This window comes from Juglans regia, chromosome 1 (assembly GCF_001411555.2).
Source record: "Juglans regia cultivar Chandler chromosome 1, Walnut 2.0, whole genome shotgun sequence".
NCBI lineage: Eukaryota > Viridiplantae > Streptophyta > Magnoliopsida > Fagales > Juglandaceae > Juglans > Juglans regia.
This window is the reverse complement of record NC_049901.1, coordinates 28704821-28776909: the sequence shown is the minus strand read 5'-3', so window position 1 is coordinate 28776909 and position 72089 is coordinate 28704821. Positions and strand designations below refer to the sequence as shown.

The 72089-nt window shown below is 39.3% G+C and overlaps 1 protein-coding gene across 1 annotated transcript; it reads right to left on the bottom strand.

The window, feature by feature from the left end:
• Nucleotides 1-38595: 38595 nt before the first annotated feature.
• LOC108982438 (glycerol-3-phosphate acyltransferase 1) lies at nt 38596-40929 on the bottom strand. Its single transcript, XM_018953807.2, has 2 exons — nt 40110-40929; nt 38596-39713 (listed from the first exon to the last, which is right to left on the bottom strand). Exons 1-2 carry the CDS (start codon nt 40836-40838, stop codon nt 38826-38828), a joined length of 1617 nt encoding a protein of 538 aa, XP_018809352.2. The 5' UTR covers nt 40839-40929; the 3' UTR covers nt 38596-38825.
• Nucleotides 40930-72089: the final 31160 nt, after the last annotated feature.

The following is a 72089-nucleotide window of genomic DNA, read 5'->3' as shown; positions in this document are numbered from 1 at the left end:
AGCGTGAACTGAACATGAACTGAAACTTAACTATACATGAACTTGAACTGACTTCTTTACTTAACATGAACTTGAATTGACTTCTTTACTTGACATGAACTTGGACTTGAATTATGAAACTTGACTTTACATGAACTTGAACTAACTTCTTTACTTAACATGAACTTGGACTTGAATTCTGACAATCAAAATGATTCCGCCAGACGTTTCGTTAGGAAGAGTGAACAATCAGAATGATTCCGCCCAACATATTCCATCAGAGATACTTAGAAAATCAGAATGATTCCATCATGATTATTTTAAATGAGATACCCTAACAATCAGAATGATTATGCTAGGAGTATCTGCATAACTAAACTTGAACTGAATTCTGACAATCAAAATGATTTCGCCAGAAGTACCTCGCGTGAATTACTAATGGAGATGCTCAGACAATCATAGTGATTACATCATGAGTATCCTAGACATAACTGACTTAAACGTAACTCAACAGATATGACTTACTTGATATAGAAACATTTCGTAACACGGCATAACATGTAACAGGCAACATACTTAAAATGACATACTTGCAACAGTGAATACTGCATGACATGACATACATGTAACAAATGGCATACTTAACTTAACATGACATACTTGCAATGTATAACAGTGTATATCAATACATGATAGAATAAATTATGTAACAAATGAATAATTCATGACAGAATAAATTATATGTAATAGATAAATATTTAATGACTTGGCATCGCACATATGATAACATACATACATACATGCACTGTAGTTCCTCTACTTATCACTCATACATATTAAACATCTAGTAAGTTAAAAGCTAACTTACCTCAGTCTTCGAGCTTCTAGACAAAACTCAAGTGCGGTCACGAGAAACTGAAAGTAGTGATTTATAAAAGTTAGAACTTAATCACTAACAATTAGGAATATGGAAAAATATCAACTTAGAGTAAAATTACCATTTTACTCTCTGCATGTGGGAAAATGACCATTTTACCCCCAACTTAAGGATTTTTCATCCTAACTCCAAAAATCACCAAAATTTACATACCTCATGTAAATTTTGTCCCAAGCTCAAATATCAATTCAAAAAAATTTAAAACTAAACACAACCATTAGAACTTCATAGGGCCGAAACTTACATAGGCTATTTCCCTTGCTTTTTGTTGCAATTCTTTCAAATTTCAAGACTCATGTTTAAACCAAAAATTTTCTTCTAATATACTCATAACATATTCCTAAGAATAATTATGTTTTGAGTCATAAAAAAAAGCCATCAAAATCACTAAAACCATACTTAAACTCTTTGGTTTTTCTTCTAAGTTCAAAATAGATTTTTGTTTCTAACTTGTTTTGATCAATCTCTTGATCCATGACTTATAAAGATGTGATCTTCAAATAGATCAATGATCTCCAAATGGAACAACTAAGGTATCTACGTAAACTAGACTAAAAAAGGAACAACTTTCATGAAGTGAACTTTGTGAGAAAATACTTACAAAAGCTTCGAATCAGGCGTGCAAAAGAGATAAGAAAAACTGTCCGAGAGTGTTTTCTGCGTTCTATCAAGAAAAAGTGAAAAGGAGGGTGGCTTTTCATGGGAAGTGGACTGGAGAGCCTCTTACACAAGTTATGGAAAGTGATAGGACTGAAAGAAAGCTTGAGTGTTGGCCTTTTCTTCCTATTACAATAAACAAAAATCAGCCGAAGATCTTTTCTAAGGGTGGAGTGTAAAACTGAAAGAGTGAGGTGGCCCTTTAGCTTTGTACTTCAAGAACCTTCTAGGCCCTTCTTTTGGAAAGATCTGGTCAGCCAAGTGGGGGTGCAAAACTTATCCAAATAGCAATCCTTTGGTGACCAAATTCGTGGGCCTTAAAGGGCCTAAACCGAATGGGCATAAATTTTGGGGTTTTAAGAGGGTTTGGGTTGCTATCAAGCCCAAATACAATATCTCTTGGCCCAATCAATTTTCCAAGGTTAACAAGGTTGTATATTGATGTTCTAATACAAATTTGAAAGATTAATAGCATGTGGAAGTATTTTAATCAAGCGATTAAACACAATGCTAGAAACTGATTCATATAGGTTTTGGAAGTCAACTTTATGGTTTGGATAAAACCGTTTTGGATTTCGATTTCAACCATGCTTTTGGATTCTCAGTTGGACTTCAACCATATAGGATTTCACTAGGGTGGAAATTCTCTTTGGTTTGGTACAAATTGATTGGTCGGATGGAATAGGGTTTTTGCTTAGGTGGCATGATCTCACACCTTGATTCCTTCAAATCCATCAAACATTCCTCTTGGTACCAAGTGTCTAATACTATTTATTATATGTGACTAAGATCTTGCCAAGTGTCCAAATAAAACTTCTCTGATCTAGTTTGGACATTCCACACTGTGATTTTGAAAATACTGCGCTAGGTGTGCTTACTAAGGTTTCTATTCACTCTGAAAAGTGAATAATAAAATTAGCACTAAAAAATCCTACATATTCATATTAACCTACGGTGAAAATATTTTACCAAAATTCAATCTCGAAGTGCCCCTAAAAAAGAATTCATAGTTTCGATCAGCCGTTTCGTCCAAAAATATGAAAATTAACTTATTGTGCCATAAAATCCTAAATAATTAACTGAGTCTAATGGCGCAGACCATAACTCATTCCTACACTTATAACTACCTCAAATAATTAGAAAAGCACTTTTGGCACCATAGTGAGTGATAACACTAACTATGTTGATAGACTAAAACCTATACGATTGGTCAATTCGTGAAAACTTATAGGGTTTTCACGAAATTCCTAAAGCCAATAGAAATTCTACCTTTGAATTTCTAGCTGGCTGTTACACACTTAATCATGGAAATATTGAAAATAAAATAACTTGGAATATAAACTATGTGTTCAATGCTAGGCTACACCAAAGCTCTAGAAAATAGAATTAGTTCATAATGGAATTGAAAAGAAAAAGAATAAAACTAGTGTTCTTCGTCGAAGTCAGTTGATGAAGCATGTGGCTCTGGCCTTTGCCCTCCAGTTCCGTCTTCTAAAAAAAACACTTAAAGAATAAATCCTGGAACTCTAAAGTCAGACTTAGACACGAAAACATAAAATTTGTCAACTCTGATTCATAACTCTCTCTATTCATCGCACAAGCCGGGATTAAATAGATGTCGAAATACAAATCTGAAAGCAAGATAACTGTGGCTAAAATCTCGCCTAAAGATCTGAAAAATAGTTTCTAAAGATAAATGTTAACGTAAAAGGAATTATCTCAAGAATAATGGGATTATCTAAAATGGAAGATTTAGTGATATGCACCTTGAATTGTGGGGTTCAGGAGGATTTGGTCGCCAACAAATTAATTGCGAAACTCAGATTTGGTGGCCAGCACCAGATTGATCCTGGTCGAGAGGAATTATCCCATCGATTAGATGTCATGTGCACTGAATATAACTAGCATGGAGGTCACAAATGAACGAGCGTGAAGGTCACAATGACCACACAACGCTCTCCTCGCCTACCTAGTGGAAAGACTCTCGACGGAGATGAAAGACTCCTCTTGCCTTTTCTAGTTGTTGCCCACAATATTATTTAGGTTGGTCTTTTAAGTTGGTCGTTTAGACTAGTCGCCCTATCTAACTGCCTAGACCCTTGTCCCCAAATCTTCGTATCTTCTGGTCGCACCTTCTAGTCGCGAGTTTCCTCACCTACCGAGAGATAAGTCTTTAAAATAAAATCAATAGTATTGAAGGAAAAATGACACTTTTCATAAATAAAAGAGTGAATATAAATCACATAAAAATAACATTTAATCATGCAGCGCAGAAGGGAAAGCAAGAGGAAGAAAAAAAAAAGTTGGCTTTTAACCCTTAAAACACCAAAACGATGTCGTTCCCAGGGGGTAAAACTCACTACTCAGGCCACTAGGTGGCGTCATTTTGGAGGTGGGGTTGGGCTTCAAGCGTGCTCATCGACTGGGCCCGTTTTCCACCCCCTTTTTGGCCCAAAGTAGCCCACTACAAAAAAAAAAAAAAAAAACAAGCCCTTCTAACCCACTACACAAGATGGCCCAAAACCTTAGAGAAGAGAATAAAATAAATAAAACTAACAATAAAATAAAATAAAATAATCAATAATACTAATAGAAATAAATAATTAAGGCACACTAATTTTGGGGTCTCACATAAAGATCATATCCTATGTTTTAAAAATCATGCTAAGACCACAAAATATGCACTTCAAAAAAAATCACAAACTCCTTACGACAAGAAAATGTTAAAGCACCAAATCTCGAACAACGCTTTGATGCATTTGGATTATGTCCTTTCCACTAAACTCCAAGGACTCCGAAAGTCCATAAAAATACTCTTAACATGTTCATAAATCCATAACATGCTTGAACAATCAAGTCAAAGACTACAAAAAATCACAAACCATCACCCAACACAATTGGCTTGCATACTAATTTCAAAACTGAGTACCACATATTTTGATTTTAGATCAAACCACTAGATCCAAGTTCGTCATGGAATAAACTTTCAAGAAATAAAACTATATATCTCGTATTCAAGTTCTAAACATGATCTAAGCATTAAACGTAAGATCTCATGGCAAAAAGTGCATTAAAACACAAAGCAACCCGTGAGCCTCAAGTTTATGTCCTAACCAGACCTTAGCATTCATAAAAATTTATTTCATCAAGATCAAAACCATTAATCTCTAAAAATAACTTCCTAACATATAGATAAAAGTCTTAAGATTAACATATGTGAATATCAAGACCATAGGATCATGTTTCCATAACAAAGATCAACACTTGTGAAAGCAAAATTTGTTTTCACACCTCCAGTTTCCAACTTTCTAAAATCATGCAAAATTCTTAGTAAAAACTCTTAAAATGCAACCAATTTTGATCTGACTTGCATGTTAGCATGTTAACTGCAAACCATAAAAAGATCGGACCAAGATCTTGCCAACAACTTCATCACATAAACCAAAATTGCACACAATATCCAGACTATCACCCAGTAAGACCTTTGCATGCTTAAATAGACTTTTCACAAATACATCAATGGAAACTAGACTCAAAGAGGAACAACTTATATGAGTTAGCTTTGTGATAATCTACTTACAAATGCTTCAAAAAATAAATCAAGAATGACTAGAAACACTGTCTAAAGATTCCTCTAGAGTTCTCTCCAAGAAAGCAAAGTAAGAGTGACAAAAGCATGAAGAACAAGACATGGACGAATTATGTAGGGCTAGAGAGATAAGAGGGGATGTGAGGGTGACCATTTGATGATGGTTTTGTTAACCGAAACCATGGGCAAAACCATGGGCAACAACACATAGTTTTCAGCCAAGGAAGCTGCCATGTGATGGGTGGTGGTGAGGTGGCTGATTGACCTCCCATCAGCTACTATTTAGGCTGATATGGGCAGTGAAAGTACACACCTAGGTCAGTGGTGAAAACTTCCTCAACAAGCACTTAGGTGGAGATTTTCAGTGGGCCTTAATGGTCCTTAACTGATTGGACCTCATTTAGGGTTTCGATAGGGTTTGGTTTGAGGTTTTGGTTTCTAACATGCCCTAATCCACTTTCTTGGCAATGAAACCACCCAGGTATAGAAGAATAAATAAGAGTATAATGATATGAATTTGAATGGTTAATAACATGTGGAAGTGATTTAATCAAGTGATTAACCACTAAGCTAAAACCAGCCAACACTTAGGGTTTGGGACAACCATTTGTGGTTTGAGGAAACCTTTTAGGGTTTTGGCTTTTACCAAGTTTTTGGGATTTCAAATGGATCTCAAAGATTTTGGATTTCACTAGGGTTGAAACCCTCTTTGGTTTAGCACAAAAATGAATGGTTGGATGTATAGTGTTTGGCTTAGGTGACACAATCACAATGCTTGATTTTCCTTCATTTCCTTTACATTTCTATATCATGCTTCTAGGTGTCCTATACTATTCACTATGTGTGACTACGATCCTGCCATGTGTCTAAATAAACTTTTCTAAACTGATTTGGAAAATCCACATTATGATTTGAAAATGATTGGACTAGGTGCTAATGTAACAGCCCTGGTGGAATTTCTATTGACTTTAGGAATATCGTGAAAACCCCACAAGTTTTTACAAATCGACTAATCACTCAGGTTTTAGTCTGTCAGCATAGTCAGTGTTATCACTCACTATGGTGCTAGAATTATGAGTATAATTATTTGAGGTAGTTAGAAGTGTCAGAATGGGTTTTAGTTTACGCCATTAGACTCAGTTGATTATTTAGGATTTTATGGCGCAATAGCCCAGTTTCATAATTTCGGACGAAACGCCTGTTTGAAATTTTGAAATTTATTTTTAGGGGCACTTCAGGGTTCTATTTCGGTAAACGATTTTCACTATAGGTTAATTTGAATATTTAGAATTTTTCAGTACTAAGGTTATTATACATTTTTTTGGAGTGAATAGTAATCTCGATAAGCGCACCCAGTATAGTGTTTTTCAAAATCATAGTGTGGAATATCCAAATTAGGTTAGAGAAGTTTTATTTGGACAACTAGTGAATAGTATTAGACACTTGGCACCATGAGAAACCATTAGAATCCTAGAAAAACCCAAAATGGTTGGAATCCAATTAAAATCCCAAAAACTTGGTTGAAACCAAAACCCTAAACAGTTTCCCAAACCCTGAAGTTGGCCTCCAAACCCTTTCTAACCCGATTTCTAGCAATGTGTTTAATCATTTGATTAAATCACTTTCACATGCTATTAATTAATCAAATCCTTATTATGACATCATTATCTAACCTTTTAAACCTTGAAAATTTTTTTGGTCCAAGGAAAATTGGTTTTGGACTTGATAGCATCTCAAACCCTAACCAAACTCCCTTTAAACCCCAAATTGAAGCCTACTTGATTGGGGCCTACCAAGGCCCACGAATTTGACCACCTTGGCAAAGCTTCTTCAAGCAGTTTCCTTCGCCACATGGCAGATCATCCACTACCATTGGCTGCACCCAATAGTGCCTTGATGTGAAGGAGAAATCCACTCCATCAACCTCCATCTCTCACAGGTGCTATAGGCAGTCCTTGCCCCTCACTATTCTCCACTTTATGTCACATAGCCAACTCCAATACAGGGTCATTCAAGCCCATAACTTCCCCCTCCAGGAGTCTAAAGTCGTGCAAGGCACATTTCACTCCATTTTATCACTTCTTCGCTCCGTTCTTAGAGAGAAACTCAATAGAGCTCTCTCGGGCAGATTTTTGGGTCTTATTGCATGGAGATTTAAGACCCCTTGTAGGTATTTTCTCACGATGACTCGTTCATAAAATTTGTTCATATTTGAGTGTAGTTTTTGCGTATATCTGATTAATCTCATTCCATGCTCATTTGATCGGTCTAAAGTATTTTTAAACATGGAAAGGTTATTTTGGGTGTGAAATTAGATAGTATGTTATGTTTTGAAAATTTTGACCAAGCTAATAAACATATCTTGTTCCGAAATTTGTAGGGAATGTTGTTAGCATGTATTTATAAATCTTCATTGAGGCTTTGTTGCATGAATAAAGCTTTTGATGATAGATTTCCTTAAATCAAGAAACTTGAAAACTAGAAGTGGAAAAATAGTTTTTATTTTGTGAAAGTTTGAATATTTCGTGGTTTAATCTTATTCCAAAGGCTTTGATATTTTATATGATGCTCCTAAGCCTCTTATATACATGTTAGAATGTTATTTTGAAGATATTTAGTATTATTTTTAAAAATATGATTTTGTATGCAAGAGGATTTCGGTTAGGCCTAAGATTTGATATTTTTGGGTTAGATCCATGTTTTATTGAATTATAGCCATGTGATTTTAAGTTTGATGGTTGGATCTTCTTTAGGACACGTGTTTAAACCATGAGATGTTTTAGTTTTAAGATCACATGTCTTTAAGCCATGGATCAAGAGATTGATCAAAGTTAGTTGAGAGAAAAGTTTCTGTTTTGGATTAAGTTTAAAACCAAAAACTTTAAGCGTTGTTTTGTGATTTTTGGTGACTTTTGTTTGATGTTTTAAAAGCATGGTTGATCTTAGGATGATGTTATGAATATGATAGAAATAATATTTGATTTTTTTGGAATTCTTGGAGATATTTTTATTAAGGTCAAAACTTGTGTTTTAATGGTTTACCTTTTGTTAAAAAGTTTTGGTCTTCTTACAAAAAGTTTGGTTTTGATGATTAACTTTTTCGTAATGGATTTGTTAAGTGTGTTTTTAAACTTAGGATAAGAAGATCTTTTTTACAAAATTTTGGTTTAATCATGGGTTTTGAAGATGGAAGAAATTGCAACCAAAATCATGAGAAATGGCCTATGAATGTTTCGGCCATTGTGAGTTTTCCATAGTTGTGAATGGTTTTAGATTTTTTTGAGTTGATATTTGATTCTAGAAAAAAATTTACATGAGGAATGTAAATTTTGGTAATTTTTGGAGTTAGGATGAGAAATCCTTAAGTTATGAGTAAAACGGTCATTTTTCCACATGTAGAGGGTAAAATGGTAATTTTACTCTAATTTGTCCCTTTTCACTTTTCTAATTTTTAGTAATTAAATTTCTAAATTTTAGAATACCCTCTTACAGTTCCTCGTGTTTCGCACTTTATTCTCGTAAAATGCGAAGATCGAGGTAAGTTAGCTCTTAACTTACTATCAGTTTACTGTGTATGTGTGATGGGTAAGGGTACTATAGTTCATATTCGTATGTTGTTATATATGCCATGTCATGCCATGTCATCACATGTTTATCTATTACACGAATTACTCGGTCATGAAATACTTATTTGTTACACAATATATTCTGTCTCATGTTACTATCTGTTGCAAGCATGTCGCATTACGTATGCTATCTATTACATGTATGTCATGTCACATAATATTTACTGTCACATGTTATGTCATGTTATGAAATATTATCTGTTACATGTTATGCCGTGTTATGAAATATTGTCTGTTACATGTATGCCATATTATGAAATGTTTTCTGTTACATTTATGTCTCAAAATATGTCATGTCTGTCGTCTTATGTTCATGTCACGTCACGTTACAAAATGTCATGTATGCTAGTTAAGTTATTCATGTCAATCATGACCCTAAGCGCTGGGATAGGATAATATCCTAATGGAACTCATTTGCTCACGCTGGAGTGTCTAAATAGATGTGAAATTCCCTGAGTTGACGAAGTAAAGTGAACAGGTTACGAATGGGGCCTAACTAGTTGGTCACCGGAGTGCGCCAGGCACTAATGCCGATGGAGCCACACTTTATGTTACGTGTGTCTACAGTAAGTGTGGCACAAACAATTCATGGGGCCACAACAACTGTGGAGCATACACTACGTGAGCCACAGCGATTGTGACACGTAGAATACGTGGGGCCACAACAACTATGGAGTACGTATTAATGTACTCACAACTGGTATAGACACCTGTATTATGATGTAGTAATCGGCATGCACACACGGCTCAAGGGGACTCGTGTAGTACCCGTATGGTCACTTTAATAATTAAGTCTATTAAATAAGATTCCAAGTTCATATATTGCACGTTCAAATTATGTTTCATGTTATGATATGTTCAAATTTACGTTCATGTCAAGTTTCAAATTCATGTCAATCATGGTAACCCCATGAGATAAGAATACGCAATCATGGTAATCCCATGAGATAAGATTACTCAATCATGGTGACCCCATGAGATAAGAATATGTTTCAAGTTCATGTTTATGTCATGTTATGTTCATGTTCATGTTATTTTCATGTTCACATTCATGTTATGTCATGTTCACATTCATGTTATGTTTCAAGTTCACGTTCATGTTATATTGTGTACAAGTTCATGTTATGTTCAAGTTCATGTTCAAATTATGTATGTCCATGTTCATGCTATGTTTCAAGTCCATGTTATGTTTCAAGTTCACGTTCATGCTATGTTGCTATTCCATGTTATATTTTAAGTTCACGTACATGTCATGTCACGTCAAGCTAAGTTTCAGTTTTAGTTCAAGTTATGTCATTTATGTCATGCTATATGTCAAGTTATGCTATGCTCACGACTTTGATTATGCATTCTTGCTTTTACTGCCATGCATGCATCATTAACCTGTGTGGAGGTTTTTTGTTAACTTGTTAAGATTTGTAATCAAATCTCATCGTGGTAGTCCCAACTACCATTCCCCATGAATGGTAGGCGATATGTTAGGATCAGAGCAGGAAGCAGACACTGGTAGACTGAAGGAGGTTGACTAGACGCCGTAGACGCATCACGGAGCTTGCAGCCTCCATAGTTAGGTCTTTGGGTAGTAATCTGGCATCGTTAGTCGAGTTACGCGAGTTACTTAACAAACTAGCCCAATAGTGTATTTTGGCAATGTAATTACGGAGCCAGGTCTCCTTTATTTTGAGATTACAGTCTTCTGAGACCCGTGCTTTAATCGTGGATGTTTATTTTGTTAAGTATGCATGAATTATGTTTTAACTATTTGGGATATTATAAGTTTAATGCATAGTATTGTTCAAAAAAAAAATTATCCGCTGTGAATATTGCATAATGCTAAATGCATGTTAGGAATATTGCATCTTACATGTTATGAACAAGGGCAGGTAACTTTGTGTTGCATGCCCCGATGCTTCAGATGTCCGTCCAATCCCAAGCGAAATCTGGGGACGTCACAGCTAACAAGAGTGTTACCATTCACTCCAAAAAAGGCAAAAAAAAAACAAAAAACTTTGCCCCATAAAATTCTAAATAATCATACAAACCTAATAGTGCAATTCGTTTAAAAATTTTTGACTCCTAAGTGCCTCAAATAAATCAAAACACGTTGTCAAATAGTTAAATATTCATCTGAGACTAATGACTCAAACAATTTCTTAAACTCAAACTCCTAAGTACCTCAAATAAATAAAATCACAGTTCTGTCACCAAAGTGGGTAAAAAACTAATTATGCTAATAGACTAAAACTTACACAATTGTTCAATTCATGAGACATTTTCGGAGTTTTCACGATGTTCCTAAAGCCTAAAGAAATCCATGCATTGAATTTTTGGTAGGTTGTTACATGCATATTAGATGCACTGCATCTTTAACTGTCATGAATGGGGGTATGTAAGTTTTATTGAAAAACCTGACACTTCAAGTTCCATTAAATCCTAAGCGGAGCAAGCAAGCATCACAATATATATGTTAGTGAGGATTATTATTTTATTTACCCACAATATTAAAATGCTCAAAGTTTTTCGTTATCTCCAAAGTCCAATATTTATCTCAATATTTTTTTTTTAATTTTATGAAAAAAGTTATAAGATCTTAATGTGTGTAACATTAGATATGATGATATGTATGCTTAGGGGTGAGCATCGAAATTGTTGAAGTGGGAATTTAAAGTTCCAACTCCGACTTAATTAGAGGTCGAATCTGGCCTCCGATACCCCAATTAGAATTCGCTTCACCTCCGACTCCAATTAATTTGTAAAAGAAAACGAATGTTGGAGTCAAAATCGGTGAGTAGGATTTTTTGCACACCCCATGTATACTATATCAAAATCTCTTAATCCTAGAAACTAGGTATGGTAGTCTTCCATGCATGATTGTTAACTGCTGGCAATTTTTATTCCGAACCGTTAAGTCAAATTTGGTATTAATTTCTTGATTGCAAAGGGAAGGTGAACTACGGCCGAGAGCTTCGGGTTGGACTTACAATATTCAAGCTATTCTATTTACCATGCCTATTTATTTTTCCTTTTAATTTATTTCCTATTGTCAGATAACATAGAACTAATTAGTGGTATATGTATATATATATATATATATATACAGTACTTCAGAGTGATATTCGAGCTGGTATATTATATATATGTTGCTCATAATTAGCAGCAATTAATACTAAAAAATATTGGTGGTACGTCTGTCTGTTGTGGTCCAAAGGAAAGCGTGAAGATGAATTTGCAAGTGCAAATTAATGTAATTAAGTGGCACCCATTCTCCTTCTCTTGGGGGTTATGAAGTGGCTATCAAGCCACTACATGAGCCTTGATGACTGGTCCTTAATGGACAGCCGGGGGTTACACTTAGAGGAGCCATGAAAATAATCCCTTGACCCTTTGGATGAGATACATGTGTAACACAAATAGAAAATATCTCTCTTAAGCATGGTTTTCTCTAGTCCCGACTTTTAGGTTGTGGAATATGTGGGTGTTGCTCTGGTCTTACCACGTAGCACACTACACCATCGACGTGAAGATTTTTTATGAACAACAACGATAGAAAATCCGTTGAACAACTGCACTAGATCCAAGATATTTTCGATAAAATAATATCGTTTCCGTTGTGTATTCTGATCTAGTATTTCTAACATTGGTATCAGAGCTAGATCGATTGTTCTTGATTTAGTTTTCATCTACTTTGTTTATGTACGCTGCTGTGCGGGAGGGGCCAATCCCTGAAGGGCCCAGTCCTGAAGAGGCCAAACCTAAGAACTCCAGGCCCAAGGGGGCCAAGCCCAAGAACTCCTGGCCAAGGACAAGATCCCTCTGTGAGCTAAGAGTCAGGGCTGGGGAATCACGTTTTGAGCCCGTGACTGCGAACCCATCTGAGAAGACCCTTTAGCGCAGGGTTCGGAGGAACCTGTGAGATCGTCTTGAGGCTCAGCAGCCTACCAGGACCTAACGTAGGACGTAGGGCAAGACGCCCAGCAGCACGCGGACGGCTGAAAGCACCCGGTCACAGACTCATTAGATTCAAAGGAAGCCGCACTTAAATTCATGAGGCAGGAAACCCGGCATGCAACGACGCATCCCACGCACTAAGGACTGCTCGCCCACAACCTGACACCTAGCTCCGGCAGAAAGCAGCAGAACAGGCCAAGCCCAGCTAACACTCCACGATCTCTTTTAGCTGCTGGCTAACACACTGTGGCTGTAGGAAATGAGTGGTAGTAGGTTTGACACTTGACGCACCACAACCTCCTAGTAGCAGGATAGGCCTAACACGACTGACACACCACGATCTCCTTCAGCAGCTAGAGCCAAGGGCTGACACTCCGTGGCAGCAAGAGATGAGTGGTGACAGGTCTAACACCTGATACGCCACGACCTCCCTCGCAGTGGGACCCGTATCAGGTATAAATAATGGGCTTCCCTTCGATAGGAGCCTTGGCTGAATTTTGAGTGTTCTTACTATTCTTCTGAGTTGTTCATAAAGAATCATTCACTGACTTTGGCATCGGAGTGACCCCGGACGTCACCAAAGCCCTTCCTCCTAGTTTGTAGGTGGCTTGAGCTTGGATACCATGGAAGTGCTTGGGATGCGAAACACGACATCAACAATGGCATTGTCTGTGGGATAATTTTCCATAAAAGTGTGTACTTCGCATGCTAGCAGCAATGCGCTCCCAAGCTACGCGAAGGGGAGATAAAGAAGAAGGGACAATGGAAGCAAGACTAGCAAGTATGGAGGAGATAGTAAGGAAGTTGACGGAAGAAGCTGGGATGCTACGACAAGAGAATGCGGCCCTCAAGCACACCAACGAAGAGCTAGTGGGAGGTGCAGAACCAAGTGGCAATGAGCAGGAGGATTCCCAACGGCAGAATAAGAGAGACGCAAGATGCACGTTCAAATCTGAGAGCTTGGGGATAAATGCGCAAAGATGGCTAAAAAGATAGACACACCATCCACTGTAGACCAGCTACTGATTAGCACCGACCTCCAGTACAGCGCGGGAGTCATGATAGTGACACTACCTCCCAAGTTCAAAGTACCCCAGATGGAAATGTACGACAGGTCCAAAGATCCACTGGAGAACCTAGAGACGTTCAAAGCCCACATGACCCTGCATGGTTTCCCAGGGGAAGTCGCCTGTCGAGCCTTCCCACTGACACTGAAAGGAGCCACCCGGATCTGGTTTGGGTCACTGGGTACAGAAACGGTAGATAGCTTTGAGGAGCTTGCCCGCCTTTTCATGATGCAATTCCTGGCAAGTCAGAAAAGGAGATGCCCGACAGCTTACCTCCTAACCGTCAAAAAGCATGATGGTGAGAACTAGAAGTCATATCTCGCGCAGTTCAATCGAGAGCGTATGACCACCGATGACCAAGACGAGAAGATCACGTTGGCGGCTCTCCTAGGAGGAATTTGGCCTTTGAATTCGTTCATGGTGTAGATAGCGTGAAAGACCCCTAAAACGCTAAGGGAATTCATGGATCGGGTAGATGGTTTCATCCACACTGAAGATACACTCGAGGCCTTGACTGGGTTCGAGATGGAGCGAATGGGTCGGAAGGCATCAGGCCCACGAGGAAGCCGCGACTAGGGAAAGAAGGGAGCGTTAGATACAAAGAGCAGGGGAGAAATGCCGGCTCGGCCCCAAGGGGAAGCCGCACGCACACAAACCTGGCTGTGGAAGGGAACTGACGCCCAAGCCCTTAAGGAGAGCAGCCCCGAGATGAGGAAAGCAGCTCGTACTGTAAGTTCCACATGAATAACCAGTACAACACTCAAGACTGCTACGCCCTAAAGAGGATGAGAAAGGAAGACCAGCGTAATTGGGTGCACCGGACGGATGACCATGTAGATCGAAGCGGAGGGAGGCGCATGGATCCCTGGCGAGGTGCAAGCCCAATAAGGCAGGGAATGAGGGATGAAGCACGGAGGAGTCCCTCGGCGGAGATCTGCACCATCATAGGGGGTTATGCGGAAGGCAGAACCACTTCATCGGCTTGGAAAGCACATGCCAGAAGGTGCGGTATGAGGAAGTGTTTGTCGTTGAACGAGTTGCAAACAGGCCCCTACAAAGCACCAGAGGTCCCACGATAACTTTCAACGCAAGAGACGAAGAAGACATCCTCCATCCGCATGATGACGGGCTGGTTGTAACGATGCAAGTGGCCGTTGCGAAGATGGGGAATCAGTAGTTCAGCAGACATCCTGTTTTGGGAGGCCGTTGCGAAGATGGGGAATCAACCCAGACCGACTGCTTCCTGCTCCAATGCCGCTCAAGGGCTTCACAGGAGACGTCATTCGACCAATGGGAGATATTACCCTTTCGATACTAACAGGGAAGGCTTCCAGGACTGCGGCCATCATGTCCGATTTCTTAGTCATCAAGGCTCCATCTTCATACAACGCCATACTGGGGCACCCCACCCTGGATAGTTTCAAGACAATGATGTCCACTTACCACCTCAAAATGAAGTTTCCCACTGACTTGAGAGTGATCGAAGTTCGCGGGGAGCAGGTCCTGGCTTGGGAATGCTACGACTGAGAGCTAAGGCACGAGGTCAAACTAGTCGCAGTCGTCGAAAAGATGGAAGAAGTACCAAAGCCAGGTTCACCCCCATCCCTGACTGAATTGGGATGAAGAGATCCGTGATGAACAGGCTCTTCGACAAGTAGAACTAAATGAGCCCTTGGAGCTAGTGGCAATTGATCAGTTGACACCAAAGTGGAAGGTCCAGATCGGGACTAAGCTAGACCCGGAGATGAGAACGGTGCTCATATCCCTTCTGATAGAGCGCCGGGACGTGTTCGCTTGGAGCCACGAGGATATGCCAGAGATTGACAACTCCATCATTGAGCATCGGCTTTGTGTTGATCCGGCGGCTCGGAGAGTCAAGCAGAAGCAGCGACGCTTTAGCGCCGAGAAGTATCGGGCAATAGCCGAGGAGGTGGAATGTCTCCTAACAGCAAGGTTCATCCAGGAGGTCCATTACCCAGAATGGCTATCTAATGTAGTTTTAGGGAAGAAGGCCAACGAGAAGTGGCGGATGTGTGTCGACTTCACTGACCCAAACAAAGCTTGCTTGAAAGATAGTTTCCCTTTACCACGCATCGACCTGATCATGGATTTGATGGTGGGGCATCCCTTCCTTAGTCTCATGGAGGCCTATTCCGGGTATAACCAGATCAGGATGAACCCAGACGACGAGGAGAAGATAGCATTCGTAATAGACCAAGGCCTCTACTGCTATAAGGCCATGTCATTCGGCCTTAAAATGCTAGGGCCACCTACCAAAGGCTAGTTAACTAGATGTTCAAACAACAGATCAGCCGAAATATGGAGGTGTACGTAGACGATCTGTTGGTGAAAAACAAGGAGCCTGGATAGCATTTGGTAGACTTATGAGAAGCACTTTTCGTCCTTTGGTAGTACCGGATGAAGCAAAACCCATTGAAGTGCGCATTCGGAGTGGAGACGGGTAAGTTTCTAGGGTTCATGGTCTTCGAGAGAGGGATTGAAGTGAACCCAGAGAAAGTGGAAGCTGTGATAGGAATGCCTTCCCCTAGCAACTTGCACGAAATCCAAAGGCTAGCTGGGCGAGTAGCACCACTGAACCGTTTCATCGCTCGATCAACCGACAGGTGCTTGCCCTTCTTCAAAGTCCTAAGGAAAGCCCAGGGGTGGGATGAGACCTATGAAAAAGCCTTTGCCAATTTGAAGTTGTATCTAAGTTGCCCCCCGCTACTCAGCCAAACACAACCCGGGGAAACCTTGTCCGGTACACTGAAGGAGGGCAGTGGCCCATCTACTACATAAGCCAAGCCTTCCACGGAGCAGAGGCAAGGTACCCTCGAACAGAGATGTTAGTACTCACCCTAGTCGCCATGGCCAAGAGATTATGGTCGTATTTCCAGGCCCACCCAATGAAAGTCCTCATTGATCTCCCCCTCAAGAAAGTACTGGAGAAGCCAGACACCTCGAGATGGCTTGCAAAATGGGCGATCGAGCTCAGCAAATTCAACATGGAATATCGGCATCGAGTCACAATCAAAGGACAAGTGTTAGCAGATTTCGTTGCCGAGTTCACCAATTTTCCCAAAGAAGTTCCGAACAAACCCCTAGGAAAGCCCTACTCATCCTACCAGGCTAGAGGGGGGAGTAGGGGTGCACATCATCACCAAGCAATGAGAGGAGCACAACTATGCAGTCAAGCTAGCCTTCAAAACTACCAACAATGAAGCTAAGTATGAAGCACTCTTGTTGGTCTAGGGCAACAAGTGGTAGTTAGCCAGGTACTAGGGTAATTCACCACGAAGGGGAAAGGCTAAAGAAGTATCTCCAATTGGTCTGCAACGAGCGCAACCGCTTCCGCTACTTTAGCATCCAACAAGTGCCAAGAGGAGAAAACCAGAAGGTGGATCGTTTGGCGAGTGCCACGTCGGGGCAGAAAGAACTCCCTCTTCCGGAACACACTGTAGTCAGGATGGTCGATGCCCCCTCCATCGGAGTGGAAGTGTCTGTCACGACCCCAGCACCTCCCGGGTGGGCCACGAATATCCAGAAGTTCCTGCAAGAATGGCAGCTGCCCAGTGACTCGAGAAAAGCACGAAAGGTCAGGAAAAGGGTGGCCTAGTTCACCATGTTGGAAGGAGTTTTGTTCAGGAGAGGATTTTCAGATCCACTCCTCATATGCCTCTCTCCGGATGAAGCTCAATACGTGCTAGTGGAGATTCATGAGGAGATTTGTGGAAGCCACTTAAGAGGGAGGGCTCTCATTGTGAGAGTAACCCAGGCTGGATATTATTGGCCTCGCTCCCTCAAGGATGAGGAAGACTTCGCCAAGAAATGTCCAAAGTGTCAAGAGCACAGGCTGATTCTGCACTGCCCAGTGGAAGAGCTGACATCAATTAGGGCCCCAATGCCCTTCGCCTAATAAGGCCTAGACCTGATTAGCCCTTTCCTTACTACTAGAGGAGGAGCCAAGTTTGTCATTGTCGCGGTTGATTATTTCACAAAATGGGTTGAAGCTAAGGCCCTCGCAAGCATCACCTCTAGAACCATCACGAAATTCCTATGGAAGTCAGTGGTCTACGGATTTGGTATACCTCAGAACTTCATATCAGACAACGGAAAACAGTTCGACTACACACATTACCGGGAGTGGTGAGCAAAGTTTGGAATTCAAGTGAAGTACTCCTTGCCAGGATATCCTCAAGCCAACGGACAGGCCGAGACAACCAACAAAACCCTCATTTCCACCCTTAAGAAGAAAATTGGGGCGCACAAAGAAGCATGGGCTAAAAAGCTCCCGAATGTGCTGTGGGCATATCGGACCACTATCTGGACCCCCACACGGGAGACACCCTTTAGCCTTACCTACGGCAGCGAAGCAGTAATCCCCGTGGAAGTCGAACTCCCCACTTTCCATGTTCAACATTTTGACCCGGGCACTAACAACGAAAGGTTAGCCAAGAACTTAAATATATTGGAAGAAAGGAGAGAAGAAGTAGCGAAATGAATAGCGAATAACAAGTGAAAGGTGAAATAATACTTCAATAGGCGGGCGACTTGGTGCTGTGGCAAACTGGGATAACTACCCAGAAAAGGGAAAGCTGAGACCAAGATGGGAAGGACCAAACGTAGTGACTGTGAGCAACCAACCCGATTCCTATTGCCTAAAAAACAACCAAGGACACAAGCTACCCCACCCGTGGAATGCTAAACACTTGAACAGGTATTATGTGTAGAAGTATATTGTGATGCTTTGTATGAACAACCATGAATGAATGAGATCGCCGGATGTTCATCTCAAGCCTCCTGTTGTTTCTTTTAAATATATATATATATGTACGTAAACAAAAATGAGTCACTGCAGGGTAAGGACCCAAGTCCCCGAACTGGGTCCCGACCCCCCATCCAACAAAGCCGAGTCCCTGTACTCGTAAGAAGACGAGCTCCTTGACTCGCTCCAAGGTAAGGACCCAAGTCTCCAAACTGGGTCCCGACTCCCCATCCAACAAAGTCGAGTCCCTGCACTCGCTAGAAGACGAGCCCCATGACTCACTGAGGAGTAAGGATCCAAGTCTCCGAACTCGGTCCCAACCCCCCGTCCAACAAAGCTAAGTCTCTGCACTCGCAAGAAGAAGAGCCCTTTGACTCACTAAGGAGTAAGGATCCAAGTCTCTGAACTAGGTCCCGACCCCCTGTCCAACAAAGCTAAGTCCCAGCACTCGCAAGAAGATGAGCCCCTTGACCCGCTACGGGGTAAGGACCTAAGTCTCTAAACTGGGTCCTGACCCCCCGTCCAACAAAGCCGAGTCCCTGCACTTGCAAGAAGATGAGCCCCTTGACTCGCGGCGAGGTAAGGACCCAAGTCTCCAAACTGGGTCCCGTCCCCCGTCCAACAAAGCTGAGTTTTTACACTTGCAAGAAGACAAGCCCTTGACTCGTTGCAAGATAAGGACCTAAGTCTCTAAACTGGGTCCTAATCCCCTGTCCAACAAAGCCGAGTCCCTGCGCTCGCAAGAAGACGAGCCCCTTAACTCACTGCTGGATAAGGACCTAAGTCTTTGAACTAGGTCTCGACCGCCCATCCAACAAAGTCGAGTCCCTGCACTCACAAGAAGACGAGCCCTTTGACTCCCTACGGGGTAAGGACCCAAGTCTCCAAATTGGGTTCTGCCCCCGACCAACAAAGCTGAGTCCCTAAACTCGCAAAAAGACGAGCCCCTTGACTCTCTGCAGGATAAGGACCCAAGTCTCTGAACTGGGCCTCGACTCCCAATCCAACAAAGCCGAGTCTGTGCACTAGCAAGAAGACGAGCCCCTTGACTCGTTGTGGGGTAAGGACCCAAGTCTCTGAACTCAGTCCCAACCCCCCGTCCAACAAAGCCGAGTCCATGCACTCACAAGAAGACGAGCCCCTTGACTCGCTGTGGGGTAAAGACCCAAGTCTCTGAACTGGGTCCTGAACCCTCGTCCAACAAATTCAAGTCCAAAGTAAGGTCCCGAGTCTGGGAACCAACTCCCGATTCCCCGATTTTCGATAAAGCCAAAACCTTGGTCACACCCGCAACAAAAGAAAATGAGAGGGGAAGAGGAAAGGGAAATAAAAGAACACGACAGCTGCAAGAAACAAGTTCTCATTTCATTCATCGACAAGCATACATAATTACAAGAGAATTTGGGGAGGGCCATGCAAGGTCGCAAAATACTAAAAGGAAAGGGTGTAGAAACTAAAGGGCAAAGGGCCTAGGGCATCACTGGGGCGGAGGAGGCGGGGGGGGTGCTTGGGGGAAATGGTGGATACCCTGGCGTCCTGAAGTTCTTAACATAAGCTTGTGCCTTGGGATTGGGAGAAAGGGAGGCTAGTGGCAAAGTGTGCAGGTCTGGCTTGGGATTCTATAACAAGTGCTTCTGCATCCGATTGAGGCCCCCCAAATAGCCATGAGACCACGCTGCATCCTGGATGGCGTTTGCATTTGCGATCCAAGATCGAATCTCCCCAGAATGTTTGGCGACATCCTCCAGATGAGACTTCAGGCCGGCGATCTCATTGTTGCGAGATAGGAGATCAATGCTCTTCTAAATGCCCGACTGTGAGAGCTTGCCAATTCATGCCTTTTTCTCTCGCTGCTGCTTTCTTAAGTGCTGAGCCTCCTAGGAGTGCCTCAAATGTCTGAACAGTAGCCGTGAACACTGTCCAGTGGCTAGAGCCCGATTCTGTTGGGACCCCTCCAACACCTTTCGAGCGGCCTCAGTCTTCTCCCTGGACTCTCGTAGCTCTTTTCGAGTGAACCATTCCTCTCGAATGGTAGATTTTGTTACAGGATCTGAAGGAGAATCGGGAATCGACCAACTGGAAACGGTCAACTAAGCGACGATGCGATGTAGGTGTTAGTACAGTAGTTACCTCAGATTACTACTTGTATTTGTGGAGTTCAATCTCCATCACTCTTTTGATCACAACCATTTTGGACTAGTGTTGTGATATCAGTTTTTGAGTATGTCATTATGTATGAAGTATGTTTTAAGTATTTGGGATATTTCAGTTTGGTGCATAGTATTGCTGAAAAAAAAATTATCCGCTGCGAATATTGCATAATGCTAGATGCATGTTAGGAATATTGCATCTTATATGTCATGAACGGGGGCAGGTAACCTTGTGTTGCATGTCTCGACGCTTCAAATGTCCGTCCGATCCCAAGCGGAATTTGGGGGCGTCACAAACCCCCACCGCTGGAAAAGCAAGTCTGGTAGCCTCGTTCGAACTCCAAGACACAACGGGAGGAGTATCGGGCCTCCGCCCTTCCCCTCCTCCATTAACTTTTTCTTCTTCTTCTTCCTCATTTTGATAGACGAACAACACCCTCACCCCGTCTTGACTTGAGGCACGGGAGGGGTGGACTCTGTCTCCCGCGGCCCAGTCCTTGGGGTTGTCACCCCCATGGCTCGAATCCTGAGAAGGAGGCTGCCTTGCCTCAGGAATCTTCCGAGCCATCTCCTCCAAGTAGCGTATCCTCAAAAGAGGTAAAGGGCTCGAGCGGGTTAGACACGCGAGGCTAGGAATGCCCCAGAGAAGCAAAAAATGTCACCTGAAGATCGCAAGCATCCAATTCTTCTGCAGAAGGAGGCAACAAGTCCGAAAAAGCATCGACGAGAGCTAACCAAGAGCTCGTCGAAGTAGAGGGCCTAGCGGCAAGGCCTAAGTCGCTAGGGAATGACGTCGTGCTTCCCCATGTCGAAGGAACCGGAATCTCCGTTCACACAAACTCCTGGCCCCGAGGCAGTTGGGGTCGGCTTCCAAGTTCTTCAGCACGATCGTTAGAAGATGAAGAACCCCCAGCCTCACCACTTTGTGGGGGCGAATCGTGGCGTACCCTAGGTCATTTTAAGAGCTTGAAGCGCATTTTTTAGGAGAAGGCCTGGGCTGGGTGGGAATGCTACCCAAGAAATTCCTCCTAATGGCATACGAATAATTGGGCGTAGATAGGTAGTCACGGATATTCTCGTCGAAAAGCACCAGATCGGTCTGCAACTCGCTAGGGTGGGCCCGCACCCAAGCTGTCACCAACGCCAACCGAGCCTCTTCCCTTGGGTTGAGGGTAAGCTCCAAGCTCTTCGCATAAGGGGGAAATCCCTAAAACACCTGAATAGGGAACTCCTTATGGGCGGCCTCCCCCTTGGGGAATTCTCAGTCCGGACTTGATACAAAGAAAAACTTCCACGACCACTCCTTTATGCTCGAATGATGTTGCTCGAGCGAGGCGATCTTGCTGCCTGGAAAATGGGCCTAGAAACTGACGATGCTTCTTGGTTAGTAACAAGGCGATATGCAAACAAGAACTCCCGAGCTGTCAGGTCTGGGTATTCTTCAAGAGTCTTGCTGAGTATCATCTGGAAGATGATGCAGTTGGATATCAGGAGATGCCATGAATTAGGGTGGAGCTGAGATGGGGTCTAGTCCAAGGTAATGCAGAACCTCAAGAACCGGGTGATAGAAAGGGAGGCGGAGACCATTGGAAAACATTAGCTGGAAGAGAGTAACCCTCGTCGCCATGCAGTCAGGATTCACCGCATGCTCACCCCGAGGAATCTCTAGAACAACGTTAGGAGGAATCCTGTACCTTGAAAGGAAAGCTCTGAGGTCATCACCGGAGACGGAGGAAATCCAATGTTTCCCCCAAAAATACAGAGGAATGGGATCAACTTTGGGAGCCATCGCAGTAGTGGGAAGCGACGGAAGAACGACGATGGAGAGAAGAGAAGGAAGGGAAACGTGACTGCTAGAGAGGAGGAGAACGAGAAATGGCAGAAACACGAGAGAAGGAAGCAGAAGGGAATGGTGGAGAAAATGGGGGGGGGGGGGGAGCCTTATATAGTGAAGACAGGATGGAGAGGGTGCGGGAAACGAAGTGGCTCTGACAGCAGCGTCGTCATCAAGCACCACACAGTGCATGATTTTTGGAGCTAGGGCAAGACTGGAAGGGGTCATGTCAGAAGAGTGAGGGGCACAGACTAATAAAGTCCCGGGATACGAAAGGAAAGGTGCCAGCACATCCAATCAATCCTCAAGGGAAGGGGAGAGGCGCCCCATCAACAGTAATTGGCCTCGGGAACTTGAAGCGCTGGAAGTTGAACTCGTGATGGCATCATTGAAGGTATTATGAATTCCCACCATGAGCACGTGACAGGAATTCGTAGGGTACTGTGAGGGAGGGGCCAATCCTTGAAGGGCCTGGTCCTGAAAAGGCCAAACCCAGGAACTCCAAGCCCAAGGGGGCCAAGCCCAAGAACTTTTAGCCAAGGACAAGACCCCTCCCTGAGCTAAGAGTCTGGGCTGGGGTATCACGTGTTGAGCCCGTAACTGCAAACCCATCAGGGAAGTCCCTTTAGCAACGGTTCGGAGGAACTTGTGAGCTCGCCTCGAGGCTCGGAAGCCTACTAGGACCTACCGTAGGACGCAAGGCAAGAAACCCAGTGGCATGCAAACGGCTGAACATGCCCGGTCACAGACTCGTCAGATTGAAGGGAAGCCACACTCAAATGCATGAGTTAGGAAACCCGACATGCAATGACGCATTCCATGCAACTAAGGACTACTCACCCACGACCTGACACCCGACTCCAACAGAAAGCAGCAAGATAGGCCAAGCCCAGCTGACAAGCCACGATCGCTTTTAGCCGCCAGAGCCACGGTCTGACACACTATGGCGACAGGAAATGAGTGGTAGCAAGTCTAACACCTTACACGCCACGACCTCCCTGTAACAGGATAGGCCTAACACGGCTGACACACCACGATCTCCTTCAACTGCCAGAGCCGTGGGCTAACACTCTATGGTAGCAGGAAATGAGTGGTGACAGCTCTGACACCTGACACACCACAACCTCCCTCGTAGCCGGACCCGTATTAGGTATAAATGTGACACCCCCAATCACCGCTTGGGATGGAACGTAGACTTAGAGCGTCGGGACATGCAACACAAGGTTACATACCCCGTTCATGATAGTTAATATGCAGTGCATCCTAGTATGCAACTAGCAATATGCAATAATCGCAACGAAAAAAAAGGTCAAGGTGAAAAATATGCCAGAATAACTAAAACATCCTAACTTCATTAGATAATCATCATGTTCAAAAGACTAAATAGCAATAGACTTATATACAAAGTCATATGATTATCTTCATGCGATTTAAGGCATAAAGGACTTAGGCTATGAACATCAAAATTAAGTCTAGCTTCCTCTCCAGATCCAGCTCCTCCTCAATCATGCAAATTTAGTGCTCCATCAATATCTTCCTGGTCAATGACACAACTTCTATCATTTTGAGTGTGGTCTCATAAAAGGGTGAGATTTACTCGAAATCTCAGTAAGTTAAACAATTAACTGACAACAAAATAAATCAATCATGAAAATGATAAATATGCAATGCATGAGATGCATAAAATCAGTATGCATATCTCTCATCCAGATTCCTCAACATCTTTTAAAAATATGGAGACACGGGTTTTTACTCAATAAGTAATTTCATTAACATTTTTGAAAAGACATAACTTCTTCATAAAAATTTCATCATAAACTTTCATCATCATAGACTTACATCATTATCTTAATTAATAACATAACGTTTGGTAATGTCACAGTTCCCCATATGCACTGTGAGTACCTGTTGGTGACTGTAGTATAACTTACGTTAAAACTATATTGTCTATAGACTCATTCTCAATGCATTGGTAAATAACATAACATCATAAAAATCATAACGTGTACACCCACCAGCATTAGGTGTCATAACATGTTAACTTCGCTTCGGCGTTCTTTAAAAAGAATCCATTCGAAACTTGTTGACTATTCTTCGTCAACTCGGGGTTGCCACTCCATTATTAAACACTCCAGAGTGGACAGAGGATTTCTACCAGGATAATTCAACATCCCAACTTTTGGGGTCATGATAAAATGATTTTCATGCAATGTTTTGGAAAATATATTTCATGACATGTGCATATGTAGTAAGTTTCATAAAAAATGGCATTTATATGCAATATACTAAAAATGGTAAAAATATCACATGTCCTATAAGTGTGCACTCAATGTATCATATAACATGATATTTTGTACTCAAAATGATAATTGAAAAATGAATGGACATTGATCAATAATTCATAAATAATTTATCAAGGTTAAGTTAGAGGCCAACTTACAAACTTTCAAAAAAATTTGAATTAGCGTCGTAGCTGCGTAAATCATGTGTATACTAAGTTAGGGTTAATACTCTTATGGATAGGTTCAAAATCAAAGGCTTCAAAAATTGGGTAATTACAAAAATATCCCTAGACTTTCAAAAATTGTCATTTAGGCCCTAAGTTTTCACTAATTGCAAACGAACTCAAAATTTAACCAAATTTCATGGACTTTATATTTTTGGCATTATAAGAGAATATATGCCCTTGGATTTTCAAAATTAAAAGTGAAACTTATCCAATTAGTCCCAACCCATGGCATGCATCCTATTTGATTCCTGTGTGTATTTTCAACTATTGATCCCTATGAATGAATGCTTATGAGATTTTATTTAATCACTAATGATCACTAACATATTTATGGACATTATAAGGTCTAATCCTTGAGTAATCAAGTTCATCCCAATACTTAATCAAAGCTAAGAAATCATTAATCACCAATATGCTTAAAACCTATTCATGCTTGATAACCACAACAAGATAGATTTAAAACCTATCATGGCATACTTCTAACGACAAATTTAACCTTTCATAATTATGTTAGGATAATGATAAATCATATCAAATCATGCTTAGGACATGCCATTGCTAAATTTCCAATTAAAAATATTTAATCATTCAAACCTTCCTTTAACTGGCCCGGTTTTGCATTAAGCATCATAACATTCTCAAAACTCAACCGAATTTCGTACCAACACTTGGGAACAAAACTTGAGATGCTATCTAGGATCAAAAGAAATAAAAATTACAAATTTTGTGGCCTTCCAAGCACTCTAGAGTGCCTTACACACAAGAACACTCAAGAACTCACCAAAACTCACTCGGTTTGCACTCTTTTGATCTCTAAGAGGTGGAAATGCTCTCAAGGCTCAAAAGGATGCTTGGAGCTGTGGTGTGAGTGAAATGAGAAGTGGAGGGAAGTATTTATAGGTGGCCAAGGAGTGAGGGGCGTTGGCTTGGGTGCTTGGTAATTGGGTGAAGTGGGTGGTACTCAAATCTGGAAAATTTTCAAATTTGCTTGCATGAGCTTTGGTCACTTGTGCAAAATGAAATAGTGCCCTAAACCACCATCATTTCCTCTCCGCAGTAGCTGCAAGGGTCCTGTAGATGACTCCAGGTCATGGGGCATCATTTGGGTGGCAGAAGATCCCTCAAACCACCCGTGAAAATAGGTGGATGAGGTGGTTTTGTGGTGGCGGAAAATCAATTCTGTTTTGGATGTTTTTGGGCAGCAAAAATGAGTCAAAGTCCTTCATGATGATCATGGGACTTCTTGGTGATTTGTTGGAGAAGGAGATGGCATAGGGTGGTGGTGCAAACCATGGCAGGAGGCTGGTTCAAATTCAATCCAAACGGTTCCTACACAAACTAGACCAAGGTGCACCCACTTTGGTTCTTTGAGTTGGTTGATGCAACCAATTTCGTCCAAGGCTCAAACTGAGTTTGGGAGGATCTCATGAGGTATTTAAGGACCATATTACCCTTGAGGACAAATCACACAAATGTTGGGCCCAATGGCAAAATAGTCCAAGCATTACAAAGGGCAATGCACAAAACTGATTGAATCATGGTTTGGGCTTGTTATGTTATTTTTCTTAATGACATGTGAGATGGTTTATCTAGGGTATTAACATGTTCTAATCATGTTTTAAGGGAGTATTAACTCAAGAAAAATTGAATTAAAAAGTTTAAGAAAAGATTAAGCATGATTAAGCTTCAAGGCATGGCTTAAAGTGCAGTAACCTCAAGTATGATGGTAAATGGCCTTAGGCAATTTTCAAAACTTAATTTGGGTACTTTGAGTGTGATTTGGGCTTAACGAAACCAATGATATGGTGTATTGGGTCTTTGGTCTTCAAATGGTGAAATGAGTCTAAACATGGCTTTAGGACATATTGGCTTGAAAAGGGCCAAATGTCCAATCTACACCAAAGGCCTTATGCCTTCCTATATTTGGGCCAAAACTCGCATTTTCCTAAGGGCTTGGTTAAAGGTTTTATTGGGCTAGGCTCATGAATGCACTTGGGTCCTAAAAAGCCTCATCAAAATTACTAATGGACTTGCCTCTCTAATCCTTAGATCATTAACACTAAGTACTAACATTAATGCTAATCCCACTATCAACCTTAATGAAAGTGATTAACCCATAATTAAAAGCCTAATCTAGAGTACTTAAGGGTTAATCAAGAGTTAGTTAAGCAGGGTGTTACAATAAATAGTGGGCTTCCCTTCCATAGGAGCCCTGGCTGAATTTTGATTGTTCTTACTATTCTTCTGCGTTGTTCATAGAGAATCATTCATTGACTTTGGCATCAGAGTGATCCCAAACGTAACCGGATCCCTTCCTCCTAATTTGCAGGTGGCGTGAGCTTGGATACCACAGAAGTGCTTGAGCTGCAAAACACGAGATCAACTGCTAGAATTTTATGTTTTTCCCGTGTTCATGAGGAAGCATATTTTTAACTAATGGAGTGCAGCCACCTGGTTAATGGGGTTGTCTAACCACCAATTGGAAGTGCTCGATAGAGCAAATGAAAGGCAGCCTTATCCTTCCGTGGCACTGTGAGCACCATCCAATTGGTGAAAGAATTGGAATAACTCTGGTTTTACTTACCAGATACGTACGTGACTTCATCTATATATAAGTGAGTTGGTTACAAGAGATAAGAGTGAGGTGGTTACAAGAGATAAGAGAGATATCTATGTTCAGTACAACAGATACAATTTACAAGAGATTTGAAATATAAACAGCAGAGTTGATAAGAAGCCGCAACGTTCGCAATCATAAGCCGTAACAGCAGCGTCTTCACTTCTTCTGCTGCTGTCTTCAGCGTCTTTAGCATTTGGTTTGGTTTGAATACGAGTTACAAGATATTTGAAATATAAACAGCAGTGATAAGAAGCCGCAACGTTCGCAATCATAAACCTTAACAGCAGCATCTTCAACTTCTTCTGCTGTTGTCTTCAACGTCTTCAGCATTTGATTTAGTTTGAATATTATGATCCTTATCCTTATCATTCCCCCTCAAACTAGCAGGGAGATTAAACACTGAGAGTTTGTCCCTGAGAAAGCAGAACCGATCAGCCTTATGTCCCTTAGTGAAAATATCCACAGGTTGCAAGGAAGAGGGAACGTGCTGTAAGATGATGTCTCAGTTTGCCACCTTTTCTCGGACAAAGTGGTAATCCACTTCAATATACTTAGATCTTGCATGGAAAATTGGATTGGAGGCAAGAGCTAAAGCACTGACATTGTCACACCAAACAATAGGAGCAGAGTCAAGTGAAATTTTCAGCTCACACAAGAGCATGCGCAGCCAATATACCTGCCGTGACAAGGGCTAAGCACCGGTATTCCGCCTCTGTACTAGATTTGGACACTACAGGTTGTTTCTTGGCTGACCAAGAGATGAGATTAGGACCCACATAAACACCATAGCCACACGTTGATCGTCTATCATCAGGATCACCCGCCCAATCGGAATCGCAGTAGGCATTAATAGAAAAGGAACCCGGTTTGTAGAAGAGACCATAATCGAGCGTATGTTTCAAATATCGGAGCACTCGTTTAGCTGCTGTCCAATGAGTACAAGTGGGAGCTTGCATGTGTTGACAGAGCTGATTCACTGAGTATGCAATGTCGGGGCGTGTGAGAGTAACATACTGCAAAGCACCTACCGTTTGCCTATATTCAGATGGATCCAGAAGAAGATCTCCATCAAATTTAGACAATTTGGAACCCGAAACACAAGGAGCTCGATATGGTCGAATACCCAGAAGTTTGACACGATTTAATAAATCAATGATATACCTTGTTTGACGAAGATGCAAACCGGAGGAGTTGCGGGTAGCTTCAATACCCAGAAAATATGTCAACTGGCCAAGATCCTTCATAGCAAACTCAAGTTGCAAGTTAGAAATAAGAGATGTAATGAAGTGTCGATCATTGGAGGTGACAAGTATATCATCCACATATACTAATAAAAATACATGAACCGAGTTTTGGTGATAAGTGAATAAAGATGGATCAACTTGTGAACTGTGAAAACCAAGAGATAACAGAGCAGTTGATAAGCGATTAAACCAAGCTCGAGGAGCTTGCTTTAAGCCATAAAGAGATTTATGAAGCTTACATACAAACTGGGGGTGCACAGGATCCTCAAAACCTTTCGGTTGTGTCATATAAACCTCTTCTTCTAAAATTCCATGAAGAAAAGCGTTCGAAACATCTAGTTGCCGAATATCCCAATTGAAGGAGACCGCAATCGCAAGAACCATACGAACAGTAGAAGGTTTGATAACAGGGCTAAACGTGTCATGAAAGTCAATACCACTGCGCTGGAGATAACCAACAGCAACTAATCTTGCCTTGTGACGGTCGATGCTACCATCAGGTTTACGCTTAAGCTTAAATACCCATTTGCAAGGAACCACATTTTTACCAAGAGGGCGAGGGCATAAGGACCATGTTTCATTCTTCAATAACGCTTGAAATTCACTATCCATTGCCGCATGCGACTCAGGTATAGAAGCTGCTTGAGTATAGTTACGAGGCTTAGACAAGACCATACCTGCATGCAAAGCTTGAAGAGGGTGACGAGTGGAGTAGTGGAGGTGAAAGTTAGGAAAACTGCGGGGCTTAGAGTGTCCAGTCTGTGATCTAGTAAGCATACGAGAAGAAGAAATAGGAAGAGGAAGTGGTCTGTCTAGGCTATCGGAAGGTGCGACGTCGTGGGAGGCAGGCGGAGAATGAGCCGAAGATGTAATGGAAGGTGAGATTGCATGGGAAGCAGGGGAAAAAGGCGTCGAAGGGATAATGGAAGAGGGAGAGTCTAAGGAAGACTCGGGTTGACCAGTAGTAAGAGCTGGTGTGTGGAGAAACGGTGCAGGGGAGGTGTTATCGGGAGGAATAAAAATAGGTGGTGAAACTGGGTTAGAAGAAGAAACAGGGGAAAAATGAAAATTATGAGAAGGAGGGGATAGAAACAGAGTATGTGACGTACCTGAGGAGTCCAAACAATTGTCAGAGCCAGGGAAAATGGATTGTTCACGAGCGGGAAAAATTCCTTCGTCAAAGATCACATTCCGAGAAATGTATACACGCCTGGAGGATGGATCAAAACACCGAAAACCTTTGTGATTAGAGCAATAACCTATGAAAATGCAGGGCATGCTACGGTAAGACAGTTTATCAAGTGTGTAAGGACGAAGATATGGGAAACATCGACAACCAAAAGATCGAAAATAGGAAAAATCAGGAGAAAGTTGAAAGAGACGTTCATAGGGTGATGAAAAATCAAGAACCTTGGTTGGTAATCGATTAATGATGAAAATAGAAGTGAGAAAAGCATCGACCCAAAAAGTCTTAGGTAAGCCGGATTGGGCGAGAAGAGTGAGTCCCATCTCCATAATATGACGATGTTTCCTTTCGGCGAGACCATTTTGTTGGGACGTATGAGGACAAGAAAGACGATGAAAAATTCCATTGGTAGTTAAAAATTGCTTAAAAATGGTAGAACAATATTCACCGCCATTATCACTTTGAAATTGTTTAATGGTATAATTAAATTGTTTTCCACTAAAAGCTTGAATTTAACAAACGTAGAATAAACATCGGATTTCTTTGAAATAGGAAAAAGCCAACAGAAACGAGTATAGTCGTCAATAAAAATTACATAATACCGACAACCACTTAAAGATGGAATGGAAGTAGTCCAAACATCAGAATGAATTATTTGTAAGGGAGTTGTGAACTCTCTTAAAGAATCCGAAAATGGCAATTGTTTAGATTTGCCAAGTTGACAAGACACACAAATGGTCTGTTTATTTATGGAATCATTAACTGGAAGAGAAAATTTAGAAATGACACGATGTAGGACTTTTGCAGAAGGATGTCCCAAACGACAATGCCAAGTGGAAGAAGAAGCCTTGACGCCAACAGTCATGGTGAGAGCATGAAATTTGGAGGAAGAGAGTTGACGAAGGTTGATCGGGTACAATCCATTAGCACTTGGCCCCGTCAGAAGCGTGTCCCCCGTCAGGATGTCCTTCACAGAAAAATTAGAACCAGTTAGCTCAAAGAGAACATTATTATCTTTGCAAAATTTATTAATAGATAAGAGATGAGCCGAAGCATGAGGACAATAAGCAACGTTAGATAAGGTGAGAGTGGAAGAAGGAGTTTGAATGGAAGCAGTGCCAGTATGAGATATGGTCAAACCTGTCCCGTTACCTACGCCCCCGGAATCATCACCTTCATAAGGTTGAGAGGTTGCAAGATTAGCAAGATCGGAGGTCACATGAACGTTAGCACCGCTGTCAGCATACCAGCGATCGTGCAACTCTACCATGGTGCAGCGCTGGAAATAGCTGCCGTAAGGCTGAGATGCCCATCAGCACGATGCAGCGAGCAACCCCGACCAACACTGAGGAGTTGACGGGGAAAAGCTTCACGCTACCACAAGGAGCAGCGTTGGTTGATGAGAGCAGTGCTGCAACACCATGGTGCACCGTGGGTACAACCCACCTGCAATGTGGTGTATGCACACCAGCTGAGTTGTGCTCGTCTTGGTGGCGAGGGTGGTGCAACGCTCACCCATATTGAAGATACGGTGCGTTGCACCGTGTTTAGCGCAGGCTTGTGTGCACCATGGAGAGCGGCGCACGCTTCTCTACTAAAGCACTGACCTCTGCTGCGCGCAGAGTAGTGAGCACCATGGTGGTGCTGCCAACTCTACTGCATGCAGAGGAGCACGCGCGGCATCTCCGTGGCTCTCTAACACGTGGGTGCAGCGCTTTTACTGCCAGGATGTGGCGGTGATGCAGATGGGGCAGCCACAAGCCGCTGTCTGCCATGGAGGGCAGAGCCCCGTGGAGTGGATGAGAGGGTGGCGGCGGCTGTAAAAAAAAAAAAAAAAAAACTTCTCTCCGGATGAATAGTAACCCTATGGGTTAAGAAGAAGGGACTGTGCTGGAATGTATATTTTTTATGATGTATTTGGGTTGTGGGCTTCGAAATGGTTTTGGACTATTCGGCGTCTGCTTGTTTTTTAAGTGTTTTAAGCCCAGTTATTTTTTTCCTAAATCGGCCCATTAAAAGAAAAGGGAGTTCTGGTAACTTGGGTCTTGAGCCCAACAGGAAGAGACCCACACAGCAAGCCTGGGCAATGGCCTGTTGGCTGTGGAAGACCCTAGTGCACTGAGCGCACAACCCATCTATTTTTTTGTGTTCTTTTCGGTCATTAGGCCATTCAAGTTTATGTTTTTTCTAGGTCATTAAAGCCCAAAAAAATAAAAAGTCTTTGTGGTTTTAGAACACAAGACCTCGTACACAAAGATAATGAGCACAACTATTGCGCTCCAGCTTATTGTTAGTGTCTATGGTGATTTTATTTATTTAGATTAGCATGTCATTATGGTACATAAATATTTTTTTTTGAAATATTGTTTGCATGATTATTATTATTGAAGACATGCTTGCCATGATATTATTTTGTCACATTTGTTAGGGATTTTATTTTATGTGATAAATTGTCTAGATTTTTATTTTTTTGTGAACAATAATTATTTGAATGAAATATGATATATATAAATATATATATATATATATATTTGTACATGTATTGTGATTACATGTAATTGTGCTTATTTTATCACTTGTATTTGTTAGGCTAATTTTATAAATTAGTCATTAAATTTGTTTTGAATGTGATATAATAACTGATTAAGTAGCTCGAGTTTTATTAGTCCGTGCTTATGAATGGCCCAAAATGAATTTTCTCAATCTAGGTGGAAATTGTTCTTGCATGTGACTGACTCGATAGACTGCTTATACTAGTGGGAGTATAGTTGAGGTTGATTTGGAATTAATCTCCTTTACGATATAAATTTGCATGAAAATTAAATTAGAACTTAATAATTAGTCATTGTGGTGCAAGAGATGATTAGGAAGCTTAGCAATTTTTCGATCTTGCGATGTGTATTAATATTTTGTTTTGACTTAGAATGACGCTGCAAATTTCTTAGATGTGTACACTATTAAATGCACGTAGGTTAGTAATTTTGAGATAACCGAAAAGAAAGCCTAGAGATTATGTATGCAACTTAATTATCTCATTAATCTCCCCTATGAGGAATAATTGGAAACAAATGAAAATTATTATAAGTGTCAGATAGTCTTAGACCATCATTATTATAAAAAACCTTTGGAAGGTCTAGAGTAAAATTGGAAGTGCGTGTGGGACGTATGCACTACAATTTTCATAAAAGTTGAAGGTATCAATTATTAGATAGAGCTAAACCATTATTTTGTTTTTGAGAATCTTGTGGAAAACTACGGAAGTTATGCGTTGTTTTTGTAATGCAAAGATTAATTGTTCCTATATTTGAAGTTGAGCGTCATAATCTTGAAACAACTTAAATTAACTCACAAGCAAGCACATACTCACTAAAACTTGCTAATATGTTTAGCAAGTAAGGATATTAAAATCTAAATATGCAAGAGTGTTGAGAACATTCTTGATTGGCATGTTTGTTTTAAACGTTTATCAATGCACCTCTTTGTGGTATTAGCACTAATAATCTTACTCAAGTTTTCTTTCTCTCTAGCAAGAACAAATAGATTATTGCAGATATATGAACTTAGGAGCACTCCCTGAGAATAATGTAATACTAAGCACTTTGGAGGTTTGCATGATAACTCCAGCAAAAGTCTGAATTGTTAGGTACGATTTAATTAAGTCTAAAAGTCTTGCTCGTGGTTGCACTGATGCAAGATAAGTTTTAGGCTAAGATAATTTCTTGCAAATTTTTTTCTTTTCTCTCTTATAGTGGAATCGAGAATATGAAAAATATTGAATAAGTGAGAAATAGGGATATCGCTAGTTAGCTGCTAAAACGTCATATACTGCATTTATTGCACAAGGAGATGATTTTGGCACTTTAATGTGATATTGGTGAAGTCTAGACCTAATTTGATTTAAGACTCATTGAAAATAGTGGTATTAGTTACAATTCCTAGAGGTTTAGGAGTTTGATGGTCACTTAGGGACTCAATGATATTATTTATCGGGAGAAGATGGTACACTAAAATGTACCGTGGAGGCATAAGATGATGGGTGTGAAACTTGAGAAATTGAAAGTTTTTTCGTTAATGAGATCCCTCTACTTTATTTAGAAGATTCAAAGATAGAAGGCAGTATGAGTATTTTCTATGTGAAAGCTCCTATACATGCACACTAAGGACATGGAATAATAAAAATATTAATTCATCATATAAATGTGATTCCAAATTTTTTTAAGGAAAATATATTTTTCAGTTAAAATATTTTTTCAAAATCGCAATCGTATGAATTATATGATGAGAACAATTATCTCGCAGTTTAATGATTTGCTAAGAATGAAGTTATAAATGAATTATGGTGCAAATTAGTTGTTACATCATACTTGGGTTGATGTAATATGCGGTTGTGGTCTTAATTCTGACATGTCATCCTTAGATCAAGTTCATTCGCCATTGAAAAAGGCCGAGTGATTATTTTGTGTTAACATGAATTCTATTAAAAATATAGAGGATCTAAGCTTGATCATTTTTTGTTGAGTCAAGAAAATTAGTCGTATTTTCGGTGAGGGTGGGGTATTGTGGATTTTTGTAATACTTATTTTTTTGGAAAAAAAGTTTCATTCCACATTACCTTAATATTAATATTTTCAAATTTTTTTTATTAAAAATCGTTGAAAATGGTGGTAGTAATTCAACAACTAGTTTGAGTATACATTTGAGTGATGATATACCACTAGTGATAGTAACTCCCAAAAGTTATAGAATATAAAAATCCTCATAAATAGCGTGGAAGCGATATATCAATATTATCTCGCCGTTTAGAGACTAGAATAAAATATTTGTAATATGGCTTTGCTAAAGGTACTGAATTCATATACTAGGAATCCCAACATAGAATCTTATATTCACTTTACTTATATGATCCAACCTGGGATTGTTGATCTGATTGACAAAGAAAAGTGAAGTTGATAGAGGTATAAATCCATCTATTGGCACAAGTTGAGTTGCCTTTAGATAATCATTAATCGCACATTTATTTGAATTTTTCTTGAAAGAGTCAACTCGTTGATTCTCACAAGAGAATTAGATGGTTAGTTTTTTGTGATATTTAGGCACAATGTACTGGAGCGCATGATTGCTGCTTGTACCGTTTGGTACAAAAAGCAAATGAATGCTGCTAGTACTGTTTACCTGCGGTCTAAATGAATCATCTATTCAAAGATACCAATGTACCTAGTTGTTTTTTATTAATGACCTATTGAATAAATCTGGGTTCTTTGAACACTATTGATAATTTTTAAAAATTGTCCTCCTAAGAGATATGGCGATCTGGTGGTCTTAGATTATTAATTGTCACCGGTTTTCGATACTATGAGGTGATGAACATAGGTTTGTAAAAACTAGCTAAGATTTCATGTCACTCTTGTGATACTTTGTATAAGAAAACAATTTCTATGAGCTTTTGCTCAAAATCTAAAGACAATTAATGAGATGAAAAATATAAAAAAAATCTTTTTTTGCCTATACTATTTGGTGTTTCCATTATAGTTTGCTAATGGGAGTTAGAGGCTGAGTTTTTGTCACCAAATAATATGGCTTACTTGATTAGGTGAGTTTGTGCTGTGATTTGAAAAAGTCATTAAGAGTAATGATTAGACTGTTATGATTGTCCTTAAGGGAAAAGGCCCAAATTGCTTTACCCTTAATGAAAACTAAAGGTTGATCATCTCACATGCTGTTGAGTACAAGAGATTTATATGAAACCCTAAAGTCGCAAATTAAGTTTGTTGAATGAGATTTGTGATCACCTTGTAGATTCTAAAAGTCACAGTTGGACTTGTTGACTAGAACCTAAGGTTTATATTGTGAATTTGACCTAAATGAGATTTGCGATGACTCGTCGTTGACTTCATAGTGTGCAAAGGACTTTATATATAAAAGTAAAGTCTGTTGGTAGAAGTATGCTTTGGAAAGTTATTATACATGATAATGCACGTGGAGAGAAATGGTATTTAAACAAGAGTTTGTCGTTTAATTATTTGTAATTGACCATTTGATTTCTCTTCCTCATGGTATTGCTCTTTATGCACATGATATTGATGTATTCTATGATCATGTGGAGTGACTAGAAGCATTTTTAATAAGCACATACATTCACCATAAATTTGATAGTTATGGTGAAAAAGGTATGTCGACAAGCATAGATTGGCTCACTCACACGAGCAATCGCCTTTGATGCTACAAGGGGTAGCGAGCAAAGATGAGATAATGTGTCACTTGATACTTCTCCAAAGCGAGATAAGTTGTATGACACAAAAGATATGTTTAACTTAGTGTGAGCTAAGATGTGGTCCATCATATTTAAAAGGACCATGCATGGTTACCCACAATCCATGTAGCCTTTGGTTTAACCAGATGCGAGATCCTTTTTAGGGTTTCGGATAGCTAGCAAATGTAGGGACTCGGGTTAGATGTTGAGATAGCGATTAGACTAAAATCCATACGGTATATGAAGATTAGATATACGCTTTTTTTTTTTAAAGAGAACTCTACCGTAGCATGTATTTTATACTACATGTGCTTTTGCGACAAATAATAGAGGTGAGTGAATGGATCCCTACTTCCTCACTGTGTGAGTCCTATATGTCATAATTGATGACCTTAATTTATTTTTTATTTATGATCTATGACCATGAATGATGTGATCTAAAGAGACGTTGTTGGGAAAGTAATTGGATTGAAACTAAATGACATGAGGGTGAATGGAAATTTGATAACACATCGATAATCGTGTGTACTCACTGCCGACAAGTTATGTTGCTTCTTGGGATCTGCGACATAGCTGTGGGTACATTGTAGAGATTGAGTATTGCTCTGAGTCATTTGGACTCGAGAAGGATTGAGGATGCTTAGTCTGATGTGACCAAATGAGTCAGGGCATAACGAGACACTTTTAGGGATATTACTATGCTGTTCTTCTCTTAGAGTGATTTGATATAATGCTCCCATTTTTCTTTTACAGGTATGCTCGATTCGCACAATCTATTTGTCAGTATGAACAAGATTGATAATATATTGAGAGACGCAGACTTGGGGTCTTGCCCACTATGTGCGAGTGAGAGATGTAATAAAGGGGCACCCATAGTGGGCACCCCTTCCCCTTCTCTTGGAGTTTATGAATTGCCACTTTATCAGCCTTGATGGTTGGTCCTTAATGGCCAACCGGAAGTTACACTTAGCCCCATTTGGATGCGATACATGTGTAATACAAATAAAAAATCTCTCTCTTAAGCATGATTATCTCTAATCCCGGCTTTTAAGTTGTGGAATATGCCGGTGTTGCTTTGGTCTTACCATGTAGCATACTTCACCATCGATGTAAAGATTTTGGATGAACAACAACGATAAAAAATCTATGGAACAATTGTATTAGATCTAAGATATTTCCAATGAGATAATATCGTTTCCGTTACGTATTCTGATCTAGTATTTCTATCAATTAAGCCATTACTTAGAAACACTAGTACTGCTCAAGTACCATGGCCGGCCATGATCTTCAGCTAATATCGTACCAACTTATTATAAATTGATATCTTTTTAGTTGGTATGATATTAGCTTGTAAAAATAATATTTTTTTAGATTATCACATTAATGAATCTAAGAAAAGTATATAACCTACCGGAAGCATTAAAGTTTTTCTGTGGGCATCCAACAGGAAAACAGATCAGATGTCGACTACGTACATTAAATTTCATGGCTTGGCATTTATCGTATCATTCATTGCATGTCCAGAAGACTTGATCACACCACCGCTGGATCAAATATTGCATGCACCCATCTCTATGCATGTATACATAAAATTAGAGACTTTAATTAAGGTCCCATGAGTAATAATTAAAAGAATATATAGCCACCATCAATTACCATCCACATTTAATATATTTAATATCATATTTTCAAATAAAAAGGCCGTGGATCAGCAGAAAACCTTTATGAATGCCGCATGCATGCGCAGACACAGTTTTACATCTACTGTTATTCTTTTACTAAACAACAGAGGAGGTTCTTTTGTTTGTAAGTGATTTGGTTCGAGATTAGATAACAACCGTGATGAAGCTAATGAAATAATTATTCTGGCGGCCTTTACGTTAAAAGGTTCCAATAAATGCGTTTATAGTTCTCCCACAAAGCAGGTTTCACCTAATTTCCTGTGCAAAGTTTGCATTAATAGAAGTGGAAACGGTGATGTATCTAAAATATTCTGTGGTCATGATTTCTAAAAGAAGTTTTCACGCATGCATGCATTATACCGGCCAGCCTCCGCCACCACGGCGCCGGCAGCCAAGGGATCAAGTGTCGGTTTGAGCTCCAAAACGTCGAAGTGAATTATGCGTATATATTATATATGGGTATAGTACCGCGCCAATTATCCCATAACTACGTACGTACCATAAAATGGCATTCGTAGGTTTTTTCTTTGATTGAAAGAGTCTAACCATTCATTTTTCCAATTGAAGTCCATTTTATAATAGGCTCCATATATAGATATACTGATGAATCATTATGCAACAATATTACTAACATATCTTAATCTCTCACACTGCAGTGAGACACAACAAAAAATGGCCAGCCATATATTAATCCCTACGAATAAAAAAACAAGAAATTCGAAGTAAAATTAACAGAAAGGAAGAAAATCTCTGTAGATTATCAGTAAGAGCTAGCTTTTAAACTAGGGTTTCGGCCTCTTGTGATCGTGGACAACCCCTTCATTCCCTGCCAGCATCATGTACTTGTCCCTCCTTGTAAGCGTTGTGCACTCAAATCCTAAAGCATCAGCAAGTTGTCTTTGAATATAATTTGCCACTTCAAAGCTTGATATCCCCCCAGCACATGTCAGCTCTCTCGGTACCATTGGAAGGATTTCAACATAATAGCTTGGTCTAGGGTTCATTAAAAAGAAAATTGGATCCAGGCATTTGAGCCCACTGGCTGTGGTCCCATAAAACATACTGACATGCGTGTTTATCGCCACCGGAACAATCTCATCAGCCAACTCAGCAAACAAAGAGCTAAACCTTAACAAGTATGGCTCTCTACAAGTTGTTCCTTCAGGGCATACTACCAAGTCACCTTCGCTGAGCAATCTTTGCATGGTATCTCCATCTTGTTTTCTGTCTCTGGTCAATCTTACAGTTTTCATGGGTGATATGAATTCAGACATTTTACTTAGGCTATATGTGACAGCAGTCAAAGGCTTACCTAAAGACGTGCTGAGAAAAACTGGGTCTAATAATGTTCTGTGGCTACAAACATATAGAACTCCTTTCTTGTGAATTGACCTCGAAGGATCGCTACCTCTTACCTCGAGGTGTACACCACTCCAAGTGCCCAACAAGATAGCTAATTTGTAAGGAAGATAGATACCAGCTAAGAGTCTAAAGATGGCTAAAATTATTCCTAGAGGAATCCACATAAACATGCAGAGAGTTGCAAATGGGGTCGGAAAAAAAGCGAGCCTTCCATCATGGAATATCACAGGCTTTGGGTACTTTTCCCTTCTCATAAATGTGTTTGTGCAGCTGATCTTGCTGTCCTCCTTGTGCACAACATAAGCTTCCTGTTACAACAGAAAGAACGAAACACACATCAATAGGCATATTCTATGCACTATTAATCTAATAAATATAAAAGTTGATATACCTAACGTACAATATATGAAGTGGAATGTTTGCACAAAGCCTTGCCTTCGAGGCCCTAGTGTATCAGATAGTGTTTTGAGGCTTTTTATTAGTTATATAAAAGAAAATAAGAGTATGGGTAACTACGGTGCTCAGGGAAAAAAGTAAAGCAATCGGTTACCGGGAAGAGAAATATAAGTACATAGGTCAAATGGTATAAGATTTCCAAAAATTCTCTACATCTGTACGTTTTCCTTCCATATATATATTTTATGTTTCAACTTTGTTCAAAACTAATAATTGAACGAGCATAAGACCTGGAAGGTTTAGAATACCTTGCAAAGTGAGATGAAGAGATGGTCATGGAGGCTTAAACTTCCAAGACCAATATCAGGCTTTTTGTCCCCAAAATACTCTCTAAAGGCTCTATGCTTTACAAGCAAACCAGACCCAGATAACAAGCCTGTGTAGTACTGCCCAACAGCATGTAACTCAGACCCCAAAACATTCGAAACACCCAAATATTCGTTTAGAAATTCTTCCACCATTACTCTGGGGACGCTTGTGAAGACAACCCTTGATCCTGCTGAAGCTAAAACCTCGTAAGCCTGGAGGTTCAGATTCTCAAGATAAAACTTGGGCAAAACAGCCCTTGAAATACTTTCCATATCCTTCAACCTTAGCCCACAGAAAGATATAAATATCATGACCCTTAATTTAAGTTCATAGTCGAGAAGAAACAAAATTGGGCATGATAATAGCAACGCAAGTGCTCTTACAATGCTACCACCTTCAAAAGCAACTAACATGAAATATGGGAAAAAGGACTGGGACCTTAGGAGGGTTCCTTGAATGTCACAAACCAAAGTGTCCGAACCCCTACCCTCCAAACTGCATTTGGCCACGCTAGGAAATAAAGAGGGCTGCTGTGATGATTTAAGAGATGGGTTGCTTATAAGGAAACAATAGTTTCTCATTTTACTAGCAGCTTTGTAGCACGAGTTGGCTAAGAGCTGGTACAGGACCCAGTTTGAAAACTTGAGAATTACCATTGCAAACGCCATGGTTTTTGCTCTTTCTGTTCAATGATGTTTAGAACGTAAAGAAGCGTAATAGTAAGAAAGAAATAAGCAAGGGCGATTGAGAAGGGGCTTTGGAGAAGAGAAGAAGCTGCAGGGGCTATTTATAGGCGTCACAAGGGATGGAAGGTTGACTAGAGCATTGGGTTAGCCACACCGCCAGCATTAACTGCGACCCCAGGCCTCAAGATGTGTTTTCTTTCCAGAAAAAAAAAAAAAAAATATTAGACCTTTTTCTTTTTTTTACACAATTGCCCGGAACATGTTGCCACGCACCCTTTCTTTCTTCCTTGGCTACTGATAAATGTTTTGTTTTTTAACAATTATTATTTTTGCACAGTGGCCAGAACTTGGTCGCTGATAAGTAAGTTGGATTGTTGGTGACCGCCTTCTCTGTTTAATTAATGTTTGAATCTCTCTCTCTCCCCCACTAAGTGTCCAATGGCATTGGAATGTGTGCACATCCTGTATACCCAATCTTAATGAAAGCGTGCGTTCTGTTTTATCAACAGGCCTGGAGATAGAAATTTCATGGGGACCTTCGGTGGAATTCAATTTTTTCAATCTGTTATGTCTAGCAAGAAGGACCAATCCTGAGTTAGATCACCCAAACCATCCGATTCATTGACTTTTACAATCCATTTTACTGGTCAAGCTCTATCAACAAATTACCAACCTTTCGGCTATTGACTTCTTTTTCGTATTCCTTGTGTTTTCCCGAGACTGGTGGATAATTTTATATTAATTGAGACCATCTACGAGTTGAATTTCATTATTCAATGAATCTGACACTATTAAATAATCAGATCAGGCATTGCAACTGTTTTAATCGAATAAAAGAATATTACTTTGTGCCATATTCGGAGACGTACATCTTTAAGCCTGAGCTAGGCCAGCTGGGTAGCTCGCATGGTAGATAGATAAGGGCATAAGTAGAACAATTAGAAAAGAAAAGTTAAAGAACAACATGATGGTGTTGTTACAAAATCTATGAATTGCAATATACCTTCATTCAAATACAGTGGTCATGGCAATTGAGGTATAATATCATGCAATTCTCGTTAATATTTTGGTAAACTTCTAATCATTTTATTTGGACGCGGTTTCAGTCTCATGCATGCATGGTGTTCGCGTGGACGATCGAGTAGAAGACTTGTGAATCTTAACCGGCCAATCTGTTTTCATTTCATTTTTTTTTCTTTCTTTCTTTTTCTGTCGTTCTTTTACAGTATTTTAAAAAAAAGACATTTGGTATGTATATATATTATATACATATATATATAGCAATGAAATTTATATACAGACATAATTTAATATAATTTATTAAATTGTAAATTTTTTTTATTATAAAGTATATATGACACATCAATATATAATTTTTTTATATAAGATTTATGTATAGATCTAATATTGATTTTAAATAATAACTTATAGGCAAAACTATAATGACCGAGAAATGACAAGAAGTGTGGAGAAGCATTGATAGCACACAATCTTTCAGTGGATGATACTAGCTGAAGTTACATGAACTTGTGAAGTAGACCATTTAATTGAGGCCAAAAGTATAAAAAGCTAAAACAGTAAACCGCGCTACGGAGAGAAATTGCGTAGGTGAGTCACGTAAAAAATAAGGAATCGTGTTCATCATCTAATTTGCAACATAATTTACTTTAATGTTGCTTGTTTTAGAAAGCTCATGGGCCATAGGGCAAGGCTTAGATCTAGTTATTGATAGAATTTCATTTGTTGGATGTAGGTCAAGTGTCCCATATGTCTAATTATAAGAGGCGTTTCACATTCTACGAATCAAATTTAGTTGGAAGAAAGTGCACCACACGAAGCCTAGCACCATCTATATAGCATCTACGACGCCAATAGGTTTCGCTTTGGATTTGACAGAGTTTAAAGCTTTAGGACATACAACACAAGGTCATATATTTAGTACAAAATAAGTATAAGAGACAACACTCCATAAATACGAATAGGATAACAACATCTGAATTAAACCACTGAGCTTCACGCACAACTCGGCTATAATATCTATAATGATGTCTAGGAAATGGAGCATCGATGCAATTAGCTCCTTGTCATCTCTTCGTCACCAATTCGACCTCGTCCAATTTAATGGGCACGGATTCTCTAGATCTTGACACAACAACTACTGTTTCGTAGCAATATGGTAGTTGAGACTATCAAGTGAGATTTTTAGAAATCTCAACACACTACTAAGCTAACAATTGCATACACATGCATGTATGACAATAAAGTGATGTGTCATGTCAAGTCAAGTTATGTCATGTTCAAGTCAAGTCATGTCAAGTGACATGACTTGACAAATAGTTTGACATGATCCTGATTTCATAAATAATGTAACTACACATAAACGTGATATGACTTGACTTGAATGTAGCATGACTTGACGTGAACTTGACCTGACTTGACGTGAACATTACCTTGTTACATATGCATGATTATTTAATGTGAAACTGCGGATGCTCCACGACTCCCCAATGGTCATGTCTTCCAGTCGGTATTGTATCACCTCACAGGCATCTGTACCAACTGTGAGTGTGTCATGTGTGATATCCTATATGATAAGGATAAGGTTCCAATAGGGCTTTAGTTGTATCATTTGACTAGTTCTTTTGGAGTATATGTCATGTGGTTTGGGCCTTCCATTGAGGCGCTACATCATGATAACTGAATTGATTTAAAAATGATAAACGTGTAGTTGACACCACTGGCATTAGGTGCTTGAATTTGCTTCGACAACTAGCTATTTAGGTCTCATTCGAAATCTGTTGACTGTACTTTGTCAACTCAAGAGATTCAACAAAACTAGTTTAAGCACTCTAGTGTAGACAAAATAGTTCCACTAGGATAAATCTCCATTCTAGCACTTGGGGTCGCGATAAAATAAACAACTCATGCATGACTTAGACTTAAATCATGACATACTCATGTAACAGATGACATGACATTCGTGATATGTAACAGATAATGTGTAACATATGACATCGCATTTGTGCAACAGATAAACATGCAATAGATAATCGTGCAATAGTAAAAGATGACAGATAATTGATGACTTGACATGGAATATTATGAAAATTACAGTATGCATAAATGAAATGAATATAAAGAATGGTAGTCTTTCCACCGTGGTCTATACATTAGCAAATATTCTGAGTAAGTTAGAATGTAACTTAAAGTGATTAGTGTTACAAAAAGCGAGCGTAAAAATGAGTCAAATGAAACTATATATTTTCTAAAGTTCGAATATCTCACTAATTTCTTATAAACATAGAACTTGATAACTTAGGGTTAAATTTACAAAGTTACCCCTCTACATGTGAAAAATTACAACTTTGTCCCTAAAATAAGGATTTTGTATACAAACTCTAAATCTTACAAAGATTTACATTCTTCATGTAAATTTTGTCTTAAATCTAAATATCAACTCAAAAAAAATTTAAAGCGAAACACAACTTGAGAACGGTGCCTTGGCTGATTCATTTGTAGGCCAAAAACTTGATTTTTGATGCAGCTTGAACTTCTAACATAATAACATGCATGAACCAAATTTATCAACTCCAAAAAATCATATACTTAGTTCTTATAAAATCATGCTAAGACACCAATTTACACATTTCACAAAAATCTTAAAATCACTATATAAACAAAAATGTCAAAACACCAAATTTAGATCAAATGGAACCAACCCTTGATGCTCATGGTCTAATAACACTCTTCAAATCAATCCCAAGGACTCCATAAGTCCATAAATGATCTCCTAACCCGTTCATCATTCAAATCTATGTAATAGCATGCTTGGTTAACTTTTTAAAAAAAAAATAATGATGAAACAAAATAAAGAAAAAATATAACCAGCAAATGATACTGACTTATAGAAGAACAACTCCCCCAACCTAAGCCGAACATTATTCTCAATGTGAAGATTATATACTCGAATATGTAACACCTGAATCCAGAATTTGTATGGTTGGATTATGGATTTTTTTATTTTATTTTATTTGAGCTTGATATTTTGGTTTTTTTTTTTTTTGGTTTTTATGTTATGGATCAAGTAGTGTTTTTATTTTGAGCTTTTGGCCCAGCAATTTGAGGATTAAGGCCACATTTGTTTGTTAAAACCTTGGAAAACCTATTAGTTTATGAACAGTTCCTCCCCTGCACGACTCTTTTCCATTCGCATGCACATTACTCTCTCATCTCTAGGGTTTTCTTTTAGTCATCCATTCATCTATATATTTACACATTCTTCATCCTCAACAAAAACCTATAATAGCCGCTCTTCTTTTTCTCCGTCTCCTCTTGGTTCCCCACTGCCGCCACACCATCTTAGAGTATCCATTGCCCAGCCAAGCGAAATCGAAGCAACCCATGCTTGCACGAAGCCCTCACCGTGCACTGCCGCGCCACCCTAGCACCTCCGCATAGTTGCCGTCCAGTTCATCCACCCCTCGTAAATATCCGCCCAGACCAAACACCAGAACCGCATTCCATAGCCACGGGAAACGGAAACCCACAGCTTTTACCAAGTTAAAATCCTCTATTTTCCATACCAAAAACAGAGCAGCCCAAGTCAACGCCTTCAGCCCCACTTCCTCCGCATCTCAATTGCTTGGGTCCCCGTTCGTGCTCCTCAAAACAAAGCCCAATGCCCCCAGCGACGGAAGCTGCCATCCTTTTTCCTGACTGCTCACCGTAAGCCATTGTCTCTTTCTCTCCCTATCTCTTGGGTTCTCTCTTTTTTCTCCCACTCCCTCTCTTTCGCTTGTGTGCAGCCCAGAACGACGGAGTCTCCGACGCACTCCCGCTCTTCTTCCGCACCACCTCGGTCCCTCCAGCCAGCCCCGTCGCGCCTCACCCCTCCACGCGTGCCTCGGTTTCTCTTGGGTAAAGCTCTTGCCTCGCCAATGGTTGCACCACGTAAATGCATGAAAACATGTTCTTAAGACTTACGTTAATTTCGGTTTACATATTAATTTGGTATGAAATTAAAATATTGCCGTTTTTATTGGATGGTTTTAGTTGGGAATTTTGTTTATATTAAATATGTTTTTACGTGGTTTTTGTGGGAAGTATAAGATATTGTATAGAGAATACATAGGATTTTTATAATTTGATCTCATTAGTAAATAAGTTAGATTTTGTGTTTTGTTCGGACTGATTATTGGGACATTGATGAATATAGAAAATGTGATGATATTTTAGGATTACTTGAAGTTAGGTTTTTGAATAATTAAAATAGGTTATTTTAGCATCTTAGGCGTAAATATTGAAATATGTGTTCGATTGGAAACTTATGTTATAGGTGATGATTAATAGTTGTTCAGCATTTTGAGGAAATTTTTGAAAAGCTAAGAAGTACAGGTAAGCGGGGTTTCTATGCTAGACTTTGTATTAAAATAAAATGAGCTGATGTTGATTTTTTTGGAAAATATGCATATTTAGTTATGAAAAGAAATTTGAACTACCTCAGTTATTTGTTCTACATTACTCATGAGATTCTGTTTAAGAAGAAAGTATTTTCTGTCATGACTGGTGTAGACATGAGCTTATTTTTGACATTCTGTTTTTGAACTTTGAAAAAGAGAGTGAATATGAAATTTTGTGCATAAATTATGTTTTGTGATCTGATTTTGTTCTGTTATGAATATTTTCTGTACTCTGATATGATATGATGTGATTTTTAAAAACCTCTGGCATAACATTTTGTTTATGTTTCTGTTCTGTTCTAACCTTACCACGAGTGTAAAACTGTAGCCTCTGTTCAGGTTGGTACCAACTTTTCTGTTTCTGGTGCACCCACTTTGGAAACAAAGTGATTTCTGCGTTGTCTTTCCTCTATGCACACTCGGGGCTCGGAGAATGAATAAGGGGAAGATTCACATTCTATTTCTGCTCGGTTAGCTATCGGGGTTTGCACAACCCTACCACGGGGTTTAAACATGGTATCTATTCTTATATGATAAGATAAGATGTGATGTTTCCGTTTATGTTATGCCAAAGGGATTTTGATTATGAATATTTTTGAACTTTCGCTCTAATATTTTTGATAACATGTTCTAACGCTGCATTTTGAAAACAAATATTCTGATTCTACATTCTGACATAAAATATTTTGTTCTGCATTCCGAACTCTGTAAATGCTCATGTTTACACAATAGTATATGTCATCTGCTTACTGAGTTATTGATAACTCACCCCTTATCTCTATATATTTTTCAGATAATTTTGATAGTTCAGCTAGAGATCAAGAGTAGGAAGTTTTAGCAAGTTGTGATGATTGTAGTGGAATAAGTGTATGAGGGTACAAGTGCTTATTTGAGAGTGGTAGTTAGTAAATTGATTTATTTTTTGTTATTTTGATTTGATGAATTAAGGATATTTTCAAGTTTTTGGAGAGTCTTATTTTATGTTATTGAGAATTTCCTTGTTGTCCATATGAAGGAACATAGATTTTTGGGTTGAGTAAATGAATTAATATTTTATGAAATTTTCTGGATTTTATAGTTGTGTTATTGAAGTTGATATTAAGTATTAAGAGCTAACTCTCTGGACCTCCAGGAGCAGGGCTTTACAGAATAGATGTCATCAATGTGCACAACCAAAATAGAGTAGGGACATGAGAATTCAGAACAATAAAAGAGGGCGAGGAGAGAATTACCTAATCAAGCTGATTGTTGGAAATATATATCTTGCAAAATATTAGCTAAAAATAAAAAATAAAAATTAGGTACAAAAATAAAGATCAATTGAAAATAAAAATAGAAAGAAAGAAGAAAAAAATGCAATTTTTATTTTTTTGATTTTTGCACTAATCTATAACACAATTGCAATTAATCTGATAAGTAGGATCCTCTAATGGCACTTCTTCATATTTTGGGCTCTCAATTCTAAAAATAGTTTAAAATGTTCACCATTAACTTTAAAAATAACACTATTTTTAGGATTTTCAATCTCAACTATGCCATGTGGATACATTGTGCACATTATGAATGGTCGAGTCCATCTTGATTGTAATTTTCGTGGGAAAAGATGTAAACAAGAATTATAAAGAAGAACTTTTTAACCGGTTCAAAATATTTTCTCAATATGTTTTCATCATGAACCATTTTCATTCATTCCTTATATGATTTGACACAATCATATGCATCATTGTGGATCTCCTCAAACACATTCAATTGTAGGTTTCTATGGATACTTGCTTTGTCAAGGTCAAAGTTTAGTTGCTTAATAGTCCAATACACTCTATGCTCTAGCTCAACAGGGAGATGACATGCCTTACCGAAAATTATTTTGTATGGAGACATTCCAATGGGAATCTTAAACGCAGGATGATATATTGTGACCAACCGCTCATGTTTTTCTCGATTGGTCACGAGTCTCGTCTTTGCGTTTTAAATCCCGAAGTCATGCTTATAATTTAAAATGGAGCCCATTATTTTAAAATTTTCAAAATATTTTAAATGTCCAAAATTTATTTTAAATGGAGTATTTTTAGTATTATTGGACCAAACCTAATTTTCAAGTAAGCCTTTTTATATTTTTAGAGCCCCAAAAATAATATAGTTTTAGCAAATCATTTTATTTAAATGATTTTAGTTCTATTTAATATTCATTATTTTATTTTATGTTAAAACCTCTACTTATTTAGATGATGATATTCTCTTAAAAATATTTAGTAAACTTCATCATTTTGTTTTATGATGAATGATTATCATTTTTAGAATTTAAAGTTGATTTTTAAATTAGTCTTATTGTATATCTATTTTAATTCCTATTATATAGTTAGTTATTTTCAGTGTTTAATTCCCACTGTCAGATCAAATTTGGGGACCCTTAGATGAAGGATTAGGATTTAATACCCAAAACCCTACTTTCCCTCCCCATTTCCTTTTCTCCCTCTCTCTCCTCCCACCCCCAGTTGACACCCTCTATCTCCCCAATCCCTTTGTTCTCTCCAATGCCTCCATACGCCACCCGCCGCAACCCAACTGCACCACCATTGTTGGCACCCTCACATCATCGCTGGTGACCCCACACCGGAGACCTCTCTCTCTCTCCCTTCCTCTCTAAGCCTCATCCCCGAGATCCCCTCCTCTCCCTCTCGGTTTCCTAGTTGCGTCACCACCATGGACGCCGCTACCGCCACTACCACACCATGCCAAGGCTGTTGCCAGCCCTTCGCCAGCAAGCCTCGCTGCAACCATCTCCCACACTGCAACAAACCGTGAAGCCCAAGCCTCATATCACCCCCATGCCACCACAGTACCCCAGCCAGATTCTAGTTTTAAATTTAGAATCTTTTATATCCTGGGAAGGAAAGAGAAAAAGCCTTAAAATGATCAGTAATTTTTTGTCTCATTTTCTAAAGTCCCACTACAAGGACAGACGTTACATATACCCATAATGCATCATTTAATCATAGTGACTAATCCGTTCGAGTTGGGTTAACCGTTTTCTATAATATCCTCTTGATTTTCCTATTATATATCTCTACTTGATTGCATGTTTCTGGGTGATAAAGGGTGACAAGTTTATGGCTTATACCATATTTCTTCATTAACTGCTAAAAACTTCTAGAGCTGTACTACTCATAAGCCTCACACTCTACACACTCACTTTAAAAACATGTCATTTTACATTTTTATCCTATTTTATTCACAAATATGTTTGGAATCATTTTCATTACGTGGGTAAAAAAGTAAATGACATGTTTTTAAGTGGGTGTGCAGGGTGTGAGACTTATGTTTAGAATTTTTCAAAATTCTATTGCAAAAGTGCTTTCCTCCATCACTAATAATAACATGTGGTGTGACGCCCCAAATTCCGCTTGGGATCAGACGGACATTTGAAGTTTCGAGACATGCAACACAAGGTTACCTGCCCCGTTCATGACATATAAGATGCAATATTCCTAACATACATCTAGCATTATGCAATATTCGCAGCGGATGATTTTTTTCTTCATCAATACTATGCACCAAACCGAAATATCTTAAATACTTAAAACATACTTCATACATAATGACGTACTAAACAACTGAGATCACAATAATAGTCCATATGGTTGTGATCAAAAGAGTGCTGGAGATTGAACTCCACAAATACAAGTAGTAACATGAGGTAACTATTGTACTACCATCTACGTCGCACCATCGCTTAGTCGATCGTTTCCAATTGGTCGATTCTCGATTCTTCTTCAGATCCTGTAATAAGATTTACCATTCGGGAGGAATGGTAGTTGGGACTACCACAGTGAGATTTGATTACAAATGTCAGCAAGTGAACAGGAAACTTCCACACAGGTTAATGATGCATGCATGGCAATAAAAGTATAAATGCATAATCAAATCATAAGTAATCATAGCATAACTTGACATATAACATAACATAACTGGCATAACTTAAATTGAAACTGAAGCTTAGCATGAACGTGACTTGAAAAATAACATGGACTTGAAACATAGCATGAACGTGAACTTGAAACATAACATGGACTTGAAACATAACATGAACGTGAACATGTATAATTTGAACATGAACTTGAACATAACTTGAACCTGAGCATGACAAAACATAAATGTGAACTTGGAACATAACGTGAACGTGAACATAACATAACATGAACTTGAAACATATTCTTGTCTCATGGGATTTCTATTATTGCGTGAACGTAAACTTGAACATAACATAACGTGAAACATGACTTGAACTTGGAATCTTATTCAATAGACTTAATCATTAAAGTGACCATATGGGTGCTACACAGGTCCCCTTGAGCCGTGTGTCCCTGCCGATTACCGCATCACATCACAGGTTTCTATACCAGCTGTGAGTGCGTTAATACGTACTCCACAGTTGTTGTGGCCCCACGTATTCTACGTGTCACAATTGCTGTGTCTCACGTAGTGTATGCTCCACAGTTGTTGTGGCCCCATACTTCATGCTCCACAGTTGTTGTGGCCCCATGACTTATTTGTTTGTGCCACACTTGCTGTGGACACACGTAACATAATGTGTGGCACCATCGGCGTTAGTGCCTGGTGCGCTTCGGTGACCAGCTAATTAGGCCCCATTTGCAACCTGTTGACTGTACTTCGTCAATCCAATGAATTTCACACCTATTTAGACACTCCAGCATGAACAAAGGAGTTCCACTAGGATATTACTCCATCCTAGCGCTTAGGGTCATGATTGACATGAATAACTTAACTGGCATACATGACATTTCGTAACGTGACATAACATGAACGTGACATAAAAGACAGAAGTCTTGACGTAGCATAACATGACATGAACTAAGACGACAGACATGACATACCTTGAGACATAAATGTAACAGAGAACATTTAATAACATGGCATACTTGTAACATGCAACATTTCGTAACATGGCATACCATATAACAGACAACATTTCTTAACATGGCGTAACATATGACAATGAATATTAGGTGACATGAAATACATGTAACATATGGCATACTTAACATGACATACTTGCAATGTATAGCAATACGTGACATAATATCGTGTGTAATAGATGAATAATTCATGACAGAATAAATTCTGTGTAACAGATAAATATGTAATGACTTGGCATGACACATATGATAACATGCAAACATACACTTTAGTTCCCTTACTTATCACTCATACACATTAAACTGATAGTAAGTTAAAAGCTAACTTACCTCGATCTTCGCGCTTCGAGACAAAACTCAAGTGTGATCACGAGAAACTGAAAGTAGTAATTTCTAAAAATTAGAACTTAATCACTAACAATTAGGAATATGGAGAAATATCAACTTAGAGTAAAATTACCATTTTACCCTCTACATGTGGGAAAATGACCATTTTGCCCCTATCTTAAAGATTTTGCATCATAACTTCAAAAATCACCAAAATTTACATACCTTATGTAAATTTTGTCCTAAACTCAAATATCAATTCAGAAAAATTTAAAACTAAACACAACTATTAAAACTCTATAGGGCCGAAACTTACAAAGGCTATTTCCTTTGATGTTTTTTTTAATTCTTTCAAATCTCAAAACTCATGATTAAACCAAAATTTTTCTTCTACTATACTCATAACATATTCCTAAGAATAATCATGTTTTGAATCATGAACAAAAGTCATCAAAATCATTAAAACCATACTTGAACTTTTTGGTTTCTCTTCTAAGTTCAAAACAGATTTTTGTTTCTAACTTGTTTTGATCAACCTCTTGATCCATGACTTATTTATAAAGATGTGATCTTCAAACCAAAACGTCACATGGTTTACAAAGGTGTCCTAAAACAGATCCAAGCTTCAAACTCAAGATCACATGGTTAAACATCACCCAAAACATAAAGTTAGCCAAGAACATCATCACTTTGGCCTAACCAAATATCTCAATGCATAAAATTTCATATCTTCGAAACTAACATCAAATATCTTCAAAATAACATTATAACATGTATATAAGATGCTTAGGATCTTGCAATAAAAATATCAAAGCCATTGGAATAAGATTAAACCATAAAAGATTGAAACTTTCTCAAAACAGAAACTGTTTTTCCTCTTCCAGTTTCTAAGTTTCTAGATCTAAGAAAATATTTTACCAAAACTTTTAATCATGCAACAAATCCTCAACCAATAATCATATACACATGTTAAAAGTACTCCATAAAAATTTCGGACCAAGATCTATTCATTAGCTTGGTCAAAAACTCCAAAATATAACACACTCTCCAGTTTATCGCCTAGAATGATCTTTCTGGGGTCTAAACAAATTTTGAGCAATCAAATGATCTCTAAATGGAACAAATAAGATATCCACGTAAACTAGACTCCAAAATAAACAACTTTCATGAAGAAAACATTGCGAGGAAACACTTACAAAAGCTTCGAAACAGGCATTCAAAAGAGGTAAGAAAAACTGCCCGAGAGTGTCTTTTGTGTTCTATGAAGGAAAAGTGTAAAGGAGAGTTGCTTTTCGTGGGAAGTGGACTGAAGAGCCTCTTACACAAGTTATGGGAAGTGATATGACTGAAGGAAAGGTTGAGTGTTGGCCTTTTCTTCTCATAAAAATCTGTCCAAGATCTTTTCTCAAGGTAGAGTGTATGAGTGAAAGAGTGAGGTGGCCTTTTACCTTTGTATTTGAAGAACCTTCTAGGCCCTTCTTGTACAGATCTGGCCAGCCAAGTGAGGGTACAAAACTTAGCCATGAAGCAATGCTAATGGTGACCACTTTCATGGGACTTAATGGGCCTAAACTGAATGGGCCTAAATTTTGGGGTTTAAAGAGGGTTTGGGTTGCTATCAAGCCCAAATCCAATATCACTTGGCCCAATCAATTTTTCAAGGTTAACAAGGTTGGATAATGATGTTCTAACACAAATTTGAAGGATTAATAGCATGTGGAAGTGATTTAATCAAGTGATTAAACACAATGCTAGAAATCGGATTAGAAAAGGTTTGAAGGCCAACTTTTGGGTTTGGGAAGCCGTTTAGGGTTTCGGTTTCCACCAAGCTTTTGGGCTTTCAATTGGATTCTCACCATTTAGGGTTTCACTAGGATTGAAACCTTTTTTGGTCTGCCACCATTTGGTTGAGTAGATGAAACAAAGTTTTGCTTAAGTGACATGATCTCACACCTTGATTCCTTCAAATCCAACAAACGTTCCTCATGGTACCAAGTGTCTAAAATTATTCACTAAGTGTGACTAAGATCTTGCCAAGTGTCCAAATAAAACTTCTCTAAACTAATTTGGACATTCCACACTGTAATTTTGAAACACTGCAATTAGTGCGCTTATCGAGGTTACTATTTACTCCGAAAAAGTGAATCTTAAACTTTGCACTAAAAATTCCTAAATATTCATATTAACCTACAGTAAAAATATTTTACCGAAATTCAATCTCGAAGTGCCCATAAAAATAATTTCACAATTTCCAATAGACGTTTCGTCCGGAATTATGAAAATAGGCTATCGCACCATAAAATCCTAAATAATCCACTGAGTCTAATGGCGTGGACCATAGTGCATTCTGACACTTCTAACCACCTCAAATAAATAAAACTTATATTTCTAGCACCATAGTGAGTGATAACACTGACTATGTTGACAGACCAAAACCTATGCGATTGGTCGATTCGTAAAAACTTATGGGGTTTTCACGAGATTCCTAAAGTCAATAGAAATTCCACCAATGAATTTCTAGCGGGCTGTTACATGTGGTGTGCCAAAACATGCAAAAATATTTTACCTTAAGAATTTGGGGACAATTTTATGATCATTACTTCTACAAGAAACAAACTCTACCCACTTAGACACATACTCCACTCCAACAAGGATGTAAAGGTTTCCAAATGAATTAGGGAAGGGACCCATTAAATCAATACCCCAAACGTCAAATATTTCAACAATCAGTGTAACACCCATGATCCTAGCTAGTATAAGTTGTGATTTTTGAAGAGAAGAAATTGGAGTTTGAATTGGCAAAGGAGCATACATTATCAATTTAGCTAGTATTTTTAGAAGATTTTAGTGCTTTATTAACTTAGAGGTAAGTGCCAAGAGGCCAATAGAAGAATGAGACATGGAATGTTGATGGGCTAACCTATTCGGTTAAATGCTGGATGGATTTAGAGAAGGCCCAAGAATGGTTTAATAAGGGCCCTAGTTTACTAAGATGAGATGGGCTAACGATAGACACAAAGACCTTAGGCCTAACTTGGGAGAAATAAGACTTTAGGCTCTACTTGATGTACATAAGACTTTATGCCCTACATGATGAACATAAGACTTTAGGCTAATTCACTAAGGATGTGATGAGCTAACGATAAGATGTTAATAGTCCTTAAGCCGAACTTGGGAGATATAAAGTTTTAAGCCTTTCTTGGATAACACTAGAAAATAGGCCCAATGTAAAGGAAATAAAGCCATTGGGCCTAACTTGGTAAGAGTAAAGGCCTTTGGCCCAACCTAAGAAACATCTAAAATTATGACCCAACCTAGTAGGCCTTTGAGTCCATGGATAGGCCCCACAAATATGGACATAAGGTCCATATAATAACCCACTCCAAAGCTACTCATCTCACACATGAATAGTAACGCACACCATGATTTTTGTAAAGTTTTCTTTAAATTATTTTTCTTCACATTTATGATTTGATATTTTTTAATTTTTTAATTTTTTTTCATCATTATTAGACAACACTAGAAGGTTAGGCTTAACCCAACCCATGCCAACACAACCACCAATCGGCACCCTTGGTGCACCACCATGCACCACATCATCAAACCAGCCTCAAAACCCACGCCTCTTCAACCACTTTTCAAGTTGATTTCTGTACCAATCAAACCTCATGATATCACCTAGAATCAAACCTAGCAAGGGGCAAAATGGTTCCAAGAAATAAAAGACAAAACTCAACTATTCACCTAGGAAGATAGTTAAATTGAAATCGGCTGCATCTTGTTTCTTCAAAGATTTTCTGCACCTAATTGCCTCACTTCCCCATGCCACCTCCCTTATCATTTTTCCCCTTGGAAGTGATTCAAAGCACTCGAGTGAATGGTTACCCAATTACCTCCCCAAGGCAGCCCAACCAATTGGCTCAAAGAGAGGCACTCACATGAACCACTTGGTTGAACCACCCCTCTTTTTTACCTCTTTTATTTTCAGCTTGTGCATGATCACTTGGCAGCCACTCATGCCTCTATTCCTTGCCTAAAAAAGGCTTCAAATGGTGGTCATGATGCCCCCAAATCAGATGAAGAGGATGGGACAAAAGGAGATAAACACACTGGACAACTTTGAAGGATCCCAAAATCATTGGTCATGGTTTGATTTCTTTGTGGATTTTTGTTTTATTTTTCTACACCAATGCAGCCCACCGCACCTATGGGCTTCTTCTACCTCCTTTCCAAGGCTCAATCATGAAGATTCAGGTCATTATTCAGTTGACCAAGCCATGACACAAAGCTGAAAACGCAATCAAAACACCCCCTCCCACACACACCAATCACATTTACTTCCTTGGAGCCAAAACCAACGCTCCCCTTGTCTCTCACCCTCCATTGAGTCCAATAAATACCTCCCCTCATCCCTTCACTTCTTCACACAACTCTCTCTAGTTTTCCTTTGGTGTTCTTGAGAGCAAAGCATTCAAAGGGCCACAACTTTTGTAACTATTCTTGCCTTATCTCTTGTTGGGTGTTATATTAACATGTTAGAATTTTAATCATGGCATGAGAATGAGAATCTGATTGATTTATAAAAGGTTTTACTCAAGGTGTTGCGTATTGGTTCAGATTTGGAGTTTTTCTTGAATAAATTTTTTTGGGACAAACATTTACCTATGACAAGTCTTGATATGATTTTATAAGGTTTACTAATGTCTTGGGATATTTATTGAAACTTTGAATTGGGAGAAAACAACATGTCATGATAGGTTTATTCCAATATCTTGTGTTGATCATCTAGCATTCGATTCACACTTGAATGAGAATGATCTTGGCATATCATGTTCTATTTCCTCAAGGATGGCCTTATGAACCTTTAGGAACAAATTATTATCATGTTAGGCATTGAAATGCATGATTTCTTTAGGCTTTAAAACTTGCATTGACAAAGCGAAGCTTGAAATATCATGCATACACACGGTTTGAAGGTTTCTGGATGATTTGGTGTTATTCAATGCCTAAGTGTTGGGATGAACTCAAGTGGTATTATTCTAAGTTGTAAACATGTTCCAAGATCAGTTTTGTGGATTTATATTTGATGAAAATTGATCACACATGCATGCATAGGAGCTATAAGTTTGAAATGAGATATAGGCCCATGAAGATGCATGCCACGGGTTGATTGATTTTGACATAATTGTGGATTGATTCTTGTTATTCTAAGCTCATATATGAATTTAGAACATAGATGATATGATGTTTGTGAAGTTTGGTGAAAGCCAAAATGCAAATAGTAAAAATCTAGGGCCTTAGTGGCAATTTTGCAAAGTATAGGGGCAATTTTTTAAATACTGATTGGTGAACCCTTTTGATTATGAACATCTTCCTTAGGTATGTAATTTCTCACTTAGGATAACTTTTATTACTGCCGCACCAATTATCCAAGCCTTCAAAAAAGTTTGTAAGTTAGCTTCTAACTTACTCTTACATAATTTATTTATGATTCTTGTATAAACACCACATTCATATTATAAATGTCATTTTGAGCATGAAACATCGTATGATACATTATTGAGTATTTGATTACTAGCTTACATGAAGTGAAATTTTCACCATTTTAGCATATTGCATATATAAATGTCATCTTCACATAAAGTTTACTATATATGCACATGTCATGAAATACATTTTTCAAGCATAGCATGAAAATAAATTTTTTCACAACCCCAAAGGCTAGTATGGGGAATTATCCTAGTGAAACTCCTTTGTCCACTCTAAAGTGAGTAAAAAATGGGTGGTAACCCATGGGTTGACAAAGAACCATCAACGGGTTTCGAATGGATTCCTTTTAAAGAATGCCGGAGTGAAGTCGTTTATGGCACCTAATGTTGGTGGGTGCATACGTTATGATGTTATGTTATGATGAAATGTTATGATCAATGAATTGGGTTACGATGTCTGTAGACAAAAGATGTAGTTTCAACATTAGTTGTAAGTCACGGGCAGGTACTCACAGTGTATATAGGGGAGCTGTGATGATACCATACGTTATGTTATGTTAATGATGGCTTTAATAACGATGATATGTTATGTTTTTTAAAGCAATGAGGTATGAAATGTTCTCTTTCGAAATGTTGGTTTTTTTAAATGAGAAAGTGAAAAATGTTCTCTGAAAAAGAATGTGCATTAAATTTTTTCTGAAGAAAATGTTGAGGAATATGAATGAGAGACAAATATGGATTTTTTTGCATCTCATGCATCTCATATTTACAATTAATCATGCATATCTTATCTCTGTGCAAGTTGGTTATTTAACTTACTTAGATTTCAAGTAAATTTCACCCGTGTGGATCCACTATCATTCCTCCTGAAATGGTAGAAGTTGTGTCAGGACTAGCATTCGACGAACAAGATGAACAGTTGGCTTCAGATGGTCAAGGAGGAGCTTGATATGGAGAGGATGCTAGACTTGATTTTAACTTTCGTAGCAATGACTCTATATACTACAGAGTGGATGCAAGAATTAGTCTAATTATGTAGATTCTAATTTATGGAGATTCTATCTCCCACATTATGTTGAACTTAAATGGACCTCTTAAGTGAGAAAGTACCTATTTATGGTTTATAAATCATTGTGATATTTAGTTCATTCTGGCATCAATTAATTTTTATCACCCTTATTTATGATGCAATTATTGCATACAGCTAATTGCATACTAGGATGCAATATATATTAACTTCCATGAATGGGGGTATGTAACGTTGTGTTTCATGTACTGGCACTCCAATTCTTCATTCCATCCCAAGCGGAGGTTGGGGCCATCATAGGGTGGTATCAGAGCAATTATGTCTCTGGGTAAAATCACATATCCTTAGGAATGTTTTGCCAGATTGTAGGTTTGAATCTTTAGCTTGAATAGGCTTGAATCTTGAAGATTGCAGTTCGGTCTGATGCATGTGCATCTCAGGAGTTGGAAGATTAAGGATAGGTGGTGCGTGAAAGGCGGGAAAGTAATGTTGAAGGCTCTTGTACCCACAATGTAACATCCCGTATTTTAGTGTATTTTTATTGATGGATTATTTTTATTTATTCAAAAATTTATTCTCTTATTTTAAAATTATTGAATTTTAATTGGATTATTTTTAGGATTTTTAATTGGGGAAAATTAATATTTTATGTGCTTTCTTAATATTTATTTATTGTTGTGCATTTAAACTGCTTTTCATATTTAATTAATTATTGTGAGATTTAATTATTTCAATTTGACTTTACCATTACGTTTAAATTATTTTATTTAATTTGTGGTTTTAAAATCGTTTCCGTTGGATCATTTTCGTGACCCAAGTTATGAGGATTGGACCTCATTTCTTTTCCCCTATTTTTCTTTTCCTCCTTTTCTTTTCTTTCTTTTCTTTTTCTTCTCCCAGTGTTTTCCTTTCCCGCGCGCGATCTCTCTCTCCTCTCTTCCATCCGTTTTTCGTTCCCCCACCCAGTGCCGTCGTGAGCCGGCGGTGGTCGACACCGCCTGGCCCACCGTCTTCCCCTGCCGCCGGCGACGCCACCCCTCCATTCCCACCTCCATCCGCGCCACCGTTCTCCTCCACGCAGCCCTTTAAGCCGCGGCATTCTTTCCGCCGCTGCGCCGCCGTCGCGCCACCATTTGCCACCATCTTCCTACCACTTCATCCCCTACCTCTTGGCAACCCAATGGGCCCAACCCCGGCTCCGATCCGTCACCGGTGAAGCACAACCAAGTCCATCTCCGATTTCGGAATTTTTGGCCTAAAACCACCCCTTGCGCCGCCACCCACGGCAAACCGCCACTACCATTGGCTTCACCGACCTCTCTAGGCCCTACCCTATCATTTTGGGGTTTTCGTTTGTCTCCGTTGAAAAGTGGGTATTTGTGACCCACGGCCACAGTGTATTTTACACTGTGGTGTTGCTCAGACATCGCCTTTTTCAGCTTCGTGATCCTCCGGAAATTATCATATAGCGCTGTAAGTATTTCTCCAAAGAATTCTTGTGAATTTAATGTATTTTTGCACTAACGCATTTCACTGTATTTGTTTGACATGCCGGACTGAGTCCGAGGAGTTCGGGGGTCGGATGGATTTGTGATTGGAGTTGTTGGTTTGATTGGATTGGATTGGTTATTAGTTATTGGTTATTGAGGAATGTGGATTTGTGTTGGTACATGTGCATATCATTATTTCATGCATGATCATGTTTGTAAAGGAAAACTGGGTTTTTGTGTATTGCATTCATGTTCATGTGTTTATGAAAATTGGGTTTTCATGTGAATGATTTTTTGGGTGCATGTGTATCACGAACCCCAAGCCGAGATGGGGCATTATCTCGGTGGAGCTCCTCTGGTTACTCGGGAGCGGAATAAACTGAGTAACGTCCCCTGGATTGTCACTGGGCGACAATGGGATCGGACGAGAGATTCGTGCCGACTCCGTGGTCCTTCTGCTGGCGGGGACTAGAGGATGCTTGGTTATGTACGCGCTGGGCGCGGAACTAGGCATCGCTCGTTGTGTAGTGGATGTTTCCCACTAACGTGTTGGGTGCGAAAGTGGGCATCGCTACGAAGCCAGGGTGTGCGGATGACCCATAGGGGAGATCATGGTGCATACATTAAAAATGGACTATTTTCTGGGAAAATAGCGTGTGTTGGATTTTGTGTAATTCATTTTCTGGGAAAATATTTTACGGATTATTTTTGGGCCAAATGGGATTTTGGCGTGTGTTGGAAAATTAATCATTTTCGGGGAAAATGATGTTTTGAGGAAAAATATATATTTCATCATATGCATGCATGTTGGTTGCATTAAATGCATTTTATTCCTGAGATTATTTTTGGGTTATACTTACCTGCGGTACCATTCTGTGGTAACGCAGAGTTTGTTGTAGATGAGGAGGAGGAGGGTGAGCCTGAGGAGACGGCTCCGCCCGAGGAGTGATCTGGGATCACTAGCTTGTTATTTATTTTACCCTTTTGTATTTTCGGGACATGTGTTAAACTTTATTTTGGGATGACTGTATAATTTTGTAAACCCTTTTACTGATGTTTACTTGTATTAAAATTCTGGTACTTATTTGACTAATCCGCTGCGTTGTTGTTGTACAATGTCGCTTGTACACACACTTGGGCACGTTTCGTTGGGATGTGTGACCGTGTTGTCATCATCCTGGCGTCTCGATTCCCGTGTTTCCTTACATGGGAATCGGGGGCGCCACACACAAGGAGCAAGATCCCTTATCAGATGACAGACATGTTTTGGCAGACGCGATTAACCAAATGATGGAAACAATGAAGCAACAATAGTAGTAGCACCAAGTAGAAAGGCAAGAAAGAGCGGAGATTAGGGGCTACGCATATGAGAAATTCTTGATTTACAGATTTCCCAACTTCCTAGCAACGGAAGGACCCCAATAGCTTATAAATGGCTACTAGATTTCGAAAGAACCTTCGAGATCAGCGGTTGCACTGAAGAGCAAAAAGTACTGTATGTGAGATCCCCAGTTTTATGTGCTTTATTTATTATTATTATTATTGTTTGTGTTATTTTATTTTATTATTGTCATGGTTGATGTGTATTCTATTTTATTTTATTTTACCTTGTATTTTAATTTTGGTTGGGCCTTTGTTGTGTAGTGGATTGTGTGTAGTATTTTGGGTGTGGTTTATTTGTTTTGGGCCGTTGGGTGTGTGAGATTTGGGCCCAGTCCATGCACTTGAGTGGGAGCCCAGCCCCTTTGTCCTATGCTGTGCGTTTTGACCACAGGAAAGAAAAGCCCTAGTTCCTTTTGTTTCTCCCCCTTCCTAGCACCTCATCCCCCTTTCTTCTCCTTCTTTCTCTTGCTTCTTCTTTCTTCTTCCTCAGCCATGGCGCCGCCCACCTCTTCTCGACGTAGTCATGCCTCTCGTTCCCTCTGTCCGCTGCCGTCCAACATTGGCATGCACCAGTTGTGATGACCCAAGTTTTGTCTAGGCTTGGCCCTTAGAATTTGTTCTAGGTTGCCATGGCATTTTAGGAGCCTTAGTTACTTTGGAAGGCCTTAGAACCTTTTATGTAGTAACTTGAGCCCAAGAGGGGAGTGGCCCTAGTTTATTTTGGAATTTCGGCCCTATTTGGAAACTTAGGTCCAATGGTTTAGGCCCATGATCCAATTCTAAGTTACTAGTGCCATGTGCCATGAGAATGTTACACCTTGAACCTAGTCTTGAAAGTGGGTTAAGGGGGAAAGAGAGGTGTAGGAAGGCACCAAGATGGGCTTACATGCATAGCCCATTGTTCTTTTGTCTAGAATTCAAGTTCCTAGGTAGATTTCTTGGAAAAGGGAGCCTAGGGAAGTGAAATGGAGCTTTTCTAGAAGTTCCACATAGGGAACTGAAGGGAGGCCTTTGAGATTTAGAATTTAGCTAGCTTTTGCCATGTGTCAAGCATTTACCAAGTTTCTAGAAGATTTTGTGAAGAGAATTTTGTATCAAGGACAAGTTTGCCCGTAGGGTTTCGGCTAGCACACTCCTAAGCATTCCATTCACTTGCCACTTGCCACTTGTCACTTAGTGCATTTTGGGCCAATGGTATATGAAAGTTCACCTAGGGAAGCAACACTTGGAAGATGAAGGAACATCTTGGGAAAGGAAATGGAGAGGACGGCTAGGGCTATGGCACAAGCCCAATGCCACTTGATTCCATGCCAAGAGTTACTTGTTGGGAATAGGAAAAGGCATGTATGGTTTTACCAAGCTACCCTTGAAAATATATTTACTTGTTTAAGGAAATGAATGACATAAAAGGGAAAAAGGGGATTTTGGCCTAGGAGAAAAGTCCTACACACCACCTCCCAAGAATGTCCCTTCCCAATGCAATCCAAGTGGAGAACTCCAAGAGGCATTTCAGCAATAGAGAGTGGGAGAAGATGAAACCTTGCCACTTGTCATCCATGCAAGGGTTTTTGGATGCAACCAAGGACGAAAGTGAAGGGTCTCATATATAAAGAGAAGGGTTCATGCCTAGGGGCTTGTCCCTTGCCATTTTTTGGATTTGCATGAGCCTCCATTCTCTCCACACAACTCTCCCATGTTCCTTTGAAAGGTCCCTCATTTTCTTGTGTTTTCTTTCCAACCAAACAAGGAGGATCCTTGCAAGTGAAGGGATTTTAGCACTACCAAAGATTAGCAAGGTAAGGATCGGTTTCTCCTTAGTCTTGCACATGCACAAGTCTTTTCTCAATCCCAAAATGAGATTCAAATCTCACTAGACCTTGAGAAAGATAAAACACGCACACTTTCTACCATTTTCTTGGAAATAACTTAGGGTTTTCAAGAAAAACCCTTGAGGCCGAATAGTGAAGGAGGAGTTCGTCCTCCATGTTTCGACCATCACATGTATTCTTGCCTACCTTAGGTTTTGTTTTACCTTATGAGTGAAATGAAGGGGGTTTTAACCTAAAAACCCTAGAGGCTGAATGGTTTAAGACCAAGTGATGCCCTAGAAATCCACACACACTCAAGAACATGAGATAGGGTTCTGGATGCTCTTTCTAATATGGTATGTTAAGATTTATAGCTTGCTAGTATTACTTTACGAGAATTTTGTAAGTATATACTCAACTTACTCTTGGTTAATATTCGTATATGATTATATGTTTTGATATCTCTTATGGTTTATGTTATCATGATATGAAATGAATATGTTATGCTTGGTTGTTTCATGCATGACATTTCATAGGTCATATGTCAAGTATAAGTAAGCATGTTTAAGTCTCATGTCACATGCATTTGGGGAAGAAGCATTTTCAAAAAGTGTTTTCAAAGAAAAAGTTTTATCACGACCCCAAGTGCTAGGGAGGGGAATGTCCTAGTGGAACTCCACTGTCCACTCTGGAGTGCTTAAGAATGGAGTGGTAACCCCTGGGTCGACGAAGAATAGTCAACGAGCCTCGAATGGATTCTTTTTAAAGGATACCAGAGCGAGGAAGCACCTAACACTAGTAGGTGCATAAGGCATGTAACCCGACGAAGTGAGGTCGAGTTAATATGAATCTCTGTTTATGACATATTCATCACAGTGTACGAACCATTGATGGTGCGGTAACTAGCAGGAATACGTAATGCAAAGGGGAACCGTGTTGTGTCCACCCTCTGAATAAGGATAAGATAAGAGCTCATAAGATAAGGATCACTTCATGAAAATCTCAAGATATGATAAGGATCACTCGATGCAAATCTTGTGATATGTTTGATAAGTCAAGTGCTGAATAAGTTTACGTGAATAAGAAAAAGTTAAGAAGTTTTTATGAAAATCTGAAGTCTCTGTTACAAGTCTTTTGAAAATGGTCAAGTTCATGAGTCAAGTTCTAGCCAAGGCATAAGTCAAGTACATGTCCATGCATGCATATCATGATATACCTTTTGTATGCTTGTGTTAACTGTAGTATGTTGTGTGATTACTTGCTGAGATTTCTTGAAATCTCATTATGGTAGTTTCCACTACCATTCCCCAACTGAAATGGTAGAAGTTGTAACAGGTACCTCAGACACCCAAGAAACATGAACTCGGATGGTTCCTTGATAGAGGACGAGTACACTGTTCAGGCTTGTCAAGACTACACTGCAGATGCATTAATTCATATGGCTAAGCTTCTTAGGGAGATCTTACATAGTATTAGCGAGACCGAGATTAATTCTACGATCTATCAACCCTCAAAGAATTTGAAGTTTTGATGGAATATGGACCAGTTGTCTACGTATTTAGAGCGAGCCTCTAAGGCCTCGGCCGACGCAAAGGCAGTCGCAAAGGAAGTAGGTCTGTTACCGCCCAAGCTTCAGCAATCCCATGGGGTCTTTTGGTGTCTATCTCCCGATGGGACAATGATTATGAGAAGTACTAGAGTTTTTAGTATTTTGAAAAAGAAGAAGAAGAAGGCAACAATATTCATGGCCAACTTTTGTGTTGCTTTTTGAGGAGATCCTGTGTTTTGGGAATTTCAAACTATGCTTTATACTTTTGGGATATTACGCCTTTATGGCTCATGTTTACGTTCGGACAATATTTGGGGTTATAATATTAGTATGGTGCCATGTGCTTTGCAATTGCTTATCACGTTGCTTAGTTTATCCGATTTTTATTAACTTTCTGCTGCTACGCTATTGCATACTGCTAGTGTACTTAGGCGTTAGGTGTAACACCCCGTATTTTAGTATATTTTTAATTGAAAGATTATTTGTTATTAATTTAAAATTTTATTCTCTTGTTTTAAAATTGGTTGGATTTTTAGTGGGTTTATTTTTTTATGATTTTTAATTTGTGAAAATTAAATTTGACATGTTTCCTTAATATTAATTATTGTTATGCATTTAAATTGTTTTTCATATTAAATTAACTTATTGTTGGGTTTAATTATTTATTTTCATTTTAATCATTACGTTTGAATTATTTTATTTTACTTGCTGTTTTAAAATCGTTTCCGTTGGATCATTTTTGTGACCCAAGATATGAGGATTGGACCTCATTTCTTTCCCTATATTTTCTCTTTCCTCTTTTCTTTTTTCTTCTTTTTTTCTTTTCCTTCTTTTTCTTTTCTTTTTCTCCTCTCCTCTCCCACACGCCGCACGTCTCTCCCTCTCTCTTCTCTCCGTCCGTGCATCGTCCCCCAGCCCGCCGCCGTGCACAGGTGGTGACCGACACCGGCGATCACCCCCTGTGATTTCAGCCCCTAACTCGCCGCCGATAGCCCTCACGCACCACACCAAGCCGCGGCACTCCTTGCGCCACTGCGTTGCCGTTGCGCCACCTCCGGCCACCATCTTCTCACCACATCATCCTCGACCTCCTAGCAACCCAATGGACCCAACCCCACCTCCAATCTGTCACTGGTGAAGTTCTTCCAACTCTATTTCCGTTTTGGGTGTTTTTGCATTTCAAACGCCTATTGCGCCGCCACCCAAGGCCAACCACCACCACCACTAGCTTCACCGACATCCCTAAGCCCTACCCTATCAATCTCGGGTCTTCGTTTACACCCGTTCAAAAGTGGGTTTTTGAGACTCACGGCCACAGTGCATTTGGCACTGTTTTGTTGTTGCGTTGCCGCTTCTAGCACCTCTGTGATCTTTCAAAAATTATATTATAGCATTGTAAGTATTTTTTCCAAAGAACTTTTGAGATTTAAATGTATTTATGTGCTAATTCATATTTATTGTGAAATTGTTGGTTGTGCCGGACTGAGTCCAAGGAGTAAGGCAGTCAGTTGGATTGGATGATGGAGTTGTTTGTGTGAGATTGGTTTATGCTATGAAATTTGTTGGCTGTTGCGGGTCTAAATATTGGTATTTTGAGTTTGACGTTGGTCATGATGAATATTGGTGATTTTTAGAAAGTGATGATATATTTTGGGATTATGAGGGTTTTAAGTTTTAAAATATTAAAATAGGTTATTTTAGAATTTTAGGTTTAAATATTGAAATCCGTGATTGATTTAAAACTTACAAAAATTATGTGATTATTTTTATAGGTGACGATTTATATTCGACTCGACAGTTTTTAGGAAAATTCTGAAAAGTTAAGTTGTCCAGGTAAGCGGGGTTCCTATGCTAGGTTTTATACAAGTTAATAAGACTGAGGTTGACTTTATGAAAACTTGCATATTTTGTGATGTAATGAGAACTTGGGAAAAACAAAGACCAACCTCGGTTGTTTATCTGCATTATTCATCATATCTTTATGAAAAAGGAAAAATATGTTCTGACATACATTGTGTAGACATGAGCTAAATTCTATCATGTGTTTTCTGAAATCTGAAAAAGGGAGCGATATTGGGAATATGGAAAATTGTGCATTTATTTAGAAAGATGTTCTGGCTTTTGTTGTTAGTGTGTGTAAACTGTCTGATTCTGTTTTGGTACTCTGTATTATTTTGATATAACATTTGAAAACCTTTAGCATGGTGTACTGGTATTTGTATCTGACTCTGTCTCTGCTCTGCTCTGTTATGCTCTGCTCTGTCTGGGTTGGTACCAACTTCTTTGTCTCTGAGTGCACCCACTTTGGAAACAAAGTGGTTTTATTGTAGTCTTTCCTGTGTGCACACTCGGGGCTCTGAGAAGAATAAATGAAAGATTTCACCTCTGTCTCTGCCTGGTTTGGCCACCGGGTTAGCACAACCCTACCACGGGAGGAAACATGGTCTCTGCTCTATGTGATGCTCTGTTTTGATCTGATGATGATACTCAGTTTATGTTATACCAAAGTATTACGGGTTTTACTTGTCTTAAAACCATCGCTCTGTTACTTTTGAAAATATGTTCTGTTCTGCATGATAATTCTGGAAAATATTTTGTTCTGCATGTTATACTCTATAAATGCTCATGTTTGCACGCTAGCATATGTCCTCTACTTATTGAGTTGTTGATAACTCACCCCCTATCATTATAATATTTTTCAGATGATGTGGAGAGTCCAAACGAGGACCTGGATTAGATTGGTGAACGTGTTTAAGCTAAGGAGATGTGGTTAGAAGAAGGACTTCTGATGTTCTTAGTTTTAATCTCTTTGAGTTTTATTTATATATTGGGTTTAGTAAGATTTATGAAATTATTAGTTGGTTTGTTATGACTACTGAGAGATTATGGACTCCTTAGTTTCTTTTGCTGCAATAATGACTTTGTGGAGTTTTCAATGTAGTTATTTAGAACACTTGATATTGAGTTTTGCTATTAAAGTTTTGGAGTTTTATTTTAGTTGTGTTGGGAAATAAGTTCTTAAGAGACATGTAGTAATTCTCCAAATCAACCGGGTTTGGGGCCTTACATTAGGTGCATAGCATAGTATCTGTCATGTACGAGGGGTGTGTAGCCTTGTGTTACATGTCCCAGCATCTCAATCACCGTCCAATCCCAAGCGGGGGCTGGGGGCGCCACACTAGTCCCTGTCGAATCAGATGAAGAAGTGCCCAAGCTTCCCAATGCTCGGACCACGACCAAGCTTCTCCAAAACATTTCCCTTCATTGTCGTGCCTAGCGCCGTGTCCAGCCTCACCCAACCACCTTTCTTGGGCCTCACGCTCCTTCCCAAGCCACAAAGCATTGTTTCCCGTCGTTCCTATCCTCCAAAACCACCCAACCCATGGGTTGTAGCCTAGCCCGGCCTTTGCTCTGTCGCACCTTGCCATAGCAAAACCCTCTCCTCCACCCAGTTGCACTTATATTCGAAGTCCCCTTGGCCAAAACCCACATTTGGCTACTGTTCTGCCCTCATACAGCCATTGTCTGCCACTTTTGGTGACACCTAGCAACGTGCACCCTTGAGTAACATGGGACCCGCTGACCTATACACCTATCTTCCAAAATTTGCCCGAACGCGTTGTAAGTAATCTTCTGATGCAACTGCTTTGAGATTAGAATATTATTTTTTACTGCTATCACTTTTTTGCAGTTTGGTTGGATTGAGTTGGGCTTTGGTTGAGAAAACTAAATTGTAGTTGAGGTTGGTTTAGGCCTTGGGCCAGAAACGGAGGATGGGAAAACATGTGTAGCTGTGATTGTGAATTGTGAAACTGGATGATTGAGATTGCTATGGTTGTATGTGTTTGTTGAGTGATCTGTCATGTCATCCAATATACTACTTATGAAGCATTTGTGCATTTTATGTCATTGCTATCTAAGCTGTTTATATAATTGTATTGTGTTATGTCATGTTGTGTGAGCTGAATTTGGGTATGACGTGCTGGTTATAATGTGTGGGGTGTGCGTATCACGACCCCATGTCGAGATGGGGCATTATCTCAGTGGATCTCCTCTGGTCACTCGGGAGCTTGATAAACTGAGTGACGTTCCTTGGGTTGTCGCCGGGCAACAACGGGCTAGGACGAGACTGTAACGCTCTCATGTTGACTCTGTGGCCCCTCGCTAGTAGGGACTAGAGGATGCTTGGTCATGCACGCGTCAGGCGCAGAGCTGGGCATTTGCTTGTTACGAAGTCACATGCATGGATGTTACTTGTGGTTTGACGAAGAGTGCCAGGGTGTGTGGATGGTCCCTAGGTGAGACGATGGTGCATGCATAACTAAAATGATTGTATGGACTCTTTGTGGATCACAACCACAAGCCAAGATGGGACATTATCTTGGCGGAGCTTTTCTGGTCACTCGGGAGCATAATAAACTGATGTGACATCCCTTAGGCCAAAACGATAACGCTTTTGGCATGACTTTGTGGCCCCTTGCTGGCGGGGCTAGAGGATACTGGGTCATGCATGCGCCGAGCGTAGATCTGGGTGTCGCTCGTTACGAGGTCACATGCATGGACGTTATCTGTAACAGCCCGCTAGAAATTCATTGGTGGAATTTCTATTGACTTTAGGAATCTCGTAAAAACTCCATAAGTTTTTATGAATCGACCAATCGCATATGTTTTAATCTATCAACATAGTTAGTGTTATCACTCACTATGGTGCTAGAAATATGAGTTTTATTTATTTGAGATAGTTAGAAGTGTCAGAATGCATTATGGTCCACGCCATTAGACTCAGTGGATTATTTAGAATTTTATGGCGCAATATCCTATTTTCATAATTCTGGACGAAACGTCTGTTGAAAATTGTGAAATTATTTTTAGGGGCACTTCGAGATTGAATTTCGGTAAAAGATTTTCACTGTAGGTTAATATGAATATTTAGGAATTTTTAGTACTAAGTTTATGATTCACTTTTTTGAAGTGAATAGTAACTTCGGTAAGCGCACCAATTGCAGTGTTTCGAAATCACAGTGTGGAATGTCCAAATTGGATTAGAGAAGTTTTATTTGGACACTTGGCAAGATCTTAGCCACACTTAGTGAATAATATTAGACACTTGGCACCATGAGGAATGTTTGTTGGATTTGAAGGAATCAAGGTGTGAGATCATGCCACTTAAGCAAAACCTTGTTTCATCTGCTCAACCAAATTGTGCCAGACCAAAGAGGTTTTCAATCCTAGTGAAACCCTAAATGGTGGGAATCCAATTGAAAGCCCAAAAGCTTTGTTGAAATCGAAACCCTAAACGGTTTCCCCAAAACCCTAAAGTTGGCCTCTAAACCCTTTCTAATCCGATTTCTAGTATTGTGTTTAATCACTTGATTAAATCACTTCCACATGCTATTAATCCTTCAAATTTGTGTTAGAACATCATTATCCAACCTTGTTAACCTTGAAAAATTGATTGGACCAAGTGATATTGGATTTGGGCTTGATAGCAACCCAAACCCTCTTTAAACCCCAAATTTTAGGCCCATTCGGTTTAGGCCCTTTAAGGCCCACGAATTTGGTCACCATAGGATTGCTTCATGGCTAAGTTTTGTACCCCCACTTGGCTGGCCAGATCTGTACAAGAAGGTCCTAGAAGGTTCTAGAAAGACAAAGCAAAAGGGCCACCTCACTCTTTCACTCTCACACTCCACCTTGAGAAAAGATCTTGGTCTGATTTTTATGAGAAGAAAAGGCCAACACTCAACCATTCATTCAGTCCTATCACTTTACATAGCTTGTGTAAGAAGCTCTTCAGTCCACTTCCCACGAAAATCAGCTCTCCTTTACACTTTTCCTTCATAGAACACAAAAGACACTCTCGGACAGTTTTTCGTACCTCTTTTGAATGCCTGTTTCGAAGCTTTTGTAAGTGTTTCCTCGCAATGTTTCCTTCATGAAAGTTGTTTCTTTTGGAGTCTAGTTTACGTGGATATCTTATTTGTTCCATTTGGAGATCATTTGATTGGTAAAAAGTTGTTTAGACCCCAGAAAGGTTATTCTGGGCGATAAACTGGAGAGTGTGTTATATTTTGGAGTTTTTGACCAAGCTAATGAATAGATCTTGGTCCGAAATTTTTATGGAGTACTGTTAACATGTGTATATGATTATTGGTTGAGGATTTGTTGCATGATTAAAAGTTTTGGTGAAATATTTTCTTAGGTCTAGAAACTTAGAAACTGGAAGAGGAAAAACAGTTTCTGTTTTGAGAAAGTTTAAATCTTTTATGGTTTAATCTTATTCCAATGGCTTTGATATTTTTATTGGAAGATCCTAAGCATCTTATATACATGTTAGAATGTTATTTTGAAGATATTTGAAGTTAGTTTCGAACATATGAAATTTTATGCAAGGAGATATTCGGTTAGGCCAAAGTGATGATGTTCTTGGCTAAATTTATGTTTTGGTTGATGTTTACCCATGTGATCTTGAGTTTGAAGCTTGGATCTGTTTTATGACACATTTTTGAATCATGTGATGTTTTGGTTTGAAGATCACTTCTTTATAAGTCATGGATCAAGAGGTTGATCAAAACAAGTTAGAAACAAAATTCTGTTTTGAACTTAGAAGAGAAACCAAAAAGTTCAAGTATGGTTTTAGTGATTTTGATGACTTTTGTTCATGATTCAAAACATGATTATTCTTAAGAATATGTTATGAGTGTAGTAGAAGAAAAATTTTGGTTTAATCATGAGTTTTGAGATTTGAAAGAATTACAACAAAAAGCAAAGGAAATAGCCTTATAAGTTTCGGCCATATAGAGTTTTGATGGTTGTGTTTAGTTTTAAATTTTTTTTTGAATTGATATTTGAGCTTAGGATAAAATTTACATTAGGTATGTAAATTTTGGTGATTTTTGGAGTTAGGATGCAAAATCCTTAAGTTAGGGGTAAAATGGTCATTTTCCCACATGTAGAGGGTAAAATGGTAATTTTACTCTAAGTTGATATTTTTCTATATTCCTAATTGTTAGTGATTAAGTTTTAATTTTTAGAAATCACTACTTTCAGTTTCCCGTGATCGCACTTGAGTTTTGTCTCGAAGCGCGAAGATCGAGGTAAGTTAGCTTTTAACTTACTATCAATTTAATGTGTATGTGTGATAAGTAAGGGAACTAAATTGTATGTATGCATGTTATCATATGTGCCATGCCAAGTCATTACATATTTATCTGTTACACAGAATTTATTCTGTCATGAATTATTCATCTGTTACACAAGATATTCTGTCACGTATTGCTATACATGCTATACATTGCAAGTATGTCATGTTAAGTTAAGTATGCCATCTGTTACATGTATTTCTTGTCATGTAATATTCATTGTCACATGTTACGCCACGTTAAGAAATGTTGTCTGTTATATGGTATGCCATGTTACGAAATGTTGCATGTTACATGTATGACATGTTATGAAATGTTCTCTGTTACATTTATGTCTCGAAGTATGTCATGTCTGTCGTCCTACGTTCATGTCACATTATGTTACGTCAAGATTTCTGTCTTTTATGTCACGTTCATGTTACGTCACGTTACGAAATGTCATGTCTGCCAGTTAAGTCATTCATGTCAATCACGACCCTAAGCGCTAGGATGGGGTAATATCCTAGTGGAACTCCTTTGTTCACGCTGGAGTGTCTAAATAGGTGTGAAATTCCCTGGGTTGACGAAGTACAGTCAACAGGTTGCGAATGGGGCCTAATTAGCTGGTCACCGGAGCGCGCCAGGC

Bases quoted from the DNA above. Each gene is read 5' to 3' on its own strand.
- LOC108982438 (XM_018953807.2), bottom strand. From the start codon at position 40,838: ATGGCGTTTGCAATGGTAATTCTCAAGTTTTCAAACTGGGTCCTGTAC. The intron at 39,714-40,109 runs GTATTCTAAACC...CTGTTGTAACAG, and splicing joins TCTTCATCTCACTTTGCAAG to GAAGCTTATGTTGTGCACAA.